This window comes from Musca autumnalis, unplaced genomic scaffold (assembly GCF_047663935.1).
Source record: "Musca autumnalis isolate F117 unplaced genomic scaffold, ASM4766393v1 scaffold_1, whole genome shotgun sequence".
Taxonomy (NCBI): domain Eukaryota; kingdom Metazoa; phylum Arthropoda; class Insecta; order Diptera; family Muscidae; genus Musca; species Musca autumnalis.
The window spans coordinates 161,369,165-161,441,253 of record NW_027411644.1 but is presented as its reverse complement, the minus strand read 5'-3'; the positions used below and the strand labels follow the sequence as shown (position 1 = coordinate 161,441,253).

Genomic DNA, 72,089 nt, shown 5'->3' with positions numbered 1-72,089 from the left:
CTTATAATACCCTCCCCACATGGTAGGACTTAATCGAAGCAACACTTGTTGTTGAAAGATACTTCATAAGTCGAAGGTCACACTAGAGTGGTTTCATTGAAACTTTTAGAGATTCTTAAATCGAGTTCCCCACTACAGCAACTTCATGATTTTACTCTAGTATGGACATCGACTTAGGAACTCTGGATTTCATGAAATTGTTTCAATGAAACCATCTAGTGTGACCAAGGACTAAGTGTACAAAACAAGATATCCAAACATATCCCACGATATTCGACTAATGTCAACTAAAATGAAGTAACAAATAAAAATTTTAAATGTGTTATTGAAACGAAACGGTGTGTACTCGTATAAATAAAGTGGTAAATCCAGCGCCATGAAATTTGTTATGAGAGTCACTGTTGGGATTAGATCACAATGGTTATGAAAATTCGTACTTTCATGTTTCTACATGTAATGCCATAGACATTGGACGAACAATTAGGGATAAAGCCGTTAAAATTTAGATAAGGTCTTGGGTTTGGAAAATTGAATTGATTATTGTATCATTTGTTTTATGTGAACGCGAAGGCGATTTTTATTTTTTTATTTTTTATTCTGAACGCATTAGAAAGTCTATTTGGAAACGTAGACCTATGCGACATTTTTTTCAGAAACGTATTCACACCATAATTTGAAATACCTCGCTGCTGATTTGTAGGGGTGATATACGTCCCATTTTAGGAATATTACAACAAAATTTTCAGTGTTAACCATTTCGGTATTAAATACGAGAATTGTTTGTCGTCAGTGTTTCTTGGAATTTTTAGGCCACTAACTCAGGAAGTATGGACTTGTCCCCGAAAAAATTGTAGGGGACCGCAAGGACAACGTGCTGAAAAAATTAAAAACTATCCGAGCTCTTAAACTTAATTTTTCCGAGTTTTGTGTGGTAGGTACCCGAAGGAGTGGACCGATATAGTCCATATTCGAACCCGTCGTATCAAAATATATATCTTCACCTGAAATGCCCAAAGACGTAACACTCAACGTAACCCTTTGAGGCTTACGCCTTTGGGCATTTCAGGTGACAATATACCCTCTAGCCTTTAGCCTAGGCTGAGGGTATAAAAAACGAACCCAGCAAAATTTAAAGGAAGGGGTTCCATGCGATGACGTGATTTCATGGCATCTTTCAAAAGAAGTCGTGAAAGATCCGATCTTTTCATTAGCATTTGAACCAATGCAAAGGAAGTCTTGAAAGATCCATTCTTTTCATCAGCATTTGAACCCATGGGAAGGAAGTCGTGAAAGATCCGATATTTTCATTAGCATTAAAACCCATTCCATTTTCTAAATATATAAGATTAATTATTTACAATAGGCTTGATGTTGTCGGAGACTCGAAATCACAAGCAACGTTGTTAGAACTCTCGCCGTAATGATAATCTCATTGCAAAGGGGTGGTGAAAATGACATGCCAAAGCATTGGTGGAAATTATATGCCAAAGCATTGGTGTAAATGACATGCTTTGGATCCAAAAATGAATAGAATGAATGAATCTTTAGTGGTCCACGCTCATATAAAATTCATCGATGAAGATGCTAAAAAGATGACATGCCAGATCACTTGCACCCATGATCGAATGGCATCGTTGGCATCGAACATTTTGCTGGGAAGTTCTCTTCCGCTTCCACTCGACCTGAAATGCCCAAAGAAGTAACACTCAACGTAACCCTTTGAGGCTTACGTCTTTGGGCATTTAAGGTGACAATATACCCTCTAGCCTTTGGCCTAGGCTGAGGGGTATGCAAAACGAAGGTCTCTTTCGCTTCCACTCGACGTTTGGTTGCTGCTGTTTTATCTTATTTTTGAAATGACGTATTTTCAGTAAGATCAAATAAGGATTTTTACATAGACTATTGAGTTTTTAATAGTCTACCTTCAATCTCTTTTTCGTTGTTTTCAAGAATTGCAGGAAAAGTACCAATAGATGGCATGTTTATACCCCGCCGCCATAGAATGGTATCTCCCCATTTCCAGTATCTTGAAGGCATTAGCCACATTTTCTCACTGAAATGGCTGAAATTTTTTCTTTGGAGCTACCAAACTTTCTATCAGAAATTTGACAGTGTAAGTCGACGTTTTGATATAGCCCCCATAGAACGATACCTCCCGTTACTCGGCATTTCGAAGGTTTTAACCACACTAGCTCACGAAATGTTTGAAATTTGGTATCTCCACGTATTCATATAGCCCCCATGGAACATTACCTCCCGATTTTAGGTATTTTAAAGGTTTTAGCCTCACTATCACACCAAAATGTCTGAAATTTGGTATGTAGTCTTCGTTGGGGATATAAAACTTTACACCTGAATTTTGTCGGTATTGGTCCACGTCTTCATATAGCTCCCATAGAACGGTACCTCCCGATTTTCATAACTTTGAAGGTTTTAGCCTCACTATCCCACCGAAATGACTGAAATTTAGTATTTAGTCTTCGTTCGGGGTATACAATTTTCCGTCTGAAATTTGTCGGTATTGGTCCACGTCTTCATATAGCCCTCATAGAACGGTACCTCCCGATTTTCGGTATTTTGAAGGTTGTAGCCTCATCATCACACCGAAATGACTGAAATTTGGTATTTAGTCTTCGTTGTGGATATAAAAGTTTCCACCTGAAATTTATCGGTATTGGTACTCGTCTTCTTATAGCCCCCATAGAACGGTACCTCCTGATTTTCGGTATTTTGAAAGTTGTAGCCTCAGTATCCAACCGAAATGACTGAAATTTGGTATTTAGTCTTTGTTGGGGGTATACACCTGAAATTTGTCCGTATTGGTCCACGTCTTCATATAGCCCTCATAGAACGGTACCTCCCGATTTTCGGTATTTTGAAGGTTTTAGCCTCACTATCACACCGAAATGGCTGAAATTTCATGTATATAGTCTTCGTTGAGGATATAAAACTTTCCAACTAAAATTCGTCGGTAATGGTCCACGTTTTCATACAGCCCAATATAACGGTACCTCCCGATTTTCGGCATTTTGAAGATTTTGGCTCCAATCTTCTTCTTCTTTATTTGCCTATTCGTCATACGAATTACACCTGAATTTTGTCGGTATTGGTCCACGTCTTCATATAGCTCCCATAGAACGGTACCTCCCGATTTTCATAACTTTGAAGGTTTTAGCCTCACTATCCCACCGAAATGACTGAAATTTAGTATTTAGTCTTCGTTCGGGGTATACAATTTTCCGTCTGAAATTTGTCGGTATTGGTCCACGTCTTCATATAGCCCTCATAGAACGGTACCTCCCGATTTTCGGTATTTTGAAGGTTGTAGCCTCATCATCACACCGAAATGACTGAAATTTGGTATTTAGTCTTCGTTGTGGATATAAAAGTTTCCACCTGAAATTTATCGGTATTGGTACTCGTCTTCTTATAGCCCCCATAGAACGGTACCTCCCGATTTTCGGTATTTTGAAAGTTGTAGCCTCAGTATCCAACCGAAATGACTGAAATTTGGTATTTAGTCTTTGTTGGGGGTATACACCTGAAATTTGTCCGTATTGGTCCACGTCTTCATATAGCCCTCATAGAACGGTACCTCCCGATTTTCGGTATTTTGAAGGTTTTAGCCTCACTATCACACCGAAATGGCTGAAATTTCATGTATATAGTCTTCGTTGAGGATATAAAACTTTCCAACTAAAATTCGTCGGTAATGGTCCACGTTTTCATACAGCCCAATATAACGGTACCTCCCGATTTTCGGCATTTTGAAGATTTTGGCTCCAATCTTCTTCTTCTTTATTTGCCTATTCGTCATACGAATTACACCTGAATTTTGTCGGTATTGGTCCACGTCTTCATATAGCTCCCATAGAACGGTACCTCCCGATTTTCATAACTTTGAAGGTTTTAGCCTCACTATCCCACCGAAATGACTGAAATTTAGTATTTAGTCTTCGTTCGGGGTATACAATTTTCCGTCTGAAATTTGTCGGTATTGGTCCACGTCTTCATATAGCCCTCATAGAACGGTACCTCCCGATTTTCGGTATTTTGAAGGTTGTAGCCTCATCATCACACCGAAATGACTGAAATTTGGTATTTAGTCTTCGTTGTGGATATAAAAGTTTCCACCTGAAATTTATCGGTATTGGTACTCGTCTTCTTATAGCCCCCATAGAACGGTACCTCCCGATTTTCGGTATTTTGAAAGTTGTAGCCTCAGTATCCAACCGAAATGACTGAAATTTGGTATTTAGTCTTTGTTGGGGGTATACACCTGAAATTTGTCCGTATTGGTCCACGTCTTCATATAGCCCTCATAGAACGGTACCTCCCGATTTTCGGTATTTTGAAGGTTTTAGCCTCACTATCACACCGAAATGGCTGAAATTTCATGTATATAGTCTTCGTTGAGGATATAAAACTTTCCAACTAAAAATCGTCAGTAATGGTCCACGTTTTCATACAGCCCAATATAACGGTACCTCCCGATTTTCGGCATTTTGAAGATTTTGGCTCCAATCTTCTTCTTCTTTATTTGCCTATTCGTCATACGAATTTTAGCGATCAATACAATTACAATAAAAATTCGGATCCAATATCGCACCGAAATAGTTAAAATTTGGTATTTATTCTTCGTTGTGGGTATAAAACTTTCCACTAGAAATTTGTCGGCATAGGCACACGTCTTCATATAGCCCCCATAGAACGGTACCCTCCGATGTTCGGTATTTAGAAATTTTTAACCACGTTATTCAATCCGAATAACTGAAATTTGGTATTCGGTCTTCTCTAAAGGTACCAAACATTTATACAGGTACAGAATATCCCTTGCATAAAAATCAGAGAGTATAGGTCCACGTTTTGTTATATCCCTCATATAAGCGTAGCCACCATTTAAGATTTTTTGATTTCTACCGAATTGGTTGTTGATTGGACTTTTCTGTTCACAGAAGATAGAAGACTTGATCGTAAACAATCTATCCATATGCTCAGGTTTAAGTCTAGCAGTTACTGTCTAATTTTAGGTATTTCGAGGTTTTTTTTTTGACGAATTTTCGAACCGAGATTGCTGTTATTTAATCTTGTGTGTTGCTATAGGATACAAGAGCTCAATTCGGAAAATTGCAAATATTGGTCCATGTTCAACGATCAGTTAAGGTATTCTATTCACAAACGAAAGGAAACTATTTACTTGAATACACTTTGTGGTGGAGGTATAAAAAGTTCGACCCGGCCGAACTTTTCCCTGTTCTAACTTGTTTGTTACGGTGGGCCTTAACAAATTTTAAATGGAAAGTGCTTACACCTGTGAAGTTTTTGCGGATTCTAAAACTACAATGTTCATAGATGAGAAAAATGAAAAAAAAAACGAAAAAAATCGCCAGAGGGATTTTCAAATAAATCGCGGTAAAATTTCAAATTTTTAGGGCTTTATTATACTTTCACTATTTTGCTCGAAAACCGCAAGCCCAATCGAAATGGGATTAGAGAAAATCTTATAGCAGTGGAAATTCTCTACGAGATTGACCTTAACGTTATTTTCGTAGGTTTTACCATTTTTAGATATAGATGTTCAAATTGGGACAATGCACTGACTGTATCGTCTCCTTATAAAACAATGACATGAAGGGTGCACCTTAACTAACTTTAAATGAAAACCTCTTATACCTGGAAAGTTTTTGCGGATTCTGAGACAGGAATGTTCATAGATGAGAAAAATCCAGAAACAAGAAAAAATCGCTGGGGGATTTTGAAATAAATCGCGATCAAAATTCACATTTTTAGGTTTTCAGGATTTTCCTTGGAAACGGCAAGTCCTATCGAAATAGGACTAAAGAAAATGTTGTAGACGATTTTCACTGCTTCAACATTTCCTTTAGTCCCATTGGGAAATGACTTGCTGCTTTCAAGAAAATCCTGAAAACCTGAAATAAACCTAAAAATGTGAATTTTGACCGCGATTTATTTCATAATCCCTTTAGCAGCGACTTTTTCTTGTTTTTGGATTTTTCTCATCTATGAACATTACTGCCTCAGAATCCGCAAAAACTTTCCAGGTGTATGCGGGTTTCATTTAAAGTTAGTTAAGGTGCACCCTTCATGTCATTTTTGGATTTTTCTCATCTATGAACATTGCTGCCTCAGAATCCGCAAAAACTTTCCAGGTGTATGCGGGTTTCATTTAAAGTTAGTTAAGGTGCACTCTTCATATCATTATCTTATAAGGAGACGATACAGTCAGTGCATTGTCCCAATTTGAACATCTATATCTCTAAAATGGTAAAACTTACGAAAATAACAATAAGGCCAATCTTGTAGAGAATTTTCACTGCTATAAGATTTGCTCTAATCCCATTTCGATAGAGCTTGCAGTTTCTGAGCAAAATCCTGAAAACATAATAAAGCCCTAAAAATTTAAACTTTTACCGCGATTTATTTGAAAATACCTTTGGCGATTTTTTTTCGTTTTTTGATTTTTCTCATCTATGAACATTGTAGTTTCAGAATCCGCAAAAACTTCCCAGGTGTAAGCACCTTTCATTTAAAATTAGTTAAGGCGCACAGTGTTGTATTTCATGAGTTCTTTGTCACATTTTCGGACAGAAATGTGGATACAAAAGTTTTATTCGGAAAATTGTTAATATGGGTAAATGTTCTTGTAGGGATACCGTGGCGAAGGAGCTTAGTACTTTAGTAAACCAAAAGAAACTAGTAATTAGTAAAGAGTTTGGCTCGTCCGAACACAACGTTTTTTTTACTTGTTCAGTTTCGAAAAGTTTCACAAAAATTTAGGTAAGAAGTTTTCAAGTGCGGTTTCTAAAGGCATAAAATCGATATCATCTTGTTTTGGTGGTCCTTTCTCGTTTTTTCCGAAACATTCTGATATCTCATTCCTTCCTTATAGGTGTCAAACAAAAATATCATCACATCATAGATCGACTAACTGCAGATATGCCGTTCGGGGTTCATAACACCGTGCAACAACTTTCGGTCATGGTCGGGGGGATGGAAAATTCCAATTGGGGCCATAGTATTTGGTTGACAGGTGAAAACGTCAAAAGGGTTTTCAGGTTCTCAGGTCAACATTTTTTATTGCACCTTATATAAACTTAACCAAAGGCAATGGGTCTCCAATACTTTCGTTATACTTCGCAAGTTTCGCAAGCTTTGAAATTTAATAGAGATCTTTGAATTACATATAGAGTCATTGGTACAAAAAATGGGTCATGTTGGTCCACCTTTTGGTATAGCTCCCACAACAGGATATACCCCGATTTCGAATATTTGTTACGGTTTATCCATATTTTTTAATTAATTTCGCAAAATGTTGGTATTTTGAGTTCTTAGTAAATATAAACCCTCTACACCAAAAAAATCATCAATATAGGTCCACGTTTTGTATAGTTCTCATATATACATAGGTATCCCTGATTTAAGCTATATCCAGGGTCTTGGCTGAATTTTCCAATTGGCCAATCGCGGGAATTTTTCGGAATAGCGGCACATAAAGGTATATTCCTATTTCCCGTATAGCTGGCAAAAAATCGATGGCACTATCGACCTTATCGATTATTTTTTAAAAAATCAATATCGATAGATAGTTTTGTCTATCGATATTATCGGATTAAAAACCCCTAACCTGAAATCTATAGAAATGAATAGAAATTAGGCGGCTTTTCGGTTTTGTGGATGTGAGAAAGTAAGTCAGAAGTGCTTGTGCAAAATGTCAACAAAAGCATAGACATTTCCGCCATTTTTATTTCCAGATGAAATGAAATATCGAAAATATCTAATGTTGGGAATATCGATAGTTTGCCAGCTCTAATTTCCAGGGTTTTGGCCGCATTTTCCAATCCTGCATCGTCTGGGCCTTAACGTGACTGGGTTGGGGAAGCGTGTCCACTAAGTCATGGCAGGGATGCTCACTGCGATCCTGTTGTGCAGATGCATCTGTAAAACCTTCGTCCCCTCATCCTGTTGTAGTCCTCAGGGCGGCATTCTTCCACTGTGTAGCGTTAACATTTGCATATCACGTGGACATTTTAAAGTATACATTTTTTGTATATTTTACTCACGAAACATACAATTTTGTCCATTGTCCTCATACGTTACGTTACAGTTTCGGAGATATCAACTCGCCTTGGGGAATTCCCTGCATCACTCTACGGGTTTTGGACTTCTTGTTTCTGAATTTCACAAACGTCTGGCGTCCACACATATAGTTGATTTTCTAACGTTTCAAAGGCCTTCGATAGGTCAAGAGACACAATGACTGTTTGGTCACAAGGCTTGTTCTGGTTCAGTCAGTCTTCTACTGATATGTGTGGATATGACGTGTAATGCTGTTGTAGTACTATGCCTTTTCCGCAATCCATGTTGATGTTGGGCAACTTCAAAACAAATTCTTATCGTAGGCAGGAGTAGTACCTCCAGAATGACAATTCGTTTAACCGCAAAAAGCAATCAAAATTTAATTGAACATTTGAATTTGTTTATCTAATCATTATAATTTTTTTTTCTGTGTTTGGATGATTTTGCGTTTCGGATGACGTCTGCAACATCGCCCATCGTTAATTGTCGTGATAACTCCATTTTTGCCCTATCACGGTCGGGTTACTTTATAAACTGCCGGTGAAAATAAGATGCGCACCTCTTCCAGGCAGTTATTCTCACGCCTTTAAAAGTAACAGCCGTTCTATGATGTTTCTTTTCCGGTTTCAAGAGTGATTTAACCGTTGTTCCGGAAAGTTCTCTCAGCTACCCGAGGATCTGAGGAAATGGGCAGCTTTCTGAACCGGTGATTGGTAAATTCTCGGAATTTTTGCCAATCAGCATTCCCATGGTTTAGAAAATACGGCGTTTAGTCGGGTGGTCAGAGCTAAAGGAAATAACAGGTTCCCAGGATATGTCATTTTTCATACCAATTGACACAATGATGAAATCTGGCGAGCTGTGGCAATCTCCTCTTATCCTCGTGGGAGCGTCTTCATTTGCCGTGTAAAAGGGTGGAGCTATCAATTTGTTCGGCTAGCGCTGTACCCCTCTGGCCATTACTTAGGACAGAATGGTGGGCATTGAAGTCCCCTATAACATCGGGCATATAACGGTAGGCACAGCTATTCATCGGTGGTCTGTACACAATAAGAAACTCTACCTTGGCAGTACCACACTTTACTGCTACCCCCATACAACCCAAGGTCTTGTTCGACTATGGACTGTATCGGCCTACGTTTTGGTATAGCCCCCCATATAAAGGAACCTCACAATTTTTGGTATTTTGAGGATATTTGCTATTTTTTGTCCGAGCTACCCATTATTTGGCATTTGAGGTTTCCAGGGGTCACAAAACTTCTCCATTAAACGAAAGGAAGCTAATTATTCCATTTTACACTGAAAGAAAAATGTGTCATTGACTTTGAACCAATGTAGGGTTTCATTGAATAAATGAAGAAAAGTTTCATTAAATAACAATAATGAAGTTACAATTTTATTATTCATGTCAAACTGTCACATTAATACTATAAATCAGGATCATTACAATAATGAAAGTTATTTTATGAAACTCAATGAAACTTCTTTATTAATGCAATGAAATCTTTATTGAAATGAAAAATTGCTTTGATACAACGTATTTTTCTTTCAGTGTAGTTCAGATTAATTTATGGTGGATGATATATAAAGTTCGGCCCGGCCGAACTTAAGAAATTTTGACTTGTTTAATTATCGCCTTGTGCAACGTTTGGCTACTCCTTTCAAGAGTATCTTGAGCACCATTTTAGCAAATATTTTTTAACATTTATGGGCGAGGCACCCGAAGGAGTACATCGATATGGCCCATATTCGAACTTAAACTAAGTTTTGTGAAAATATTAGTACGATGTAAAATTGGAAAAAATTGGTTTTTCCGTTCGAGAGTTATCGTGATCTCTCTCTGACTCATATAATGTTTACATCATTGAATATTAGTCCACTGAATTAAATGGATCAAGAGGGTTAACCTGTGCCTTTCATATCTACCATTAAAAAGAATAATAATTATCATGATTGAAATTATTTCGGTTTAAAGAATTTGCTGTCAAATAATACATTTACACTTACGAAATTCACTGATTTTCAAATGTCAATTTCATTGAGTATGTATATGTTGTTAAACAAATCATCATCACAAATCCACTTGAATTTATTGACGTATCGTCGGTGTCATGCTTAAGTGTTCCGTACGCCATTTTCCCGTTTTGAGATAATCGCATTTAAATGTTTGCGTCACAACAGTTTGGATCTGACTAAAGAAAATATTTATATTTTTGACTACATTTATTAGTAGTAGTATATAGAACATATTTGTCAAAAGTTAGAGGAATACCTGTTGGAATATAAAAGTTAAGGAGAATTTTTTAAAAATAGAATTTTTGTCGAATTGTTCCATATGCACACTTATGACACAAATGCAAAATTTTGTAAACCACGTGGAACAAAGTGACAAAAAATTTTCCCATCTTTGCCTCAATAAATTCAAACCTTCTAAACCAAAAATTAAAGTTCTGATTTTTGGAGTGTGTTTTTAAATTTGTAAGTTATTATAATATTAATTTCGTACCTGAAAAGTACATAAGATTTCGGGCCGAGCATGGTTATCTCAAAAACTAGAGCAGAGCATACGCGAAAACCCTAATAATCACCTATATCTCAAAAAGTCAAAAATGGCGTATGGAAACCTAAGCATGACAACGACGGTATGTATACGCATTTAGAATAGACATTTAAAATCCGGTATATCTCGTAAATCTAAACGTTCTATTATGCCATTTTTCATATTTCTGTTAATCTGGTAACTTGGTAGGTAACTCATAAACTTTTTCTCAAATATTAATAATAATACCAAATAATGGAATCAAAACAAAACAAGCAAATATTCACTCCATGAAAAAGCTCTTCTCCTCCATGGCGTGAGAATACGCCATATGTACGCTTTTTCCATGTCATCCCCCCATTGACCATTTACTCGTTGTGTATAAATTTCTCACTCTCCATTTAAAACAGCCCCCTCCTCGTCAATTTTGACCCCTATTCCAAGAGATCATTCCTAAAAGCTCAATGAGAACAAGGTTTGTTTTAAAAAAAATAAGTAGTGTCGTAGGTATGTTTAATTAATGGGGCTTGTCACAAGGGGGGCTTGTATATGGTCATTTACACATACTACAACTATTGCTCACTTGTATGGTAGCATTTAATTGTTGTTGTGTTAGCGGTAATAGTCGTAGTTTATAATAACTTGTTAGCGACAAACGCCGAGTATAGTATATTCTTGTAAAGATTCGTATGGTGGTGGACGCAAGTCGAAGTACTATATTTTTACAAACATAAGTAAAATTGTGTATGTTTGTTTAGTGCATGAACACACGCACTTATGTATATTGCTGCGAGTATTATGTAGTTAAGGTCACTCACCATATGCTAAAATGTAGCTTTTGTTTCACTTCTAAATCTGGAATGGGCATATTGGTGTTGTTGATCGGTTTGTTACTTTGAATCAATGTAGGCGTTTTGTATCCACAATAATAAAACAGCATGGGATGACAAACACAACACTGTGGAAGCACTATGTCAATATATTGTCAACAATTGATGCTTTTACCTTAATAAAAAGAAGCAGTAGTAAATCTACTATTGACATTTCCTACGGGGAAAATCAAAAACAGTGAAATGAAAATTGATCGTTCAAATTGATGCAAATTTATGACTCAATCAATGAGGAAGAATTTTTAATAGATGTGAAGAAATTATACAATTATTGCTGAAAATGCGAAGAGGTGAATCGTTCAATTAGTGAAAAACTTAAAAGTGTTTTTTTCTTATTTGGTGACGATATAGATTTTCCCGAGAAAACACTCGTAGCAACCATTAAAGGAAGGGATAAAACTTGGGTTGAGACTTGGAATAGTTACAAAATCAAATCAATCAAAATAGCAATCGCTTTACTTCGATATGAAAATTTTATATGCTATGCTCGTCATGTCATCGCCAATAATTATTTTTATTGCTTCCATTTTTCAGGTAAACGTTCAATTCTAAATTAATGTGACGATGTAATTTCAAAGTATACTGATGGGGATTTTACAATGCATTTTAGAATTCATCGAACTTTATTTTAAAGAATTTGCAACATGTTCGAGGATATTCCATTGAATTCAATTTGACGATTTTTTTTGTGCACACGAAGCCTTCCGTTTTCGAGATTTATCGGACATGTTGCACTTAACCATTTTGAATATTAGTGGATATTAAATGACCTACTTCTTCAGCAATCTAAGCTCTCAAGTGATAACGTGACCATTAGCCATTAGCATCTTCTTAAAACTGAAATATGGCTTTTCCGGAGGATTAGGCTTTTTTTCCTACATTCCACAGTGGATCCACCCATCGGCCAAAAATAAAAAAATGAATGTCAAAATTTTGGTATAACATCTGGCAAATCTGACAGCTATGACATAGGCCTTTTTAAAAATATAGTAATTTTTGTTTCATTCGAACGCGATCTTCTTAAGAATAGCTTCAAAAGTCGGAACATTTGACTTATATTTTTTGTTGTGAGTACAACCTATATTTTAAGTGCAAGTAAATATATTCAAAATATCGCGAAACTAATACGTAGAGCAAAATATTATAGTGGATTTTGAAGAAGGAGGTAATAGCTTAATTTTCATTAAAAAATAGTGTTTTAGCGTGTTGTGCAATTCTATTTAGCTGCATATTTTCTTAGTGTATTTTGTAATGCTAATTCGATCATATACTTAAATTTGACCTAAGGTTTTAGTCATGATGCCCACCAGTGCCCACTATGGGAATAATTTTCCAAAGTAGGTCATGGCTTTAAGATTATTCAGTATTAAAATCAGCTGCCATCTGGTGCCAGACTATAAATGCTGAGTCGCTGACTAAAGCTGCCCTAGAATAAGGTTTCTATGGATATATTAGCGTATAACTCTGTTATCTGACCACGTACAGTAACATAATTGGTATCAGTGACAAGATGAAGAAATTTTCTTCCAAATTAGTCTTACGTTGGCGGTATGTGCCTTCCAGGAAAAACACTATAAGATCTATATTTAAAATTTCACCAATTTTCAGACAAAAATATTGATTTTTTAATCCGCTAAATTGGTTGGATTTTTTGTTGTTTTGGAGATTTTTTGTTTCTCCAACCCTATTTTTGCATCATAAGATAGTCGGGACCTTTGTTCATGTCATTTTGTATTAACAGCATGAAACAATTCTTACCGTATACCCCCTCCAGAGGGGAAAGGATGAGAATGTCACGCTAGTGGTTCGTTAAAACACTCTTCGCAGCAGCACAAAGCTGTAATCGGCGCATTGGCTTGATTTTTACACTCTAAATATTTTTGGCGACTTTCTCCATACAAGTGGATCCACTGTGCATTCCTACATTTTCCCTACATTCCTACATTTTTCCTACATTAAAAAACAAAAAACATTTTCTAAAGTGTATAGATTATTGGCCAAGTAAGAAGTAAGCTGTATTGAAGTAAATATGAACAATTAGTTTCCTTTCGTTTATGAGCGTTTGTGAACTAAGCTCTTCTCCACGTTAGGGTTTAATCCTCGGAGGAGTAGAATGTCTAAACTGATGAAAATCACTTAATATTAATAACTAGTCGACCCCGTCCGCGTTGCTGGCCCTTGAAACATTTTTATGTTACCTTTTCTTAAGTCAATTATATTATTCTTGCATCGCTAATTAGTGGGGATCTGCAAGTGTCTATAAATAAAAAATCTTCAGAAAAGTTTGGGGTCGATATGCAATTTTAACATACCCCCAAGGAACTGATGACTTGAGGTATGCATTTATTTCATCTGCTGGAATAGTATAACTGGAAGTTTTTGTCTGAAATCTAAACGTGAAGTGCTTCTTAAATCCTTCAAAAATCGATCTAAAGCTTCTTGGGAATTTTTATGTGCCATCGTACATTCGTTCCAAATGATAATTTCTAATTAATATTGCATATGTGCCCTTCCTTCACATGAATGTCCAGTGGTAACTTAAGGGCCAACTGTGTCGTCCTTCCACCTTCTTATAATGTATCTTATATACCTGATGAAGCTATAGCTATCGATATGTTGCATTATAATCTAAACACTTGCTTTCCAACAAGACCAAAGCTTCGTTATGCATAACATCTGGTATTTCCATTGATTTGTAACATATTTAAGAAAGTGGGAGTGGTAGGGTCTTATGGCTTAAATACCCAAGGTCGGGGAAACGGACACGTTCTTAAGTTTTACATACATAGCGCATTTTAAAGATAGGTCACAGGGGATAACCTGCTCCTCCGAAATTCAACAAAATATGTAGCCTAGTTCCACCAAGGACCATCCCTGTACATCATCTGAAAATGACGTGGAAATCGGTTCAGTAGTTTTGGAGACCCTGCAAAATAAATTGGAAGTAGTGCAATGTGGACTAGTTCTTTCACGGCATGTTCTGATGCAGTTAAAACGGAGCCGTGAAAAAGTTACTCCACTCCTCACATTTTAACCGCATTTGGATGCAACCCAAAGAATCACATCCTATTCTTAAAATCCAGTGCAAAAGGGTCAGTTAAAATTAAGTGCCCAAGTAAAATGGAATAATTAGTATCCTTCCGAGTATGAAGAAGACTTAATACTAAATTTCAGCAATTTCGGTGAAACAATGTACCGTTCTATGGGGGCTATTTCAAAACATCTATCTATATCGACAAATTTCTGGCGGAAAGGTTTTAGACTCAAAGAAGACTAAATACCAAAATTCCTATATTTCGGTAAGAGAAGTACGCTTCTATGGGGATATAGGAAGACGTGGATATAACCCCTTGGAAGACTAAATAACGAATTTCAGTCATTTCGGTGGGATATTGACGTCACAATCTTCAGTATTACGAAAATCGGGAGGTACCGTTCTAAGGGGGCTATAACGAAACGTCGGATTTTAGTCGGAAATGGGGGCAATATGAAGGCGTGGACCTGTACAGACAAATTTAGAGGGGGAAGTTTTATACCTCCAACAAAGGTTATTTACCACATTTCAGTAATTTCGGTGGAATATTGAGGCCACAACGTTCAAAATACCGAAAATCGGGAGGTACCGTTCTATGGAGGCTATACGAAGGCGTGGACCGATATCGACAAAATTCTGGGGGAATTTGCCCCCAACGAAGACTAAGTACCAAATTTCAGCCATTTCGGTGTGATAATGAAGCTAACACCTTCAAAATACTGCAAATCGGATGGTACCGTTCAATGGGGGCTATATCAAAACGTGGACTGATATAGCCCATTTGCAATACCAAACATCCTAGAAGTAATAGAAGCTTCTATACCAAATTACAAAGCTCTATCTTAGAAATTGTTAGCTGTATCTTGATTTCAACAGACGGTTTACAAAAATAGCGTGTTTGAAGAATTGAGCCTAGTGGAAGTAACCCGCCCCTCCGAAATTCAACAAAATATATTACCTATTTTTCACAGGGGTCATCCCTGTACATTCTCCGAAATTTTGAGGAAAATCGATTCAGAAGTTTCACATATGTAACATATTTAAAGAAGTGGGCGTGGTCGGGTCTTTAGGCCCTAAATAAGTACCTAGACATTTGATTTTTATTTAGAAAGATTTTCTGCGCAGTGTAATTCTACCCATTGAGATTCTAAACTACTAAGTAACATCCACTTTGGAAGGAAAATGTAGCAACCCCTTTAAAAGAGCTTACATAGGGCGTCATCATTGTTCTTGCTAAAACATAAACCAATATCAGACATTTTCCGAATTAAGCTTTTGTATCCTCTGACAAGACACTATACCAAATTACAGCAATTACGGTTCGAAAATTTGACTCTCAAACCCTCAATATACATAAAATTGGGCAACACCGTCCATTGGGGCTAGACTAAAATATGGATATGTAATATTTTTTATGGGGGCTATACCAAAACGTGGACCTTCACTGTCTGATTTGTTTTTGCAAGGCATGTTTTGTAGTGCTAGCGAAACTAAATGTCTGTCTCTTTGGTGGGATATTGATGCGACTACATACAAAATACCGAAATTTGGAGGTGTGTTCTGTGGGGTATATATGAAGACGTGGGCCTTTAGTGACAAATTTCTGGTGGAACATTTTATATTCTCAAGGAAGACAAAATGCCAGATTTCAGCCATTTCGGTATGATATTGAGGTCACAACCTTCATGGGGGTTCTATGGGGGCTATATAAAGAGGTAGACCTATACCGACAAATTTCAGGTGGAATGTTTTATAACCTCAAAGAAGACCAAATACCAAATTTCAGACATTTCGGTGTGATAATGTGTCTAAAGCCTTCAAAATACCCAAAATCGGGGGCCACAGTTCTATGGGGACTATATCAAAACGTGGACCTTTACTGGTATATTTCTGGGGGAAACTTTAGTAGCCTCCAAGAATACTAAATGCCAAATTTCAACCATTTTGGTTGGATATTGAAGCCACGACCTACAAAATACCGAAAATTGGGAGGTACCGTTCTATGGCGGCTATATGAAGGCGTGTGCACATACCAACAAATTTCAGGTGGAAAGTTTTATAGCCTCAAAGAATACCAAATTTAAAATATCAACCATTTCGGTGAGAAAATGTGACTTAAACCTTCAAAATACCGAAAATCGGAAAGTGCCGTTCTATGGGGGCTATATGAAGCCGTGGACCTATACCGAAAAATTTTTGGTTGAAGACAAAAACAAATACTAAATACTGAATTTTAGCCATTTCGGCGTCACAACCATTAAAATACAGAAAATCGGGAGGTACCGTTCTTGGGGGCTATATGAAGGCGTGGACCTATTCCAACAAATTTCAGGTGGAAAGTTTTGTTCCCCCAACGAAAACTAAATGCCAAATTTCAGCCATTTCGGTGGAATAATGTGGCCACAACCTTCAAAATATCGAAAATCGGGAGGTACTGTTCTATGGGGGCTATATGAAAGAAGATTAAATGTCTCATTTCAGACATTTCGGAGAGATTATGTGGTTAGGACCTTCAAAATACCGAAAAATCGGAAGATACCAATACTGTGAGTAAATGTGACTTAAACCTTCGAAATACCAAAAATCGGGAGGTACAGTTCTTTGGAGGCTATATGAAAACGTGGACATACCCTAACAAATTTCTGGGGCTAAGTTTTGTAGCTCCAAAGAAGACTAAATGAGAAATTTCAGCCATTTCGGTGAGAAATACCGAAATTCGGTAGGTACCGTTCTATATATATCGTCACCTGAAACGCCCAAAGACGTAACCCTCTTTGGGCATTTCATGTGACGATATACTTTATAGGCTCTCCGGATATAAAAATACATGTCTTTGTAATCGCTGAAGCGCTCCAACAATTCGACCAAACTTGAATAAAGCTTTTTGCACTTTGTTTTGTTTATAATTGATGTTTTGTTATTGTTCGGACAGAACATTGCGGTCGGCGTTCGGTGCTAGTGAGCGAGTAAGTGAGCGACAAGCTAGCAAGCAGCAGTTGCTTTTGCTTTCAGCTAGACAAGACGATGGATGATTGCCGACGCCTGCCTGCCTGATTGTTTGACTCTTTGCCTCCACAATGTGGGGTCTCCGGCATGTTAACCACAGCGAAACAACAATCATAATAACAACAATTCGTCGTCTCGTTGGCACTCGAATAAAGCAGTAAGTAGTATGTAGTAGTAGGTCGTTTGTTATGGTGTTTTACTGAAAAGAGGCGGCTCAGCTAGATTTTTGCAACTGACAGCTTAGTGTGCTTTTATACCTAGACTACGATAGTTCGTTCATTGATTTATTCGTTCGTTCTCAGTGAACATTAAGCGTTTGTTATTTAATTACGATTCGAATGGGTTTTGTTAAACAAATCTTATGCAAATAAACAAAATTGACATATTTTGTGTGTGTGTGCGTGTATTCGTGGTTATTAAAATATTCCGCATAAATGAAAAATAAATGGAATTCATTCATTAAAAAATTAAATAATATAGCATTTTAACATTTAGTAGTTAAATGAACAATTCTAATAAAAAATAAACCTCGGGTTAGTGATAAAACAAGTCGAGCTTTGCAAAAACCCCAACAACAAAAACAGTGCTATTTCATAACACAACATATTTTAAGACCGTCTTACCGACCTCCTACCCAACTTCTCTAAACTTATAGTCAACAGTTGTTTAAGAACATAAAAAAGTTTCAAAGCGATAAATACATAGTAACAACAAAAACAACATCACAACGATAAAAATATCATCACCATTAGATCCACACCATAAACTCACATCGCAGCAGTGTACTCTGGTACTGGTCAAGTCTAGTTGTAGCTTGCTGGAAATTGAGTTTTTAGTGCAAAAAAAAAATTGAAAACTAAAACTTTGGATATACACAAAACCACTAACACCAGCTTAGAAAGATATCAGCATTTTTGTTTGGATACGAGCTCCCCATTTGGATTTAAACCGAATAGGTAGGTAAGCGCTAAATAACTCTAAAAATAGATATTGACACATTGTCGAACAATTTCAATTTTTACATACATAAATACATAAGAACGTTAATTATTATTAAAACATAAAAATTCTCAAATTTTGGAGCGTTGTGAAATAATTTTAGATAATGGAGGAATTCAGTTTTATTTTCTCAATTAAATTTATATTTCAAAAAATCATTAATCATTGATTTAACTTCGTAACCATACTAATATTCCTGTACGCAACACGAGCTTCATATAACTCCAAAGGTGAGCCTGTGGTAAGCTATGAGGCGCCAGTGTGCTTCGTGAATATATGTCAAACACTATCTGTGTTCCTTTACTTACCTGAGGTTAACCCCAAAAAGTGATAAAACTGGCAGAATTTTTTAAGAGAGTGAGAGAGAAGAGAGAGCACATATGCCTTTCTCTTCTACCACAGGCTACCAGACAAATTTCTGCAGGTAAAAAATGGTAGAACTGAGTTTCGACTTTTGTTTGACGATTATTTCACAATGAAGAAATGGAAAAAAATGGACGAAAAACAGAAGAAAAAGTCGAACGCTGACAAAACTAAATTAAAAAATGTTCATGAGAGAGCAATTTTGACACTTTTCTCTTTTACCACTTTTACCATTAAAAAGGTAAAGGAACAAAGCTACTATAGAGTAACAATCAAACCTGTCAGAACGCTGCCCTCAGAACTGTAACAGGGTGCCTGCTCATATCATGAGTGGACCATCTACATGAGGCTTGGGACAAAATGGCATTCTCTCCTTGCAGTACTTGGTCGGATTTACAGTCAGAGTAATCTTAATCAATATATGTTGGATAGGACCCTCCACCCAAGCGTTTCAGGAGGATCATAATCTAGAATATTTACAAGCTACGATTATGGTGAATTTTATCATAGTTTTATGTTGCAATTTAAGAAAATTGCGGAATATTGGAAATTTATATAAATAAAAATTAAATGTCGTTCATTGGTTCAGTTGAGAACGGCTGGACCGATTTGGATAATTCTTTTTTGATATGTTTGTCAACGTTTTATGCAAAGAAAATTTGACCAAGCCCACTTTTACACGCACTTTTTTCAATTTTCAATTTTAATCTTTTCTGCAAAAAATACTGAACTGATTTTCCGGAAATTTTCAGGGAATGTACAGCGATGGCCTCCGGTGAAAATAGGCTACATATTTTGTTGAATTTCGAAAGAGGCGATGTACTTCCCCTATACCAAATTTCGTTAAAAATGCGATATTTACAACAATTACGAATGTATCGGTTTGGAAATTATTTTACTAGACAATTGTGGTTGTGTCTTTGACCTTACCCAAAGACTTGAAAACGCGCACATTTTAAAATATGTTACATCTACAAAACTACTAAACCGATTTTACTGAAATTTTCAGGGAATGTACAGGTATGGTCCCCGGTGAAAATAGACTGCATATTTTGTTTGATATTTAAAAAAAACGCTACATTTGCAATAATAACGAATGCTCCACCATAATATGGAGGGTATAATTAGTACAGAAATGTCTATTACTCCACGTTTTGATATAGCCCCCATAGAACGGTACCACCCGATTTTCGGTATTTTTAAGGTTTTAGCCTCATTATTACACTGAAATGGCTGAAATTTGGTACTTAGTCGTCGTTGGGCTTATAAAACTTTCCCAAGAAATTTGTCGGTATATGTCCACGCCTTCATATAGCCCCCGATTTTCGGTATTTTGAAGATCGTGGCCACAATAATCCACCGAAATGGCTCAAATTTTGGTATTTGATCTTCATTTGGGGTATTAAATGTTCCACGTGAAATTTGTCGGTATAGGTCCACGCCTTCATACAGGTGTTTTGAAGGTTGTGGCCTCAATATTCCCCAGAAAAATTTAGTATTTAGTATTCGTTGGTAGAGGTCCACGCTTTAGTATAGCCCCCATATAACTGTACCTCCCTATTTCAGGAATTTTCAAGGTTTTAGCCTCATTATTACGCTGAAATGGCTTAAATTTGGTACTTAGTCGTCGATGGGCTTATAAAACTTTCCCCAAAAATGTGTCGGTATATGTCCACGCCTTCATATAGCCCCCATAGAACGGTACCTCCCGATTTCGGTATTTTGAAGATCGTGGCCACAATAATCCACCGAAATGGCTCAAATTTGGTGTTTGGTCTTCATTTGGAGTATTAAATTTTCCACATGAAATTTGTCGGTATAGGTCCACGCCTTCATACATGTGTTTTGAAGGTTGTGGCCTCAATATTCCTCAGAAAAGGCCGAAATGTGGTTTTTAGTCGTCTTTGGGAGTATAAATCTTTCCCGCCTATTTCCGGAATTTTGATGGTTGTAGCCTCAATATTCTACCAAAATGCCTGAAATTTGGTACTTTGCCTTAATTTGGGGTATTAAAAGTTCCATATGAAATTTGCCGGTATAGGTCCACGTCTCATATAGCCCCCATAGAACGGTAACACCAAAATTTTCGGGATTTTGAAGGCTTTAGCCTCATTATCACACCGAAATAGCAGAAATTCGTTGAGGGTATAAAACTTTCTACCAGAAAAATTTCGGTATAGGTCCACGCCTTCATATAGCCCCCATAGAACGGTACCTCCCTATTTTCGGTATTTTGAAGGTTTTAGCCTCATTATCACACTGAAATGGCTGAAATTTGGTTCTTAGTCTTCGTTGGGGGTATACAACTTTCTCCCAGAAAATTTTCGGAATAGGTCCACGCCTTCATATAGCCCCCATAGAACGATACCTCCTGATTTTCGGTATTTTGAAAGTTGTGACCACAGCAACCCACCGAAATGACTGAAATTTGGTATTTAGATCGTGTTGTAGGTAAAAGCCTTTCTGACTAAAATTCTGACTGGTCCACGTTTTGATATAGCCCCCATAGAACGGTACCTGTCGATTTTCGTAGTTCTGTAGGTTGTGACGTCAATATTCAACTGAAAGACTTAAATTGGTTATTTAGTCTTGCATGGGGTTATAAAATATTCCAGAAGAGAATTATCAGTATTGGTTCGTGGGTTCCAATATCCGTACCTCTTGATTTTCGGTATTTTCAGGGTTTTACCGAAATATCGGAAATTTGGTGTTTAGTCTTCTTTGAGTATAAAGACTTCCCGCCAGAAATTTGTAGGTTTTGATCGACGTTTTTATACAGCCCCCATGGAACAGCACCTCCGGAGTTTCGGTATTTTGAAGGTTAGCCACATTGTTCTACCGAACTTGCTGAAATTTGGTATTTAGTCTTCTTCGCAAACGAAAGGAAACTAATTGTTCCATTTTACTTCAATAAAACTCATGGTGGAGGTTTTAACAAGTTCGGCCTGGCCAAACTTAAGGCCAGAACAGAATCAATCGTCACTTGCTTTGCTTGCTTCCCAAATGTCAAATTATAAAGGAATGCCAGAGCCTCCTAAAGGAGAACGCAGGCGGTATTCCTTTATAATTTGACATTTGGAGAAGCAACAAAGCAAGCGATTGATTCTGTACTGCCCTTTAACGCCGTTCTTACTTGTTTTTAAATATGTTATATATCCATGACTACTGAACCGATTTCCATGATATATGCAACAAATGCTGAAGGTTTGCCGTGGCAATGTATACTCTACGAATTTCAGAGGAGGTGGGGTACCTTCCCACGCCTTTCTTTTAGACCTTATATGTATATACCAAACTTATGATTCAGCATTAATTTTGGGAGACAATGACCTTAGGTAAATATTTGGAGCCAAAATAGCGGACCACGCCACTGATGATCACGACCACTCTTATCAATACGTAATTTTTCCAAAATGTGTTATATCTTGAAAACTGATGACCACGACCACTCTTATCAATACGTTATTTTTCCAAAACTACTGAATCTAATTTCATGAAATTCTCAGAAATGTTCAGGAATGTCCCGTAGTCCAAAATGCTATATATTTGTTTATGAATTTCGGGGGCCTATTGTTTTATAATCGCTATATTTGCTAAACTTATGAATGCATCGACTTGCAAATTAATTTTCGAGACAACGGTGGCTGCGCCCCGATCAAATGTTCCCTCTTGGTGCCCTAAGCCCGACCACGGACAGTTTTTAAGTATCTCGAAAACTAACGAACCCATTTTTATGAAATTTTATGGAATGTGCCGTGGTACATGTAGGCATGAATTTCGAAGGTGGCACGGTATCTTCCCTATTAAGAAAAACTATATATTTGCAAATGTCCTTAGATAGTGAAGTTCAACGGTCCATCAGCCATGAAAAACTAAAAACATAAGTCTCAATAAGTGGGAGAATACGAGTTTACAATTTTTTTAACTTTAATAATTAGATCGCTTTAGGATAAAGATAGGGGACAGGGACGATAATTAATCCTAAACAGCAGCAATGGGCGAAAAAAATACGACAAAGTCCGTAAGAGAAAAGAAAGGTTACAGCAAAATCCGTTGATAAATTTAAAATCCTCAATGAATAACTTGGTGTGACAATGGACCCAAAGAAATGAGGTAGAAAAAGCCATTTTTGAATTGTAAAGTCCATAAAATTTTGTCATTAAAACTCTATACGACGGGCCAGCAAAGCGGACCCGGGTCTGCTAGTTAAAAAAAATAAACGACGACATTAAGACCCCCATACACATCCCCGAAGGGATGCGAGAGACTTCTCTCATATCAAAGAGTGCACGCCGGTTCATATTAGCTCAATGAAATGAGACCAAATTTTTATCGACGAGTCCGAAGTTTTCAATCATTTCCATAAATTTTCCTCTAGAATTAAACAAACCCATCAATTTATGTTTTTGCACATCATGAAGAATAAAAAATATAACGATAATACAAAGACTTAAGAAACAATCTTTGTTAACCACAATGGCCCAATGTTGCCCACAGGCAACATTTGGTAAGTCCCTAACCACGAGGTATTTATAAGAATTTTTTTTCGCAGAGGACTTTTTTTGCGACTACTAATTGTAATAAACATCCCAAATCTTTTTATCTCTACGGGAAAAAATTCGGGATTAAAAAACAATTCCTCTAATTAATATCTTGAGACCGGTAATTGTTATTAAAATCGAAGTTTTTATATGTTTTTACTTGAAAAAGATTTGAAGACAAACAAGTTCAAATCACCTACAATTATCGGCCCATATCTATAACCTTTATTTCATGACAGCATGAAATCTCTTTAATTATGTTTGCTTCTTCGGCTACAAACCTTGACCGTCAAAAACGTTTTAAATTAACTTTTATATTGCGCAGCTTCAAGAAAATTATCAAAGTTTAAATATGTTAAAATACAAACTAATTTTAGGTATGCAATATGATAAAAAATGATTCACTAATTGCTATTTCATTCGGAACAGTGTCAAAGTGAAAATGATTGAATTATGTGAGAATTTTCGACTGACAGTTGCATAAAAATCTATATGATTTTAAGAGCTTTAACAATTAAGGACTTTACTCTACGTAAATATATATCTTTAAGGATTGTTGATGTTTATGTTAGCGCTTGGGCCATGACATTTTACTTATTTTTAATTAATTGTACCGCCAAAACAAATTGCATTGTTTTATCAATTAATATTTTCTTAATATTAATTTAATTAATATAAGCAATTGCTTATATTTTATAGTGATTTACGTAAATAGAATTAATGTAAGATATAATTAATAAGCTAATGCTAATGTATTTGTATAATATTCTTTTTCAAATCAAACAATGACTTGTGAGTAAAAAGAACCAAATCAAGTTACTGATCGATCAACATGTTGGCCTTCCCTACCCTGTTTAAGCAAAATATAAATATACATTAAACAAAGACAACGGGTCGTTATGTCATTTGAATATTTTATCATATGATATTATAATGAATAAACAAAGAATATCAAATTATAAACTGAATTTGCAAAACAACTTCCCTTTTAAATATTTGCAAAATTCTTGTTGTACTTTGCTACAAAAAAAATTTACGATATTGATTGGAAATGCCTGAAAAGAGGGCCACTTTCGGTCGTTATCTTATCTAAAGAGGCAATTTCAATATGAATTACTGTTGATACTTTAAATTGCACAAAAACCCCATTCACTCAAACCATACACGTTATTCCACTCTATAAATAAAAGTTAATTGTTATTATTGATAAAATATCTTCCAGTTCTGTTTGTCAAAACGAGGTGTTTGTTATTTTTATGCGGCTTTCGTTTGATAAGATATTAGATTTTTTTTTGCAAAGTTTGCTAATTAGAGAGGGAAATTTTCTTTATTTATTTATTTCAAGTGAATCATCAATTCTCCTCCTCATATTGCAGTTACAAAATTTTCCATTGTTCGTGTTATGTGAATAACCTAAACTTTATTGTTAACTATTTTGAATAATCAATTATGGGGTAATAATCAAATGTCAACAAAACAGCAACAGGTATTGTTTTTGTTATTGTTCTTTGAACAGATGATAGATAAGAAAGCGATTTCCTCTTCCTGGTTTGGCTTACTTACAAATAGCAACAGTTAAAGTTGAAAATGGTAAATGCATCTGAGCTTTATTTCGATCTTATCAAGAAGCAAAGCAAAGTGTGCAAAGTGTTTTGCTTTAATTAAGTTGGATTGAATTCACACAAACTTACTACTGAAATACAAAACCATCAGTTCATTAATGAGGCCGCAAGTGTTGAATGTTTTGCGAAATTTTCGATTAAATTGTTTAATACAAAATATAATACATATGTATATTCTTTAAGCTATTGGTGAAGTCAGTTGGATCGACTATAATGTGATGAATGATGAAAAATATGAAATACTTCAATACTGCGAGTGGGTTTGGTGAATTTTTCTCTAGAAAAGTTCCTCTATAAAAGTTCATCTATAGCAAAGTTCATCAGTGATGATTTTTCTTATAGAAAAGTTCATCAGTGGTGACTTTTCCTATAGGAAAGATCACCAGTGCCGACTTTTTCTATAAAAAAGTTCATCAGTGGTGAATTTGTTTATAGAAAAGTTCATCAGTAGTGACTTTTTCTATTGAACAGTTCCTTTATAAAAGATAATCTATAGGAATGTGATGACTTTTCCTTCAAAGGAGTTCATCAGTCATGACTTTTTCTATAGTAAATTTTATTGGTGGTGACGTTTCTTATACAAAAGTACAACAGTGGTGGCATTTTCTATAGAAAAGTTGTTCAATGATAAATTTTCGATTGAAAAGTTCATCAGTGATGACGTTTCCTATTGAAAAGTTCATCAGTGATGACTTTTCCTATCAAAAAGTTGATCAGTGATGACTTTTCGTATAGAACAGTTCACCAGTGATGACTTTTCTTATAGATAAGTTCATCACTGATGACTTTTCTTATAGATAAGTTCATCACTGATGACTTTTCTTATAGATAAGTTCATCAGTGATGACTTTTCTTATAGAAAAGTTCATCAGTGATGACATTTCGTATAGAAAAGTTCATCAGTGGTGACTTTTCGTATAGAAAAGTTCATCAGTGGTGACTTTTCGTATAGAAAAGTTCATCAGTGGTGACTTTTCCTATAGAAAAGATCACCAGTGGCGACTTTTTCTATAAAAAATGCATCAGTGGTGAATTTGTTTATAGAAAAGTTCATCAGTAGTGACTTTTTCTGTTGAACAGTTCCTTTATTAAAGATAATCTATAGGAATGTGATGACTTTTCCTTCGAAGGAGTTCATCAGTCATGACTTTTTCTATAGTATATTTTATTGGTGGTGACGTTTCTTATACAAAAGTACAACAGTGGTGGCATTTTCTATAGAAAAGTTGTTCAATGATGAATTTTCTATAGAAAAGTTCACCAGTGATGACTTTTCCTATCAAAAAGTTCATCAGTGATGACTTTTCGTATAGAAAAGTTCATCAGTGGTGATTTTTCGTATAGAAAAGTTCATCAGTGATGACTTTTCGTATAGAAAAGTTCATCAGTGATGACTTTTCGTATAGAAAAGTTCATCAGTGATGACTTTTCGTATAGAAAAGTTCATCAGTGATGACTTTTCGTATAGAAAAGTTCATCAGTGATGACTTTTCGTATAGAAAAGTTCATCAGTGATGACTTTTCGTATAGAAAAGTTCATCAGTGATGACTTTTCGTATAGAAAAGTTCATCAGTGATGACTTTTCGTATAGAAAAGTTCATCAGTGATGACTTTTCGTATAGAAAAGTTCATCAGTGATGACTTTTCGTATAGAAAAGTTCATCAGTGATGACTTTTCGTATAGAAAAGTTCATCAGTGATGACTTTTCGTATAGAAAAGTTCATCAGTGATGACTTTTCGTATAGAAAAGTTCATCAGTGATGACTTTTCGTATAGAAAAGTTCATCAGTGATGACTTTTCGTATAGAAAAGTTCATTATTGATGACTTTTCGTATAGAAAAGTTCATTATTGATGACTTTTCGTATAGAAAAGTTCATTAGTGATGACATTTCGTATAGAAAAGTTCATCAGTGGTGACTTTTCGTATAGAAAAGTTCATCAGTGGTGACTTTTCGTATAGAAAAGTTCATCAGTGGTGACTTTTCGTATAGAAAAGTTCATCAGTGGTGACTTTTCGTATAGAAAAGATCATCAGTGGTGACTTTTCGTATAGAAAAGATCATCAGTGATGACTTTTCGTATAGAAAAGTTCATCAGTGATGACTTTTCGTATAGAAAAGTTCATCAGTGATGACTTTTCGTATAGAAAAGTTCATTAGTGATGACATTTCGTATAGAAAAGTTCATCAGTGGTGACTTTTCGTATAGAAAAGATCATCAGTGATGACTTTTCGTATAGAAAAGTTCTTCAGTGATGACTTTTCGTTCAGAAAAGTTCAGTTTTCGTATAGAAAAGTTCATCAGTGATGACTTTTCGTATAGAAAAGTTCATCAGTGGTGACTTTTCGTATAGAAAAGATCATCAGTGATGACTTTTCGTATAGAAAAGTTCTTCAGTGATGACTTTTCGTTCAGAAAAGTTCAGTTTTCGTATAGAAAAGTTCATCAGTGATGACTTTTCGTATAGAAAAGTTCATCAGTGGTGACTTTTCGTATAGAAAAGTTCATCAGTGGTGACTTTTCGTATAGAAAAGATCATCAGTGATGACTTTTCGTATAGAAAAGTTCTTCAGTGATGACTTTTCGTTCAGAAAAGTTCAGTTTTCGTATAGAAAAGTTCATCAGTGGTGACTTTTCGTATAGAAAAGATCATCAGTGATGACTTTTCGTATAGAAAAGTTCATCAGTGATGACTTTTCGTATAGAAAAGTTCATCAGTGATGACTTTTCGTATAGAAAAGTTCATCAGTGATGACTTTTCGTATAGAAAAGTTCATTAGTGATGACTTTTCGTATAGAAAAGTTCATTAGTGATGACATTTCGTATAGAAAAGTTCATCAGTGGTGACTTTTCGTATAGAAAAGATCATCAGTGATGACTTTTCGTATAGAAAAGTTCTTCAGTGATGACTTTTCGTATAGAAAAGTTCTTCAGTGATGACTTTTTGTATAGAAAAGATCATCAGTGATGACTTTTCGTATAGAAAAGTTCATTAGTGATGACATTTCGTATAGAAAAGTTCATCAGTGGTGACTTTTCGTATAGAAAAGTTCATCAGTGGTGACTTTTCGTATAGAAAAGATCATCAGTGATGACTTTTCGTATAGAAAAGTTCTTCAGTGATGACTTTTCGTTCAGAAAAGTTCAGTTTTCGTATAGAAAAGTTCATCAGTGATGACTTTTCGTATAGAAAGGTTCATCAGTGGTGACTTTTCTTATAAAAAGATCATAAGTGGTGTCTTCTCCTATAAGAAGTTCATTAGTGGCGAAGTTTCTCTAAAAAGTTCCTCTATAAAAGTTTATCAGTGATGACTTCGCTTACAGAAAAGTTCATCAATGATGATTTTTTGTAAAGGAAAGTTCATCAATGAATAGTAATGTTTACAAGTTTTGACTTTTCGTATAGAAATGTTCATCAGTGATGACTTTTCGTATAGAAAAGTTCATCAGTGATGACTTTTCGTATAGAAAAGTTCATCAGTGATGACTTTTCGTATTGAAAAGTTCATCAGTGATGACTTTTCGTATAGAAAAGTTAATCAGTGATGACTTTTCGTATAGAAAAATTCATCAGTGATGACTTTTCGTATAGAAAAGTTCATCAGTGATGACTTTTCGTATAGAAAAGTTCATCAGTGATGACTTTTCGTATAGAAAAGTTCATCAGTGATGACTTTTCGTATAGAAAAGTTCATCAGTGATGACTTTTCGTATAGAAAAGTTCATCAGTGATGACTTTTCGTATAGAAAAGTTCATCAGTGATGACTTTTCGTATAGAAAAGTTCATCAGTGATGACTTTTCGTATAGAAAAGTTCATCAGTGATGACTTTTCGTATAGAAAAGTTCATCAGTGATAATATTTTATATTGAAAAGTGATGACTTTTCTTATGGAAAAGTTCATCAGTGATGACTTTTCTTATAGAAAAGTTCATCAGTGATGACTTTTCTTATAGAAAAGTTCATCAGTGATGACTTTTCTTATAGAAAAGTTCATCAGTGATGACTTTTCTTATAGAAAAGTTCATCAGTGATGACTTTTCCTATAGAAAAGTTCATCTGTGATGACTTTTCCTATAGAAAAGTTCATCACTGATGACTTTTCGTATAGAAAAGTTCATCACTGATGACTTTTCGTATAGAAAAGTTCATCACTGATGACTTTTCGTATAGAAAAGTTCATCACTGATGACTTTTCGTATAGAAAAGTTCATTAGTGATGACATTTCGTATAGAAAAGTTCATCAGTGGTGACTTTTCGTATAGAAAAGTTCATCAGTGGTGACTTTTCGTATAGAAAAGTTCATCAGTGGTGACTTTTCGTATAGAAAAGTTCATCAGTGGTGACTTTTCGTATAGAAAAGATCATCAGTGGTGACTTTTCGTATAGAAAAGATCATCAGTGATGACTTTTCGTATAGAAAAGTTCATCACTGATGACTTTTCGTATAGAAAAGTTCATCACTGATGACTTTTCGTATAGAAAAGTTCATCACTGATGACTTTTCGTATAGAAAAGTTCATCACTGATGACTTTTCGTATAGAAAAGTTCATCACTGATGACTTTTCGTATAGAAAAGTTCATCACTGATGACTTTTCGTATAGAAAAGTTCATCACTGATGACTTTTCGTATAGAAAAATTCATCAGTGATGACTTTTCGTTTAGAAAAATTCATCAGTGATGACTTTTCGTATAGAAAAGTTCATCAGTGATGATTTTTCGTATAGAAAAGTTCATCAGTGATGACTTTTCGTATAGAAAAGTTCATCAGTGATGACTTTTCGTATAGAAAAGTTCATCAGTGATGACTTTTCGTATAGAAAAGTTCATCAGTGATGACTTTTCGTATAGAAAAGTTCATCAGTGATGAATTTTCGTATAGAAAAGTTCATCAGTGATGAATTTTCGTATAGAAAAGTTCATCAGTGATGAATTTTCGTATAGAAAAGATCACCAGTGGCGACTTTTTCTATAAAAAATTCATCAGTGGTGAATTTGTTTATAGAAAAGTTCATCAGTAGTGACTTTTTCTGTTGAACAGTTCCTTTATTAAAGATAATCTATAGGAATGTGATGACTTTTCCTTCGAAGGAGTTCATCAGTCATGACTTTTTCTATAGTATATTTTATTGGTGGTGACGTTTCTTATACAAAAGTACAACAGTGGTGGCATTTTCTATAGAAAAGTTGTTCAATGATGAATTTTCTATAGAAAAGTTCATCAGTGATGACGTTTCCTATTGAAAAGTTCACCAGTGATGACTTTTCCTATCAAAAAGTTCATCAGTGATGACTTTTCGTATAGAAAAGTTCATCAGTGGTGATTTTTCGTATAGAAAAGTTCATCAGTGATGACTTTTCGTATAGAAAAGTTCATCAGTGATGACTTTTCGTATAGAAAAGTTCATCAGTGATGACTTTTCGTATAGAAAAGTTCATCAGTGATGACTTTTCGTATAGAAAAGTTCATCAGTGATGACTTTTCGTATAGAAAATTTCATCAGTGATGACTTTTCGTATAGAAAAGTTCATCAGTGATGACTTTTCGTATAGAAAAGTTCATTAGTGATGACATTTCGTATAGAAAAGTTCATCAGTGGTGACTTTTCGTATAGAAAAGATCATCAGTGATGACTTTTCGTATAGAAAAGTTCATCAGTGATGACTTTTCGTATAGAAAAGTTCATTAGTGATGACATTTCGTATAGAAAAGTTCATCAGTGGTGACTTTTCGTATAGAAAAGTTCATCAGTGATGACTTTTCGTATAGAAAAGTTCTTCAGTGATGAGTTTTCGTATAGAACATTTCATCAGTGATGACTTTTCGTATAGAAAAGTTCATCAGTGATGACTTTTCGTATAGAAAAGTTTATCAGTGATGACTTTTCTTTCCGTCAGTGATGACTTTTCTTATAGAAAAGTTCATCAATGATTACATGTCCTGTAGCAGAGTTCATCAATGGTTACCTTTTCTATAGAAAATTCGTTAATGCGAGTTCATCAATGATCGCCTTTCCTATAGAAAAGTTCTTTAGTTATGACTTTTCTTAGGAAAAGTTTATCAGCAATGACTTTTCTTATAAAAATTTTGAAGTATGAATTTTCGTATCATATGTACTTTAATTTTTTAAATTTTCTGCAGTCTAGTGTGGTTCATATTTACGCCATAATATTTTGTTGCTATTGTGTTCTTGCCAAATAATTGTTTAAACATTTATGGAAAACAAATCATTTCAAAATGCAACAAATAATTACCGTTGTTGTTGTTTTGGAAATTAATAAATGAATAGAGCGTGGGGGTAAAACTGATTTAGACAAGATATTGTTTTGCAAAAATGTGTGCAATATTAATTAATTTATTATAGTATTTAAAAGTTATAAACAATTTTAGCAGCATGCATTTGTTGCTAATTGAATGAATGATTTGAGATATTTCGAAAATTCACACTTTATGACTTTCCAAATTTAGTGTGTGGAATAGGTTGCAATCTCAAATAAATAAACCGGAAAACCGGACACTACCTGCACGCAATGTCCCGCCAAACAGTTTATTGAACTGTAAATTGATGACAAGTTAAGATAAAGGAAATGCCTACCGACGACAATGACATGTGGAAATGAACCGCCGTGACTAAATTGAGATGTTATTTTTAGAATGCATCTTGTGCGCGTTTGAATTCAAGAACACATTCAAACACACACACAAACACATTCACATAATTTTCTTAATTTATAAATATTCGTTCGTTCATGAATTTTGAATTTTGTTTTCCTCTGAGAAGAGACAACAATGGCAAATTTTAAGATGATTGTCATAAGCTTTGTGGAGAACAATAAATTCCGTACACATGTTTAATGTCCATGGGTGTGTCTGTGTGTTTATGTTTAATTGATGTTGCCAATATTATTTGCATTCGCAATTCCATAATTGTCTTTGGGTGTGGAAAATGTGATTTTCATCATATTCAAGGTAATTTATTTTTTCCCATTGAAGATTTTTCTTTATTCGCCGTATCATTGAAATCGCGCTACAGGGTGTCCAAGAAAATAAATTGATGCAAACAAAAATGCATGTGCGAGAAAATACTATATTTTTGTGGAAGAATATGTATGGGGTAATAATAAATATTTATATTTTTTATTTACTTATGTATAACAAATTTCCAAACGTATCGGTTTCCCCAATTTCGAACGTCAAGTTTTTCAAAAAGTAGGTGAGATTTTTAATAATCATTCGATTCGACTTTAGATTTGGCACCTGTTTACATACATAAACATAAAATTTATAAATAATCCGATTTCATTCGAGTTTGAGTTGGCAGGAAAAATCGGGTTTTAACCGTTTTGGTACAATCTATAGACAGAATTGTTTTTGTGGTAGCAATGCAAAAATGCTCGCTAGTATATTTTATTCTGGTTTCGGTTCCTTTGGTCCAGACTCAAAAATTCTGCAACATGGAGTGGTTGCGTCCATAAAGAATCAGAAAACAGGCGAGTAGGGTTAGCTGGGCAATCCCAATTCATATGCAGGGCGGGCGTTGGGCATCATGTCTTCAATTCAGGTCCAATATATATAGAGACGCCTGCATCGTCAGGTTCATAGCTGGACTAAAACCACTCGTGCTTGCCTTGGCAGCTGGAGTTCTTTTGCTGCGATGGATGGACTAGATCGTGACAGGGATGCTCATAGCGGTAACACCCAAGCAGATACTGCATCGACATCTTGTTGTGTTGATGTACCGGTAAAAATCCTCGTCTCCTTATGATGATGGCCCAATGCTGTCATGAAAATGAACCCTGTTGTAGTCCTCAGGGTGGCTTCCTGGTAGGTTTGAATATTTTTCTACTGCGTAGGGCTAACATATGCATACCACGCTGGCGCCGCATATGTACCTTACCACTTTATATGAGGACCACCGTAATTTTTTAGAAATTTGTTGCATATTGCAGAAGTTAAACTTTTGTCCGTTGGGCTTCTTCCGAAATGGTGTCGAAATCCATTTCTGGCTACGCCTTGATGAGATCAATAAGGTTTCTTTGTCAGCACCCCATGTACTGACGGCCAGCGACTTGAGGACCTTGTACCCACTTCTGATCTTGTCACAAATAGCCGTGGCAAGCGCGGACGTTACACCCAATATCTTGGGACTTTTAGTTTTTTATTTCTGAATTTTACAAACGACTGGCGTTCTCCACATATTTGTAGTTGATTATCCATCGATCCAAACACGGCTGGAGGGAAGTCTTTTCTACATATATCTTAGAAGGCCTTCGATAGGTCAAGGTTGTGGCCTCTATATCCAACCAAAATGGTTAAAATTTCGCATTTAGCCTTCGTTTGGAATTTTCCACTGAAATTTCTCGGCATATATCCAAGTTTGGTATTTTGAAGGTTTTAGCCTCAATATACCACCGAAAGGGCTGAAATTGGGGATTTCTTCTTAGTTGGGGATACAAAACTTTCCACCTGAAATTTGTCAGTGTAGTTCCACGTCTTTATATAGCCCTTATAGAAAGTTATCTCAAGATTTTCGGTATTTTGAAGGTTGTGGCTTCAATATTCAACCAAAATTACTGGAATTTGGTATTTAGTCTTCGTTGGGGGTATACGCCGGAAACTCTTCGGTATAGGTCCACGTTTTCATATAGCCCCCATAGAAGGGTATCTCCCGATAATCGGCATTTTGAAGGTTGTGGCCTCAATATCTCGTTCTCCACATATTTGTAGTTGATTATCCATCGTTCCAAACACGGCTGGAGGGAAGTCTTTTCTACATATATCTTAGAAGGCCTTCGATAGGTCAAGGTTGTGGCCTCTATATCCAACCGAAATGGTTAAAATTTCGCATTTAATCTTCGTTTGGGATTTTCCACCTGAAATTTCTCGGTATAGATCCAAGATTTTGGTATTTTGAAGGTTTTAACCTCAATATACCACCGAAATGGCTGAAATTGGGGATTTCGTCTTAGTTGGGGATACAAAACTTTCCACCTGAAATTTGTTAGTGTAGTTCCACGTCTTTATATAGCCCTTATAGAAAGTTATCTCAAGATTTTCGGTATTTTGAAGGTTGTGGCTTCAATATTCAACCAAAATGACTGGAATTTGGTATTTAGTCTTCGTTGGGGGTATACACCGAAAACTCTTCGGTATAGGTCCACGTTTTCATATAGCCCCCATAGAAGGGTATCTCCCGATAATCAGCATTTTGAAGGTTGTGGCCTCAATATCTCACCACAATGGCTGAAATTTGGCTTTTAGTCTTCGTTGGGGAATACAACTTTCCATCTGAAATTTGTCGGTAGAGGTCTAAGTCTTCATATAGCCCCCATAGAACGGTCCCTCCGGATTTTCGGCATTTTAAAACTTTTAGCGTCATTATCAAACCGAAATGGATGAAATTCGATGGGGGTATTAAATATTACTAAGGGAATTATTGCTATATGCCCATGTTTACATATACATAGCTCCATGGAAGGGTACCTCCCACTTTTTGGTATTTTGAAGGTTATGGCCTCAATATCCAACCGAACTGGTTGAAATTTAGTCTTCGTTGGGGATATAAAACTTTCCACTTGAAATTTGCCATTATAGGTCCACAACTTCATATAGCCCCTATAGAAGGGTACCTCCTGATTTTCGGTATTTTGATGGTTGTGACCCCAATATCTCACCGAAATGGCTGAAATTTGGCATTTAGCCTTCTTTGGGGGTATAAAACTTTCCACCAGAAATTCGTGGCCATATGTCCACGTTTTCATATAGCCCCCATAGAAGGGTACCTCCCACTTTTTGGTATTTTGAAGGTTATGGCCTCAATATCGAACCGAACTGGCTGAAATTTGGCATTTAATATTCGTTGGGGTTATACAACTTTCCACCTGAAATTTGTCGGTAAAGGTTCACGGCCCCGATTTTCGGTATTTTGAAGATTGTAGCCTCAATATCCCACCGAAATGACTAAAATTGGCCTTAAGTCTTTGTGGGGAGCATACAACTTCCGTCCACAAATGTGTCAGAATAAGTCCACGTTTTGATATAGCCCCCAAAGAACTGTACCTCCCGATTTTCGGCAATGTGAAGGTTGTGTGTCTTCTTTAAGACTGCGAAACTTCTCCCAGAAATTTGTCAGTATAGGTCCTCGTGTTGATATCCCCCCGTAGGACGGTACCTTCCGATATTCGGTATTTTGAAGGTTGCGGACTCAATATCCCATCGAAATGGCTGAAAATTGGTATTTAGTCATCTTTGTATCCATGAAACTCTTCACCATTATTTTGTTTTGCGGTATAGGTTCACGTCATCATATAGCCTTCATAGAACGAGACCTTCCAATTTTCGATATTTTTCTGGTTTCAGTGTCATTATCAATCCAAATTGCACGAAATTTGCTATTGAGGCTGCGATGAGGTATTAAACTTTCCACCTGAAATTTGTCGTTATAGGTCGACGTTTTCATTATGCCTCCATAGAACGGTACCGCCGATTTTCGGTACTTTGAAGGTTTTAGCGTCTTTATCACACGTGGGGGCTACGTACACGCTGAGAATGGTCGGGACAGATTCAATTATAACTATTGCTGCATATTTTTTAGTTTTTTGGTTTATTTATTGGGTTTTGCCTTTTTAATAAAAACAAGAAAGCCAAGGCTATAGTCGGACGGGGCCGACCATGTGATACCCTACACCACAACCTGTAGGTATTAGCTATGTGCAACCGCCTTGCACGCTGAATGTCCGGCTTCGATTCCCATCAAATTGTCTACGGTGGCAAAATGCCTCTTAGTAACGTTTGCGATATTTCCTGAGTATTTCAGCCATGAAAAACGTCTCTACAAGTGACAACAAAACATCTCTACAAGTGACAACTATGTCACATATAATAACATAATATGAATCCATTGATATAGGAGAAGCCTCCCTTGTCTTTACTGGAATGTTTGTGAAAAATTATATAAATTATTCATTTCTAAATAATATTCGAAAATTGGAAAATTCACATTGATTAGCCCCTCCTGCTATATCTTCAAATTGTCTTTGAATATCAGGTTCCTTTTTGGAATACACCTAAAAGAAATAAATATATATACCACGCAATTTGGTAAATTTGATAATTGGAAAAATTGCGAGTTTATTGAAGATCTTTCGTCCAAAAATTGTGCACTTGTACCTCACATATAATTCGAAAATAGTTCATTGTAGTTCATATTGTGATATCAAAAATATATTTTATACCGGTAGAAATAACTAACAATGAATAGAAATTCAAAAATTTTGCATGCAAACAAATTTGTACCAATTTACATTAGGCGAGTTTACTTGCGGCAATTGTCAGTTTGATGGAGAGAGAGGTGAGGCATATGGTAACCCTTTGCCTCTCAACCCACTCTCTCACCTACAAACTGACAATTGCCGCAAGTAAACTCGCCTAATGTTAATTGGGACTTTATAAATCAAAATTATTCATATTCAATTAAACAGCAAAGAAGATAGTATAAGTCAGATGCGCTAACGGTGATATACCTTCAGCCTCTAAAAATATATTTATTTTTTAACACGAGTTTGCTTCAAAATGCGTGGAATCTGTAGTAATCGTAATATGTGTCTATACCAAATCAATTTTAGTAAGCTAAAATCTGAATTTTGGAAATATTTGAGAATTATTTTTTCAGATTTGTAATTTTAGTTGGAGCCGGGGCATGGGTTTTAGGAACTTCTGGACTATTATCTCAGGAAGTATGACTTACCCCGGGAAAGGGACCAGAATAGGGACCGTAAAAAAAAAACTTCTACAAAAAAAGAAAATAATCAAATAGATCCGATACGGGTTTTCAAACTGCACTTTTCCCAAATGTTGTGTGGGAGGTACTCGAAGGACGGACCGATATAGTCCATATTCAGATCTGACACATGACTGGATGAAATAATACGATGTGTAAAGTTTGGACCAATCAGAAAATCCCCTTGAGAGTTAACTTACGGATTGACGGCGAAAGTACAATCTGCTGAAAAAAATTCAAAACGATTCGAGAGGACTCTTAAATTTCCCTTTTCCGAAATTTGTGTGGGAGGTACTCTAAGGACCGATGTAGTCTTATCCGATCTATATCTGGAAGGAATAATAATATATGGAAAGTTTGGAGCAAATCGATTGCTCACTTCGCCAGTTTTCGTTCACACAATTTTTCGAAAACAATTTTGAACTTTTTTGGGGGAGGTGTGGACCGTTCTAATCGGTAGATCCGTTCGAGAGGGACAGATGAACGGACAGCGCTGAAAAGACTCCAAATTTTCTGAAACGAATTTCGTCCATATATACTTGGGGTCTAAAAACAATATTTCGATGAGACACATCTTTGGTCGTATTTTGTTTGTATCCCCTTTACCCTAAATCCTGAGGTATAAAATAGGTGGCGAGGCGACCTGATGTTGCAATATTTGTATAAAAATCCAATTTGACAACTGAACTGAAAATGTTTGTCATGATAGAGACAATTTGTAGCATGGGAGGAAATTGTGGTTCTCTACACAAAACACATTATATATCAGGCAGTAGGTGCGTTTTCTAGCAGGCACATTATTCCATTTTACATCAGGGGAAAGATCAGTAGTTATTTTTCCATATGTAGGTTACTTTGGCGGTATATGCCCTCCAGGAATGAAAATATGGACCAAAAATAAAATTTGTATGTTTTTTATACAAAAGTAATGATCTACGTCAACCGCTAAATAATATCAGATCATCATGCTAAATTATAGGCATTTTCGTCAACCTAAACTCTTACCTCGTGCAAAATTTCGTGACTATTGAGCAATAATTGCGACCTCTAGCGGTTTTATGATTACACTACAAACAAAAAACTGGATATATTAGGCTGTAACTCTGTTACCTGATCATGTACATCAACATAATTGACATCAATTAAAAGGTCAAGAGATCGCCTTCTAAATATAACTCACGAGTGGGGAATGTGTCTTTCAGGAACAAAGATATAAGCTGTTTATTAAAAATTTTCACAATTTCCACACAAATGTTGTGGTCAATTTAACCCTCTAAATATTATATGATCGCCATCTCAAATTGCAAGCTTCAAATTTGTCATATACTCGTGCTTTATTTAAAATTTCGAGGCGATCGGACTATTATTGCGACCAACAGAGCAGCTACAAAATTTGAGAAAAAATATGTTTGTGGTCCATTTCACCCGCTAAATATTTCGCGATCATCACCAATTAAAATAGCGATCTATTCTGATGTGAAACCGACCTACATACCAAATTTCGTGACGATCGGTCCATAATTGCGGCCTGGAGTTTGATTACAATTTATAATGGACAGACGGACACACGGACGGACGGACGGACACACATCTCAAAATCGCTTTATCTCGCCGAGATATGAAGATTGGTATACCACATTGGGGGTCTCCGACGAATATTTCGCGGTGTTACATGAATTTTTCCCAAAACAAACTTATAATACCCTTTCCACATAGTGGTGTAGGGTATAAAAACTCATATTTTGATGCAAAATATTAAACAAAATTTAAATGTTTTACTTTGACCTTGAATTCCTCCGCTACTACTAGAACGAAGTTGATCGTTTTTCATTGACCAGAAAGCTGATTGTGTAATCAGTCGAACACAATTATGAAAATATCTTCATGTGTTCAAAAGTTACAAAATGTTGACTAGGAAAAATAAACTATTCTGAACCACTGTGCGCTGTTCGTTTTTGCCAATATACCCCATTTTTTTATATTCATAAAAACCTACCACCTTGCTCTTTGGAGTGATGTCACAATGTCTATCCATTATAAATGTAAAAGCTAATTTTTGTATTCATGTCAGACGCCTTAATGTCTGAAGTTCATTGATTCAATAATAATTTGCATAAAAAGGGGCAATAATTGAAACGAAAAGAAAAAACTTCAAAATTTATTCATTTATTCATTTAACACAAATTAGCATGGAGTTAATTCCAGTATTAAAAATTGCAACTAAATAAATTCTTCTTTGAACCCATTAATTGGGGTCTTAGAAATGCAATTGCAAAATCAATTTTTACAGAATGGAATTGAGAGGTGGCCATAGCGTTTAATATATTCAGATTGTCTGGCATGCAATTTAGAATAGGTTGTGTTACTCATCTTTGTAATATTACACAATATCTATATATCTATTCTATAACAAATTCCAATATTTTAAACATTCTCACTTTATCAAATAATCATATAATTATGTAAATGTGTTTTAATTAAAAAATAATAACATGACGGTTAATAGGCGGATCTAGGTTTGTCCAACTACTAATATGACAATTATGTATGTCTCATCATGGCATATGACTCACTATAGGTGCTAACTGGGTTATCGCCCTTTCCTAGTATTTACAAATTCGTATGTAAGAAAGTATAATTAAAACCATATTGACTAACTTTGAGTACATTGTGTCCTCCACTAATCTTTCTATCGAAGGTAATGGGAAAGAACCACTACAGTTGTCAGCTGACACATCAAAAATCAATAAATTAATTATTGTCTTTTCTTTTTGTTGTTGTGACTTTTTTTTTGTTTAACAAGTGTTGTTTTTCTGCACGGCAACGTAAATGCCCGGGTACATTATCAAATATTGAAGTCCAAAGTAAAAATCAATTTAATTAAAGTTAATCGAATCGAATGAAATACAAATGCAACGATAGGGACAAGAACAAAGAACATATTTATTTTGTGTGTGTATTTTTTACGTATGAAGAAGAACATAGTATTGTAATCAATTAAAGTTGTATGGTATATATAATTTGTTATTATATGTATGGACATAAAGAAATACATGTATGTACACACATATAATGACGGTAATTTCATAGAGTGTGAAAATGTATATAGCGACAGCTTTAAAGTGTTATTAGCATACTTAGCACTAAGTCTCATTGGTGTTAAGTATGCAATTATCTCGTTATGGAAAGAAATTATGCAATTCTAATAAAAATACGAATCTTAAGGCAAAATATGAAAAATTCAAATTATTGGCTTAGTCCATTTAAGCCATTTTAAGCCGTTGAATAGTATTATAAACACGACACCAAACAAGTTAAAGGATCGTTTACAAAATGCCAAAAAATTGGGCATAAAAATTATGTAAACAAAAAAAAAAAAAAAAAACAAATACAAAACAAGTAAGAATGGCGTTAAGTTAGGTCGGTCCGAACTTTGTTATAACCCCCTACCACGAGTTGCATTGATGTAAAATGGAACAATTAGTTTCCTCTCTTCCGTCACATCAAAGCTTATTCCTGAAGAATATCAGTTTCTTTTAAACAAGCTTTAATTTCAGTGAGATCCAAAATAACAAATTATTTCACAACGCGCGGTATCGTTTAGCTTTCAATCTGAGAACCCGCTATCAAAAATTAAACAAAAAACAAATTTGTAGTCATTTAGAATGAATAATGTGTTGCTAAAACCTTTAAAATACCGAAATCGGGAGACAGGTTATATAGAATCTTTATAAAAACGTGGACCTATACCGACAGTTTTCTGCAGGATTGTTTTAGGCTTAAATATCGTTTAGGGGCAACTCTCGGATGGGCTGAAATTTTAATAGTAGATAGCCCTTGGCACCCTGAATACAACGATATATATTTTTTCCGGGGGAAGTCCATACTTCCCGAGATATGGGTCTTGAAAATTCCGAAATTTCCTACTTTAACACCATTAGGTTGTTTATGGGCACCTCTCGGGCCGGTCTGAAATTTTTGCCATAGGTAGCCCTTGGGACCCTGAACACAGTTTTCGGGGGGAAGTCAATTCTTTCCGAGATATGGGTCTTGACATTTCCAAAATTTCGTACTTTAACACCATAATGTTGTTTATGGGCACCTCTTGGATCGGGCTGAAATTTTCAGAGTAGATAACCCGGAATGCAACGATATATAGTTTTCATCGGCCAAAGGCCGGCTACTTAAGAACACTTTTTTATTATGTTGACGTATAAATTATAACAAAATTTTTATTAGAAAATCTAATTACCATTATTAATTATTGCCGGCATTGGGAAGTACTCCTCGTGAGCTTTAAAAGGAATCCCATTTTGCATAGGTTTTAGAAATAATGTTGATAAAAGTAAAAAAGTCATGACCCATATCTCGGGAAGTATGGACTTCGTTGGGATCAGGGTCCCAAGGGCTACCTATGGTAACAATTTCAGACCAATCCGAGAGGTACCCCTAAATTCCAAAATATCGAAAATAGGGAAGTACCGACCTATGGGGGCTTTATCAAAACGTGGACCTATACCGACTAAATATTGCGAGCTGTATCTTGGTTTCAACAGACGGACTGACGAACATACGGGCATAGAATTTTATGCTGATATTTCGATGTGTGCAACGGTTTCTTTTTTGCTTGTGGGCAGATTTTTTCGTACTTCATTGTGACTCCTGTCCTTCTCGATTTTTCACCCTCCCACTATTGAATTCTTCCCTTTCCTGCGGAAAAGTTTTTTGTCCCCCTACTTTTCTTCTTATACCTTTCTCTTGAGCCATGTGTAGCGGCATGTTTCTGTTCGGCAAAATTCACGTTTTGATTTTTAAGCTTTAAAGAAGTAAATCACTTCCAAACATTCCAAATGTTCCGAAACTTCACATGTTTTCGTCAATTATTTAACAAGAAAGTATCGGTCAGCTATGCCGATAGAGATATACCCTCAGCCTCGGACCAAAAAAAAGAAACAAACACAATACTGCTGACGTCTATAGATTTTTTTTTGTGTTTTTGATCCAATTTCTCAGGAAGTATAGATTTGCCACGAAAACAATTGCACCGTCTTAAGTAGGGCCGCATACACAACATGTTGCCAAAAAGTTAAAAACTATTCCAGACGAGTCCTTAACCTGCACTCTTTCCAAACTTTGTGTGGGAGGTACCCGAATTGTGGTCCGATGTACACAATATTCGGACATAATTCGAGGCTGTAACGAAATACGATGTACAACGTTTGGACCAAATCGGTTTCTCCCTTCGAGGGTTATCTTACGTACTACCCACTTTAGTTGGTGCCTGCAGGCTTTTTGGAGATTTTGGGCCATTATCTCAGGAAGTATAGACTTGCCCTCGAAAAAAATTTCCTAGTCGTAACAGGGCCCGCAAGAATAACTTTTTGAAAAACGATTCGAGACGCGCTGTTAAACTGTCCTTTTCCCAAATTTTTTGTGAGACGTACCCGAAGAACGGGACCCATATACTCCATATTCCAACCAGATCATGTAATACGATGAAATAATACGATGCGCAAAGTTTTGACCAATTACAAACTTCCTGCGAGAGTTATCTTGCGGATTTGCCATTTTAGTTGGTGCCATCAGGGGTTCTCGGACCTATTAGACCTTTATCTCAGGAAGTATGGACTTGCCCCTGAAAAAACTTTTACCGTAGTAGCAAATACAGCAAAACAATGAAATCGATTCGTGAGAAGTTCTTAAACTGCACTTTTCAGAAATTTTTGTGAAGAAGTGGACCGATATAGTTCATATTCGAACCCGATCTCTATCTGGAAGGAACAATACGATGTGAAAAGCTGGGACCAAATAAATTGCTCCCTTCTAGAGTTATCGTTTACGCCTTTTGACAGAAAAATTCTGAACCTTTGTGAGGGAGGTACCATTTTAGTATGTGCCGTCAGGGTTTCGATTTCATGGAGCTTTAGGTTCATTATCTCAGGAAGTACAGACTTGCCCCACAAAAAAATAGTACCGTAGTAAGAGGAGCCGCAAGGACAACCTGCAGAAAAAAATCAAAACAATCGAGAGGAGCTCTTAAACTTAACTTTTTTTTCGAATTTTGTGTGGGAGGTGCCCAAAGGAGTGGACCGATAGGACCATCTTCGAACTTAGACAATGTTGGGACCAAATATTAGTTCAGTTCAAGTTCAAAATTTGTTTCGAATCGGTTGATACGTTCGAGAGTTATCGTGCAGACAGACGGACCGACAATACTAAATCGATTCCAAATTGTCTAAAACGAATTTTGTTCAAACATACTTTGAATCTAAAATCATTATTTTGATTAGCCTAAAGGTTAAGGGTATAAAAATTATATATAACAAGTAAAAAAGCATTAAGTTCGGCCGGGCCGAACTTTTCATACCCTCCACCATAAAATATTCATTCCTGTCCCCAACTTTAAGTGAGTACGTTAAAATGTCAGATAATGTACATAAAATGCTTCATTCGGGAGGCCCTTTTTTATGGTGCCTATATCTAACTGTTGACAATTTTTGGTGGGCTAGAAATTGGGAGGTACTGTTATATAGGGGTTATAATAAAACATGGGCCTATGTTGACAGTTTTTGATGGGAGCCTTTAATGTCAAATAACTCCTAATTCGGTTAAAAAATTTAGCTAGAATCCTCAAAATATCGAAAATCGGTACATAACGTGTGAACTTCAAATGTCATTAACAGCTAGTTCGGAGGTATCTGGGCTATACGAAAATATGAACTTAAATGAACAATTTTTGTTGCAGAATTTTTGTTGACTTTTAAATTCCAAATTACAGAAAGTTCATCCAAAAAATAAAGCTAAGGTACGGAAAATCGGGAGGTTGGGGCTATACAAAAACATGGACCTACGTTCGGTTAAATATTTTAAGTAAAATCCTCAAAGTGCCGAAAATCGGGAAGTATCGTTATATTGGGGCTATGTTGAAAATTGTTGATGCAGATGTGTGGTGACCACTACAACCTTCAAATGTCAAATTACAGTTAGTTCTGTTAAAAATTGTAGCTAAAATTGCCAAATTACTGAAAATTGGGAGGTACCGTCACATGGGAGCTATATCCGAACATGGACCTATGTTGAAAATTTTTGATGGAGAGGTGTTGTGACCACTAAGAACTTCAAATGTCAAATTACTGCTAGTTCGGTTTAATATTGTAGCTAAAATCATCAAATTACTGAAAATCGGGAGGTACCGTTATATAGAGGTGTGGTGACAAATGTCAAATGTTCAAATTACAGATAATTCGGTTGAAACTTGTTGGTAAAATTCTCAAAATACCTGAAATCGGGCGGTAACGTTATATGGGGGCTATTCCAAAACATGGACCATGTCCACTAGTTATATAAGTTTATTGACATTTAAGAACCCTAAATGTCAATTGATAGCTAAATCGGTCTGAAAATGTAGCTAAAAACGTAAAAATACTGTAAATCGGGGGTACCGTTATATGGGGGCTATACTAAAACGTGGACCTATGTCCACAAGTTTTGTCACATAAGTTCAATGACATTTAAGAACTTCAAATGTCAAATTATAGCTTCATCGGTCTGAAAATGTAGCTAAAAACGTCAAAATACCGTAAATCGGGGGTACCATTATATGCGGGCTTTACTAAAACGTGGACCAATGTCCACAACTTTTGTTATATAAGTTTATTGATACTTAAGAACCCTAAATGTCAAATCATAGCTAAATCGGTCTGAAAATGTAGCTAAAACCGTCAAAATACCGTAAATGGGGGGGGGGGGGGGTACCGTTATATGGGGGCTATACCAAAACGTGGACCTATGTCCACAACTTTCGTTATATAAGTTTATTGATACTTAAGAACCCTAAATGTCAAATTATAGCTACATCGGTCTGAAAATGTAGCTAAAAACGTCAAAATACCTTATATCGGGGGTACCGTTATATGGGGGCTATACCAAAACGTGGACCTATGTCCACAAGTTTTGTTATATATATTTATTGACACTTAAGAACCCAAAATGTCAAATTATAGCCAAATCGGTCTGAAAATGTAGCTAAAAACGTCAAAATACCGTAAATCGGGGGTACCGTTATATGGGGGCTATACCAAAACGTGGACCGATATAGCCCATCATCGAACTTGACCTGCCTGCAAACAAAAGACGCATTTTCCCAAAATTTCAGCGTCCTATCTCCATTTTTGTGGATGCTAGAGTGATTACCACAGACGGACGGACGGACGGACGTGCTCAGATCGACTTAGAATTTTACCCTGATCAAGAATATATATATTTTATAGGGTCGCAAATGAGTATTTCAATGCGTTACAAACGGAAAAACAAACTTAATATACCCTCCATACTATGGTGGAGGGTATAAAATGTTGGACAATAACCCGGTTTCATTTCAGCGCGCTATCGGACTAATATTCAAGACCCTAAATTCTCGATAAAAGCTAATTCATTTTAAAATTAATATCGGGTTAATATTTTATCGTTTACATATACCATTTAGAGGATTAACACATACACTATATACTCCGGTTACACTTAACCGGATTAACCTAGTAGGTTTGGGTTTCAAAAGTCAATTCCATAGCGCAAACGTCAAATAAATCCTATAGCACTCCTATAACGGTACCGCTAGATTTCAGGTAATATGATGTTTTTTTCTACATTTCTAAACCAAACGGACTATAAAGATCTAACCGGAACTTTTTGAAATAAATACTAAAAAACGCAATATTGCATGATTTTAAAAGGTAGTATAACCTAGTGTTATACAATGCAATATGGAGTTTTTAGTATTTATTTTAAAAGGTTTCGGTTCGATTTTTATCGCCATTTCGATTTTTTTGGGCATGTGGGTTAGGCCGTTTTGGCGCTGACCGCATCAATTTGTCTTTTTGGGTTCCTGGTGGTCATAAAATTTATCTACCAAAAATTTTCATTTTAGGTATTTTCAAGTTTTTAGATGACCGAATCAGTTAAAATTAGGCGTTTGGGGTTTCCAGTGGGCATGGACATTATGAGCATTAGTACTTTCGTATCATAATGAAAACTAATGATAGCATATAAGTTCAGAATATTTCATGGTGGAGGATATAAAAAGTTCGGCCCGGCCGAACTCAACGCCTTTTTACTTGTTATATTTTTCATAGAAGAATGCTCAATTCATATTGGCTCATAGTCTTTATCAGGTTTAAAGGCATTTTCTTGGGGAGGTCTGTGCAATACTGCACGATTAAATCGTAAAAAGAGTTATTAAATGTCGAAAATTGTATAGCCAGATTTAATATACATACATATATATCTAATGATGTTAACCTAATCAGTTAACGAAACGAGCATAGCATAGAGGTTGATTGTTGGTTGACTTTGCTAGATATCATATTTCAATAAAAACTATTTATGTCATGTGGCTTAATTAATTAAATATAAATCTCACAAATAATGATATTCGCCCTAATAAGGCAAACATTAAAAGAAAAATATTTGAATTCATTAATTCAAAAATTAATTTTTTATTTTCTTTAATTTAGAAACATTTCAACTATAATTTGTACAAAGTTAAACGACCCATTTTTATATACATAATTCGCAATCGTATGATTTATAAGGTGGTTTTTGTGTATAAAAATTGCGTGGTTTTTTATCAGGAAATATTAAAATAACAACATTGATTATAAATTTAGCAAAGGTGGAGTAAACATTTGGTTGTTTTCAGTACATACGTACATATGTACATTAGGGTTATAAAAAATAGGTCGATTGGATAAAAAAGTTCCTGTACCGAAAGCGATGCCTTTTGATCGTAATGAAAAAATAATAAAAATATGTACAATGAAAAACTTTAATGCAATCGGTGCGGGAACTTTTTAGCAGTATGGGAAAAGTGGCAATAAATTTCTGAATGTTTTTCCATCCTCTACACGACTATGTGGGGGTATTTTTGATATTTAAAAAAATTGAAGTTATAACCCTAATGTACATATGTATGTACGTGCTTACCTCTGTTTAAATGTGTGTGAAACTCTCAACATCGAATAATAAATAAAAGAAAAACAAAAATAAAACATTTGATTTGTGACTCGTAGTGTTATACCCCCATGGAGGTTTTAGTTGTTTTTTTATTTCAAGTGCGTTATGCGGTCTAATCGCAAAAATTTTACGCGTGCCCCCAACTTTTAGAATGCAGTTATATTAGTTTTTATTTCAGTTCAGTTCATTCAGATAGACCGACAATTCTATCTGAAACTGATAAGAGATGGCATGATAGTCTTTCAAAGAAACAACAATCAATAAATGTTATTACCTCGCGCCAGTTTTTTGTTTTGTTTTTGTACAAAAATACACATGTCAATGAAACCCCACTCTGACGTGATACACAATTTGTAAATAGCGTCATGAACTGATTGTTTTCTTTTTATTAAAATTGATAAGAGCTGCAAACGAACTCGGATTTATAAGGAAACCCCGATTTCAGTAGAAATCGAATAGAAAAATTGTCCATTAATTTCAGTAAATATTATGATATTGGAAGTGCTGAAGTATAAAAAGTTCCATAAGGTCCATGTTCTTATATAACCAGCATACAATGCTAACGTACATTTAAGGAAATTTTCAGCAAGTTTTGTTGTTATTAGACATTTTGGTTAATCCGCAATAATGAGTGTAAATATTCGGCAAGACAGTCACTTTTTAACATCTTCCTCTTTAATGCTGGCTTACTTTTAATACTGACAGAACATTTGTGACATTTCTTGTACTTAAAACAAATGCTCTATTTTTTGCTGGTGTCATATTTTTAATTTATAATCTATCATGCCAAACTTTATCACATTTCCGGTGTATGTATATTTGAAAACAAACATTGAGTTTAGAAGACTCTTTCAACTTATTATGTGAATTGAAAAGAAAATGTTATCAATTGATTGAATTATTGGCATGACGTCAATCAAATGACACACTAAAAATTGGCTCGATATGGAATCCCGCATTCAATAATTGCCAAAACTTTAAATCTTTTAAAGACGGGAGATTTAACAATCAAACGGTTACAGTAGCATTACATTTAACACATGTTTGTATGTGTAATAGGGTTATGACTTTTTTACAGCCTCGTATCCCTGTATGATATTTTGATGAGTTTTTACAGACAGACACTATAAAGTATTTATTCTTGATCAGCATAAAATTCTAAGTCGATATAACCACGTCTATTGAAATCGAAATACATCTAGCAATATTTAAGATAGAACTTTATAACTTGATATAGAAGTTTATATTACTCCTAGACTTACATAGCCCCATAGAACGGCTCCTCCCGATTTTCGGTATTTTGAATTTGTGGCCTAAAAATCCCATCGAAATGGCTGAAATCTGGTACTATGTCTTCGTTCGGGGTATACAACTTTCCAGCAGAAATTTGTCTGTATTGGTCCACGTCTTCACTTGAAATTTGTCGGTATAGGTCCCCGTCTTTATATAGAACGGTACCTCCCGATTTTCTGTATTTTGAAGGTTGTGAACTCAATGTCGAACGGTTTTTGAAGTTTGTGGCATTAATGTTATATCGAAATAGCTGAAATTTTTTACTTAGTCTTCGTTGGGGGTATTAAACATTCAACCTGAAATTTGTCGGTATAGGTTCACGTCTTTATATAGCCCCCAATTTTCGGTATTTTGAAAGCTGTGGCCTCAGTATGCAACCGAAATGGCTGTTATTTGGCATTTAGTCTTCGTAGGGGATGTTAAACTTTCCACCTGGAATTTTTCGGTACAGGCTCCATAGAAGGTACCTGCCGATTTTCGGTATTTTGAAGGTTTTAGTCACATCATCTCACCGAAATGGTTGAAATTTTTTCAGTTGGTCTTCCGTGGAGCTACAGAACTGTATGTCCTCGATTGTGATGTAGCCCCCATAGGACGGTACCTCTCGATTTTCGGAATATTTTTTATTAGTTTTATTTATTATTTATTTGGTTGAGATCTCAATATCCCTGCGAAATGGCTGAAATTTGGCAGGATATACAATGCATTTTTTCGGAATAGGTCCACGTTTTCAAATAGCCCGCGTCTTTTCATATAATATTGTTTACCTATGATCAGTATCTTCTTCTATTCGTTTAAATTGAGATAATAAATAAAAAAATATAAAAATTTCGACTATCTTCGATAGTCATCATCAAGGAAATGTTATCTTTAAAAACACATAATTAGTTTTATAAAAATATAAAACAATTATTAAAAATATAAAACAATTTATAAAAATATAAAACAATTATTTTTTTCTAGCCACATTAGATAAATTATTCAGCGGAAATGAAATTTGGCATTTAGTCTTCGCTAGGGGTACAAAACATCCCTAGCAAAAAATCAGACCCGTTTTGGTACAGGTCCCATATAAGGGCACCTACCGATTTTCGGAAGATTTTATTCACATGTTTTTAGCGAATTGGTTGTTTATTAGAATTTTGTTTTCCCAGAAGTTAGATGACTTACTGCCAAAAGATTAAACATGTATATCCAGGGTTTAGTCCAGCCCCCCTGAACCGGTTTTGGACAGTTGTAGGTATTTCGAGTCTTTTATGTAAAATTTTCGAACCGAGTTTGTTGTAATCTGGTATTGTGTGTTGTCAGAGAATACCAAAGCTCAATTCGGAAAATTGAAAATCTTGGCCCATGTTTTGGAAAGAACAACTGCATTTCCTTCTGAAGTGGATGTAACTTGGTTTTTTTTTTTTTAATCTCAAAGGGTAGAAAACCTCAACACAGAAATTTATCAATATTAATTGATTATCAACAGTTAAGAAAACTAAAGTAAGGAAACTAAAAGTCCTTATTTATTAGTGATAAGAAATGCTGCTATTATAACGATTTAGTTGATGGAATCCAAAGAGTACTTGCTTATACAATGGGGTTGCCAAAATGGAAGGTGTGCACTTGGCATAGAATGCGTCATACGGTGATATAGATGACATAGGCATATGTGATGTCAACAATTTTCAGGAGACAAATTAACGACTACCATGTGGCTACTTAAAAAAATCTCCATGTAATTAACACCATTAGTTAAAAACAAAATCCATTATGGCATTCCTATGGGAATTCCCGTATTTTACATATCTCGTTACTAAATCTCTTTCCCCACTTGTACTCGTACACTCATATGCATTTACATACATCTATATGTATGTATGTACATATGTAAATACATGTTTTATTTAACCGCAGAACTTTCAAAAACTTTTATTTACATACAACTATTCTTATGATATTTACTTTACAATATACACTTTTTGGCCTTTTAGTTCAGCGAGTGATTGCCTGCAAATAAGTGTCTTTGTGTTTTTGTTTCGTGTAAAATTTTGTAAACATGCCAAAACCTTGGGGTCAACTCATGCACATATTGTTGTAGTGTGTTTGCCCACCAACAAGGTCATCTGTTGAACTTTACCAGAGTGTCAGTCATGTTATACTCATGTAAATAGGAAGTTATTGGTGGGTATTAGCTTACAATGACCGCAAAAGTGCTAGTTTTTGTTTAAAGGGCTAGAATGTAAATAAGAAGTGAATAAATACTTAATAATATAAGGTTAAACGATTCCATGAAAGTTGGTTATATTATAGTACAACATCAATATCTAAACCAAACTTTTAGACAGAATTTAGACAGTAATAACAGGTGACTATGGCAGTTAATTTGTGCCAATGAACAGTAACAAAATCCTCCAATTATTCTTTCTTACTTTTTTGGTGCTTTCAAAGGACCTTGAGACCATTGCGTGCTAAGGGTTTGCCGTGAATTCTATTAATTATTAAATATATACAACAAATGTTGACATGAACAAAAACAAGAAAGCAAAGGTTATTGTCGGAACAGGGCCGAATATGTGATACCCTATATCACTAACCATGCCATGGTACATGGTTAGTGATATAGGGTCTAAAACTTAAAACTCAATTTTCGGTTAATCGATTACTACATCGCCACAAGAAAACGACTAAAGCGGGTCGATTTTTCGGAAATACCGATAACTGTCAAACTGTCCAGCAACATCAAAATATTTTGTGGTTGTCTGATGACTAAACAGCCATACTGGCAAGCAACCGATTATTTGAGCAAAAGTGACAGACAAAACTGATCGTGTGTACCCCGCATAATAAAAGACTCCATCTTTCGAAAGCCGATTATGAATAATCGATTATCCGGTTCTCGCACAGTCAATAGTCGACTGCGGTTTTTACACATATTACTACTAATAATCGATTAAGCGAAATCGTATTAACTTATCGCATGTTTATATTCCCAGCAAAAAGTTTGCCTCCAAAGAGGCAATTAAATGATATGTACAAGTGATCTGGAAGTGCTTCAAATTATGCATTTTCACTCATGATTTTTACAAGAGAGTGACTACTGAAAGAGGCACTCCATTGCACTGCATTTTAACTGACCCTTTGGCACTGCATTCTAACTGACCCTCTGGCACTGCATTTTAACTGACCATTTGGCACTGCATTTTAACTGACCCTTTGGCATTGCATTTTAACTAACCCTTTGGGGTAGAATAGGAGGCAGTCCAAACCACGTGTTTTATATGCCAGAACAAATAAAATGCATTTATTATTTGTGTAAAACAAAAATATTAAGAACTTTATTACATTAACACAAATTATGAAAATTCTCCATTGAATTCAATCTAAAACATGCGTGTTTCCTCCGCTCTCCATTTGTTCCAAGCTGAACTGTTTTTACGTCATTTGCTAAATGGGTTGTCTTCCCATCACCAGTTAAGATTTCGACATGAACTCCAACAGCACTCCACTCGGAAATTTTCTTCTCGTGAGTTACCGGAAAAATGTTCACAAATTAAATATTATTTAGTTTGTATTAACAAATGTTTGGAAATGTTAACACGCTTATCTCTTTTTGGAAAATTTATGCCGCTGCCTGTAGAGATGTACAAACTGATTTATGTACATGTAGGGATCTTTAACAACTGCTAATAAAATGTAGCGAACGGAGTGCCTTTTTCACGACTCCGTTTGGACTGCATCCGGATGCTGTTAAATTGTGAGGAATTGGAGTGCCTTTTACACGACTCCTCTGAACTGCATCCGGATGTTGTTAAAATGTGACAAGTGGATGTGATTCTTTGGATTGCATCCAAATGTGGTTAAAATGTGAGGACTGGAGTGCCTTTTTCACGACTCCGGTTGAACTGCATCAAAACATGCCGTGACAGAACTAGTCCACATTGCACTACTTCCAATTTATTTTGCTGGGTTATAGATTTTTGGCGGGTTAACCTACTTTATGACGATTTATTCGACGTACACGCAATGGAAATGACATTTAAAACCCAGTGGGTTTATTAAATCCGGTTATATGTAAACGTACTATAAGTCACGGTCCATACTAGAGTGATAAAAAACCTAAAATTATGCGTCACTAGATCGAATTAAATAGTAAGGTAATTGTATGAAATTGTTGTACTGGGGATCTCGATCTAAGAATGCCTAATTTCATGAAATTTTTCCAATGAAATCACTGTAATAGTACGGTTACATTAGAGTTTTTGCCAGGTTAACCCACTTCATGAGGATTTATTTGACGTTTGCGCTATGGAATTGCCATTTGAGACCCAAACCCACTGGGTTAATCCGGTTAAGTGTAACCGGGGTATTATCCCTATTCTGGCGGTCCTATAGAGTTGTGTAATCTAGTTCCCGGAGCGGATCTATCTTTCGACTTCCTTTTCCCACAACGAACTAGTTTCTTAATATAATTCCATAGTTCCGAAACCGATATAGCTCAATGAATCTTTCTCTCCGTAATAATTGTTTGGAACTAGTTCATTCCGGAACTACACAACTCTACGGTCCTATTAATACTTTACACATAGTGACTCAGTATTTCGTAGATGGACCTAGTTGTTTGTACGAGATCGTACCAGTAATTATAGTAATAATAACAAGCCATTTGTCTCGATCCCGATCATTATTGGCCGGGGTTTCGAGCTCCATCATTGATTTAACTTCAAAAGGGGAGGGAATTAGTGGAGACTATGGACGCGACTGTACTAACTATAGCCGACAGGAAAACCACGTCAAAAATTTATTCGCACATTTAACTTCTTTGAAAATATTTCTTCTAAGATTCCGCAAATCCTTGTATTGTAGGTAAATAATGTTTTCTTGTTGTAGCAACACAAATATGTTGATTTGTGTATCATTTTAGTGGTGCAATGGTATGCACACCCGCCTTGTACGCAGAAGGTCATTGGGTCGATTCCCCGGCTCGGCAACATCAAATTTTTAAGAACATTTCTTGAGTATTTCAGCCATGTAAAACTTCTCTACAAGTGGTGTCGTATGACACCCCGTTCGGAGTCGGCGATAAACTGTAGGTCCCATATCATTCAGCTAATATGAATCGGGGTTGCACTCATTGATATGAGAGAAGTCTCCCTTGTCCCGTATGGGATGCTGTGGAACAATGTTTGTTTGTTGTGTATCATTTTCAGTTACTTGCTTCTGGTTCTTCTGTGTCCAGATTTAAAAAAAAATTGCAACCTGGACTGGCTGGGTTCATAAAGAATCGACCGACAGAGAGGAGAGTGGGTTAACTGGGCAGTCAAACAGACGCAGTATATCGTGCGGTCAAATCCATATGCAGTGCATGTGTTGGGTATCGTGTTGCAATTCGGACCCAATACGAATTGAGGCGGCAGCATCTTAATTGAGCTTAAAGCACTCGTGTACTGCCTGCGTAACTGGATTAGCAAAAAGCAATTGTTCCCAGAAAAGTGTGCGGGTGCGAGTGAGTGCTTGTATCGGAATCCAATTTTGCAGTAATCGATGATCCTGTTAATGCGGCACAGCTCGGATTGTGCAAGTAGATAACCTAAAAAAAATTTCTCTTAGAATACAGACACATCTGCTCGAAATTTGTTGACAAGTTCCAACATCTCCGTGTGACTAATTCCATAGCAGTTGAATGAAGTGTCCATCGTTTTTTCCACAGATAAATAAATATCCTTCATATTTATATACTGCTTTATATTATTTCCCGCTATTTGTAATGGTTTCTTCTTTGTTCTAAAATTAGGTAATAATCCATACATCTCAAATATAATACGACATCTTAATTAATATCAATTGAATCTAATATACCTAATGTACCCAAATCAGACAACCTTTGACGTTGAAATGCTAATACGTGATTCGATTTGACACATCTTCACTTACATATAAAGACTTTAATTTTTGTTTGTTTGCTTTCAATAATAATTGCCAAAAACAAAACAAAAATCGCACCACAAATGCACCACTTGAATTTATAAACATTTTCGAAAATGAAGGCAACAGCCTTTGCGGTTATTCTGGTTTGATTTTTGAATAACACAATACGCCAACATTTTGCCAATATTCAAGTTCATGCCAATTCAAGTGGTGGTTTGCTGTTGGTTGGTGTCATTACCAAATTGTTTAACCGGCTTAAAATTATTTGTTATTTTCTTTATGGTAGGTAGGGTAGGCTTTCGTCATCGACATAAAAAATACGTTTAGAGTAATAGAACCGTGTCAAGTGTGTGTATCGGCGTGCAGTGCAGTGTATAATACTGAACTCGTAATAGTGTATAATATTGAAATTTTAAAGGTTTCATTGTTGGTTCTTACGAATTTCTTCTTTATTCTTTTTTATTTTACAATATTTTTTATACCATAATACGTGAGCAGTTGTAAGAGGAAATTAAGCACAACCTGCACAATATTCATGTCACGTCATTTTTGTTTTGGTTAAAAAAATATCAGAAATAAAACGTGGCTAATTTTAATAATTGCCAATGCAAATTGATTTAAGTGACATAGAATGTAATAACTCTTAAGTATCGTAATAAGCATTACGTTGTTTATATCCGCATGATGTATGTAATTGTCTTTTGTCAATTGATTAGTGATTGAAAATGTTTGAACTAAGATAACAATAATGTATTACAAATCCACAGCAATAAGAATAATAAAAAATCTTACAGCACAAAATTCAAACAACAACAATGGGATTACAACAAACAAAAACGAAGATAAACTCAAAAACTAAAACTCATCAAAATAAGCTGTTCCCCACACTCTAAAATATTTGTTGAAAATTGGAATGAAAATCACTATGATTTTTTGTTAATTTTTAGGAGGTGCGTAATAATTAACAAATTATAATGCAATTTATGGAAATACGTAATTTCAAACACATTTTTTTTGCAAAAAAGAGTGCACTCTAAATTATTTCTTGAAAATTGCAATGAAAATCACTGTGATTTTTTGTTGATTTTTTAGGAGGTGCGTAATAATCACAAATCTTTGCAAAAAAGTAGTATAAACAGAATATGCTTGAAATTGAACACAAACTGCTTAATTTCAAGCATAAAGTGTTGCAAAAACTCAAATTACAACAGAAAGTGCTTAAAATTAAACACAAACAGTAGCAAATTCATTTTCGAACAACAAAAAGCAGAAGAACAACAAAACTCAAAAAACACGCGTTAGTTGCTCGCGGTTCTTTGTTCGAAGCGGACGAAAGATTGTGAAGATATTGTATTTTAATAAATCACAATTAAAATAAGAAGTAAACAAAAAAAGGCAATAACAAATTTTAACCAAGTACATTTAAGCCGAAAAGTTGTGCATTAAAATGTAAAATATTTTTTAGTGCCATAAATATATTATTTATATATATATTTATATTAATGAAATAACTTATGTTTTTATATAAATAAAATAATTTTTTCTCCGTATTTAAAATGTAGTTTTATTAAACACATTATGAAATTATTTGGGTACTTTTGCAGACATTTACATAAAAAAAGCGTAAAATAACAATAAATTGTGTCTAAAATCGCAACTCAAAATGTGCAAATTTTAAACAAATTTTGCGTAAAATCTTACAAAAACAAATCTATTGAAAATAACGCATTTTTGTGTCGCATCTCTTTGCTTATCATTATCATTGTGAATTTCAAAAGAAAAGGTTTAGAGTGTAATTGCAACAGAATATGCTTGAAATTAAAATGTGCACAAAATTAAACACAAACAGTAGCAAATTCATTTTCGCACAAAAAATAGGTATTTTCGATAACCTCGCAAGTAAGAAGTACTTGTAAGTTCTTGCAACTACTTCTCGTTTCTCTTTTACTGAACAAGACTGTTATCGAAGAGCATTTTGTAAAAGTTTGTACAAATTTGTACAAAATTTTGTGTTATCGAACATACCTAATTGTATTATTCAAGTAGAAGAACAACAAAACAGAAAAACGCGTGTTAGCTGCTCGAGGTTCTTTCTTCGAAGTGGGCGAAAGATTGTGAAGATATTGTTTTTTTTTTAATAAATCACAATAAAAAAAAGTAAATAAAAAGTCAATAAAAATATGCTAAAAAGTATTTAATAGTTGTGCATTAAAGTGTAAAATAATGTTTAGTGTCATTAATAATTTTAATAATGATACACGTTTAGAATATATTTAAATTTACTTTTATTAATAATTTTAATAACAAATGAAACAAGTTGTGTTTTTATATAAATAACAAAATTTTGTTTCCGTATTTTATTTAACACATTCAGAAATTTTGTATACATTCGGGTACCTTTGTATACATTGACATACATATGTACGTACACAAGTGCGTAGAATAACAATAAATTGTGTCCAAAATCGCAACTCAAAATGTGTAAAGTTTTAAACAAATTTTGCGTAAAATCTTACAACAACAAAGCTGTTGAAAATTACGAATTTTCGTGCGGCATCTTTTTGCTCATCATTATCATTGTGAAATTCAACAGAAAATGTTTAGAAAGCATGATATCGAAGAAAGATGTTGTCGATGTTATTATATTTATTCCTGAATGTATCCAAAACTGTATACTGAAGAAGTGATCATACATATTTATAACTATACAACAGCATTCAACTATACCTTTGAACTGCCTGTTCGTCTAACTGCAGTAGTGTGAATGCTATTTAAGTGTGCCTGATAGGCATATTGATCTAGAGGTTTCAATTTATACAATTAGATCATGAAGATCTATCCGAAGCAACAGCACAATCTTCGCTTCCCCATAAAGAGTAGAGTTGTGTAGTTCCGGAACGATCTAGTTCCAAGGAACTATTCCGGACAATGAACTATTGGAACTATATCCAGCTTTTGCGTTTATATAGTTCCTCTAGTTCATATAGTTCCTTTCGTTCTTTTCGTTCGTTTAAATTAATTTCGGTCTCGGAACTATTTAGAACGAAGGAACAAAAAGAACGACGAAAGAGGAAGGTTCGTTGAATTATTTAGGTCTCGGAACTATTTGAAACGAAAAGAACGATTAAAGAAAAAGATTCGTTGAACAATATCTGCCTCGGAACCATTTAGAACTATGGAACTAGATTAAGGAACTAGTTCCTTTTGGGGAAAGGAAATAGAAAGATCGATCCCCTCCGGGAAGTAGATTGTCCAACTCTAATACAGAGGCTTCACTGGCGCAACACTGTTGCATTCTGGCACGGTTGAATTTTCTTCCACAGCCTGGCGTTAACATTTGCGCACGCATAGCTTACCATAGACTGCTTGAGGACCTTGTGCCTACTTCTGATCTTATCGCAAATAGCAGTGGCCTCCGTGAATGACTTAAAACTGATATCAAACGTTACATCCAATATCTTGAAGCAGTTAGTGGTCGGAATTAACACACCATCAACAAATATGTAGGGAAGAGCCTCGTTTCAGCTGTCGAACATGTATTTATCGTATTTTTTGCGAAATTTTTTGTACCGATTGACACGGAATCGAACGAGAACAAACTTTTTTACGAACAGTTGTTCATGCAATATCGAATGTATTCCCCTGTCACATGAAGATCTTGTATTATTAGTTTATGCTAAAACAAATCAAGCTTTCCAATGGAAATGTCAGGTGGCGCCAGTCAACACCTAGTGTTTCCTAGGGCAGAAATTTATGCAGCAACCTTTTTATACTATGATCTCTATGCCGTCTGGAAGGTGTAGAATTTCAGAAAGATAGAGATTAAAGTTTTCGAGATAAGACTCCGCCTTGGAAACTCCCTGCCTTACTCACTATACGTCCACACATGTAGTTGATTTGCAAACACTGTTGGAGAGAAGTCAACTCTATGCCCTTGAATAGATTAGCATGGTTCCCGGTATCGAAGACCTTCGATAGGTCAAGATCCACCATAATTGTTCGGACTCACGGCCTGTTCTGCTTCAGTCCTCGACTGATATGTGTGTTTATGACGTGTAATGCTGCTGTGGAACTATGCATTTTCCAAAATCCATGCTGATGTTGACCAACTGGGCAATTGCTGCAAATGATCGGGAGGAGTATTGCCTATCTATGCTATGCTACTGGCGGCAAGAGGAAAATCGGCCTGTACGATTCGCCTTTGCTGGCGTTCTTGCCTGGCTTCAGTAGTGGGACCACTGTGCCAACTTCCGTGTGTGTTCAACGCTTCGAGTTTCGAATGACGTATGCAACATCATTCATCGTAAGTTGTGGTGGTACCTTCTGGGCTGAGAGTGCTCTTATATGACGTTACACATTTCTCTTCACCCCATCACTCTCGAAGTGCTCTATAATGTGTCGGTTAAAATATCACGCACAACTCTTCAGATCCGTCACGCCATTGAAAGTATCATCCGTTCTATCAACATTATTTCCCGGATTCGAGAGTGATTTCACCTTTGCCCTCAATTTACATATTCTAGTAGTAGTTCATTTCTTCAGGTGGTCTAGCCAATTTTTCCGCTTATGTTCGCCTACTAGCCTGTTTACTCCATGAGCAAGTTCCCTATCTTTTCTTGGGTCTTCAGGGTTCATACGACGAAGCTTTTAGCGCTCATTTACAAGTCCTGGTTTCTCTGCTGGGAAATTTTGTCTCATTTCGGGTATTCGACCAGCAGATGTGTAGTGAGCGGCTTCAGCTGTGTTGATATCCCGGAAAATGCTCTAAGCTTAGCTTATTGAAGCGGTGATTGGTGAATTCTTTGAACCCTTGCCAGTCAGCTTTTCCATGTTTCAGAAAAGTGGTCTGTTAACGGAGACGATGATCGGAATATAGCCTGAACCAAGTGAAATAACGGCTTGCCAGGGCACGTCATTTATCAGACCGTGTGCCACAATGGTGATGTGTGGCGAGCTGCGACAATCTCCTCTTATCATTGCTTAGCACGGAATTCCAAAGTTCATGATGACCATTAAAGTCCCCTAAAACCAGACGTTTATTGCCCTCCAAAAGCGAACTAATGTCGTGCATGTAACGCAGGACATAACTATTCATTGGCGGTATTTACACATTAAGCAACTCTACTACTCTCACTGCTACCCTATACATTCCATGTGTGGGTCACTAAAGTCATGTTCAAGCCAGATTGGGTTGTATTAGACATACTGGTGTGTAAGGAAGACAAGTCCTCCTCCTTCACTTCTTGTACGATCCTTTCGCAAAACGTTGTAACCGCTGCAACATTGTAAGCTACAGGTGACGGTGAGCTTTTTTGCTGGACAATGATGATCCTACGACTTATACGGTCTACGATTTCGCTGACTATATTGCGGAGATCACTGCAATGCATTTTCGGGCGATGAACAAGAAAATGTGTTGTTAGATGCTATGGGTGTTGTTGTTGTGGAAACAGGCGTGTCTGCTATTTCGACGACATGATGTTACCATGTGTTTAATTTGGGTAGTCATTCCTTTCGATAGTTATCGTCCCAACCAGGAATTTTATTTGACCTTAAGTTTTGACAAAATATTACGATGTGCAAAGTTTCGACCAAATCGGTTGATTCTTTCGAGAGTTATCGTACGTACCGGCCAGTTGGACAGACAGAAGGACGAACAGATGAAATAAGTGTGTCCGTCCATCTGCCTGTTAAAATTAAGATACAGCTCGCAATATTTAAGACAGAGCTTTATAATTTGGTACAGAAGTTTCTATTACTCTTAGGATGTTTGGTATTGAAAATGAACTATATTGGTCCACGTTTTGATATAGACCCCAAGAGCAGCACCTCTCGATTTTCGTTATTTGAAGGTTTTCACTTCTTTATCATGCCGAAATGGTTGATATTTGGTATTTAATCTTCCTTGGGGCTACAAAATTTTCTCCAAGAAATTTATTAGTACAGGTCCACGCTTTGATATAGGCCCCATAGAACCGAACCCCTTGATGTTCGGTAATTTAAAGTTTTTGGCCTCATTATCGCCCCGAATTGGTTGAAATTTTTTACTTAGTCTTCTTTGGGGCTACAAAACTTTCTCCCAGAAATTTATTGGCACAGGTCCATGTTTTGATATATCTCCCATAGAAGCGTACCTCCCGATGTTTGGTATTTTAAAGGTTTTGGTCTCATTATCACACCGAAATTTCTGAAATTAGGTATTTAGTTTTCCTTGAGGCTACAAAACTTTCCTACAGAAATTTGTTAGTACAGGTCCACGTTTTAATATAGCGCCCACAGAACGGTACCGTCCGATTTTCAGTATTTTTAAGGGTTTAGGCTCATCATCGCACCGAATTGGCTGAAATTTAGTCTTCCTTGGGGATAAAAAACTTCCCGCAGAAACTTGTTAGTACATGCCCATTTTTGATATATCCCACATAGAACGGCATCTCCTGATTTTCGGTATTCTTATGGTTTTGGCCTCATTATTTTAGTCCAACTTGACAAGTACAAACTTTTCGGTGAAGTAAAATGAGTTTCTGGGTGCTCTTTCCTCCACGCTTTTTCCCAAAAACACAATTTACTTTACCGAAAAATTAGTACGTGTGAATTCGGACTTACCGAAATGGCTCAAACTTAGTATATAGTCTTCGCTAGGGGAATAAAACATTCCTACAGACTATTGTCGGTATCGAACCACGATTAATTATAGCTCCCATGTATCGTTTAGTGGGTTTTTTGTCGCATTTATTCCGAAAATTTTTTTGAAAAATACCGGGCAATGTTTTGATGGGGACCTCGTGGGTGCGGAGAATTATACTTTAATAAGCTAAAGAAAATTAATTATTCCATTTTGCGTTAATACAACACATGTATAAAATATTAGGTCCGGCCGAAGTTAGCGCTTTTTTACTTGTTTATTATTACAGTATTCCCTACAAGTTATTGTCATTTTAAAAGTTTAAACGGTATGATACTATCGTACAAAACAGGATCTGCAGGAGATCGTTAATTACATATGTATGTATTTATTTTGTTACATGTATATTTTATTTTCTGACAATTTATCATGCCAAGTTCTGTGGCTTTTGTTACATAACAAATTTCTGTTGACGAAGCCATTTAAACTTGAAGTCCTTACTTTTTTATGATCCGTTTCTACAAATTATAAATTATACATTATCTGTCACATTCACAGTTTTAGTTCTGTGTTTATTATATATGTATGGATTTAGGTATTTATTAGTTTTAATAATTACGGTTGAATTGCACCGCAATGCAGCAGCCAAGAAATTTTTATTTTTAGCTTTCATGTAAATATTAGCCAAAGCTTGTTTTGTAATTGGACTTTGCACTTTTATTTTTCTTTTCAGATTCATTTTGTTCTCTGCTTGCTGTTACTGCACTCCATTCTCTCCTTCGTTAACAATCATGGACATGGCTGGTGGTATACACGATCCCAAATGGAGCTTAGAACGCCGCGAATCATCTGGTCACTTAGTATGGCGTAAAGAATCACCCAGTGCTCGTATACGTTTTCGTTTCGATGTTGAAGTTTTGGAATTCGAAAAACATCCACACGAAGATATGGATCATAATGAAGGGGGCATATCTTTTAGCAATATCTCATCGACAGTTGTTATGTGCGCTACATGTGTAGCGGCAGTGGCCGTCAGCGTATTCTTACCTTGGTATTTAATGGAAAAGGCTGGAAACTTTTAAAACAAATCTGATTCTTATGTTACTTATAATTTTTTTATAAGAATTAGGCTCAAAACTAAAGAGAATGAGTGTGTAAATATAATATTAACATGCATATGTATGAATGGATGTATGAGTATGTGTAAAATATTTGTAATTTGTATTTGGTATAACAAAAATAATTAATTGTTTTTAGTTGTCTTAGAAAAGAAACTTAAATTGTAGCAACAACAAACAACAACACTTTGTTGCAATTAAAACTAGTTTCTTTGTATCTTTATCTGTATAATTCAGATATATGTATCTGTGATGGAAGTAACCTAGTTATGTAAATATGTATATGATGACTGTATGTATTTTAATGTAAAAATTTAATTTTTTTTAAAAAAATGTTTTTTAACTATTTTTTTATTGTTTTAAGAAAAAAGTGGGTAAGCTAGACGTCTGTCTGCTGTATTATTAATATTGGCCTATTTTCGTATAAAGAGTAATAAGTGGTTCTGGAATCATATAACGTTGATTTATAAAGCGTAGTAAGAACAAAAATCAGTTTCATACGCTAACAGACCTATTTGTATCTTATACACCTGGAGCGAGGAGAGGTTGTAATGATTTGTAATTGTCGTCTGTATTTTGTCCAATAGTCAAGAAATGTTATTTTCAATATGACTCTTAAATAATATTTGGCTTTCAAAATCAGCTAAAAAAGTAGTAAAAAATGGGAACATATTTACTCTTTGTGGAATATCTTACCTTATATATGTATGTATGTACATAGCATTTGGATAATATCTGATCAATTACAAGCAAGTTAATGCTTTTTTTAACCGCTATGGTTTTAAATTTAACTGACTTAAAATAAGATGAAAGTGGTTTCATGTTTATGATTTCGAAGTATCGGTATTCTACTGCATTGCCAATTATTGTATTACAATCTAACATCCTGGTTCATCTTAATAAAATTATGTCCTACTATACACTTTATTTTATAACTTTTTTTGTTTTGTTTTATATACTTAAAGTACATGCCTTGTTATATCATATTTTCTATTAGTTAAAATGTAATCAAACTTAACAAATAATTAATTAGTTCAGCTTAATTTTTTATTGTATAATTGAGTTTGATCATTTTTTTATTTAATTGTATGTTTGTCGTATATTATATGTAGGATTAATTGGATTATGTAAGTTCGAACTGCCCAGAATTGTAAAATATGAAAAGGTTCACAATGAAGTGTATCATTTATATGTTTATTAAATAAAAATTATAATTTAAAAAATCCATGTGTTTTATTTTATTGAAGGCCGCCACAGCGTTGCAGAGGTATGCACATCCGCCGCTCCAGATAACACTTTCATCAAAAATCAAAAAGGACCAAGTTTGGTCTTTTCATATTTTGTATCAAAATATGAGTGTTTTGGGGTTACTCAAATGATCCAATCTATTAATAAAAGTCAAACAACAATAAAAAATCATAAAAATAAAAAAAAACTTTTTTTTCAAAAAAAAACTTTTTTTTTTTCAAAAAAAAAAAAAAAAATTAACTTTGTTGATAAATTAAAAAATACTCCTTGGGTTTTCAAAAAACTCATACCCCCATTATTATAAGTCTTCTTTTGTTATAGTTTGGAATTTACGAACAGATTTATAGCCATCTGGTTAACTTAAAGTTAAAAGTTATCATTAAATTTCAAGGAGGACATTTACTTTTAATGTGAAAATTATAGTTGTAATGCCCTCAAATTGGTTTATGTTACGTTTTCAAAACCATCCAATAGTAAAAGACGGCATGTAATAATGGCCCATATAAAAACTTATAAATTAAAACAAAAAATCTATTTGTGTAAAAACACTTTAATTCATAGTGCTTCGCTTTCTGGAATACCGCGCCTTGTCATATTTTCATCCACTTGTTTGCGCCATTTATTCTCTGGCCAGCCAATTCTGCGTGTGGCCCGAATTTATACGCCTTTTTAGCGGGTTCGTCATCGCTCATTCTTATTATATGGCCTAGCCAACGCAATCGCTGCATCTCGATACGTTTAACTATATTGATGTCGTTGTATAGCAGATACAGCTCGTGGTTCATACGACGTCGATATTCACCGTCAACGCAGATTGGCCCATAGATGACGAGTTGTGGCTTTGTTTTTGAAGTGCTTACTTAAGCCAAAGTAGCATCTGTTGGCCAATACAATTCTTCTTTTTATTTCACAACTGATGTCGTTTGTAGTGTTTACGGCGGTGCCGAGGTATACTACCTCAAAATTATAGGAACCAACTTCAACAGTTGGTCCGATCTCAATGGACGCATTGCTCGTCAACACCATGAACTTGGTCTTCTGGCCGTTTACCGCAGATTCTCCTTCGACCTTTATAAAGGTATCGGTTACTTCCTTTACTGATCGTCCCATGATGTCCATATCATCAGCATAAGCAAGTAACATGTGGCTATTGGTGTAGATTGTGCCACTTCTTTTGACGTTTGGCTCTCGTATAACCTTTTCTAGCAGGATGTTGAAAAGATCACACGAAAGGCTGTCTCCCTGCCTGAAACCTATTTTAGTACAAAACTCTTCGGAGAGGTTCTTTTCTATTTTAACTGAAGATCTTGTGTGAGTTAGAGTCATTTTACAAAGCCGAATGAGCTTTGCGGGGATACCAAATTCAGACATGGCTTGGAATGCCTTTGAACGTAGTGGGCTGGTAATGACTGCTTTATAATCGACAAAAAGGTTGTAGGTGTCGATCTGCATCTCTTGGGTCTCTTCCAGGATTTGCCACAGGGTAAATATCTGGTAGATGGTGGACTTGCCAGGTCTAAAGCCGCATTGGTAAGGTCCAATTATTTCGTTGACCATGGACTTTAGTCGTTCGCACAATATCCCTGACGCTCGAATTTATACGCCTTTTTAGCGGGTTCATCATCGCTCATTCTTATAATATGGCCTATCCAACGTATAGCTGATACACCTCGTTGTTCATGCGACGTCGATATTCACCGTTAACGCAGATTGGTCCGTAGATCTTTCAAAGAATTTTTCTCTCAAACACGCCAAGCTCTGCCTTATCTGCTTGCGAAGAACCATACATCAGCACGGGTAGTATCAGTGTTTTGTAAAGCGTTATTTGTTTGACGAGTTGTGGCTTTGTTTTTAAAGTGCTTACTTATGCCAAAGTAGCATCCCTCTCTTTTTATTTCACAACTGATATCGTTTGTTGTGTTTACGGTGGTGCCGTGGTATACGAAGCCTTTTACTACCTCAAAATTGTAGGAACCAACAGTTGGTTCAACAGTTGGTCCTAGCTCAATGGACGCATTGCGCGTCGACATCATCAACTTGGTCTTCTCGTTTACCTTCCCGTTTACCGCCAGACCCATTTTAGAAAATTCTCTTTCGACCTTCAAAAAGGTATCGTTACTTCTTTTATTGGTCGTCCCATGATACAGATACAGATATTGTGCTCAGGATATTGAATGACCATAGTTTCCAAACTGTTGGCATCCAATAATAGCGAATACGACGAAGATACCACATATAAGCCGATGGCTTACCAACCGATCTGTTCAAGACCGGAGGCGACACGCTGATAAGGTGTTTTCATCAGCTAGTTAGCACTATCTGGCAAGAAGAACGCTTACGAGATCCCTGAGAACCTGATCATCCTGTGTAGAAAGGATATAAGACTGTATGCTCTAACTACAGAAACGCAGAAAAATATATGTTAGAAATATGTTTGGATCCAAACAAATATATGTTTGCAACATTTTGTAACATATCTCAATTTTATTTGTTTGGGTACCAACACATCACACAACAGGGTCCCCTCCGGGACCCAAAATTTGGTGACGATCCGATTAAATTTGTGACCTGTTCCGTGAATAAAAGGTTTAGATCAACAATACAAAATCCAAAGAAATGTGTAGAGACAAGACTAATGCAACGATTTTTGGTGCTTTATAGGGAAACTAAAATCATTTTGGTGTTAATTTGTAACTGTAAGTAATGACAAAATTGTCTTTTATGTTGTTCCATATTCCAGTCCCGCGAGTCGAAATTATATCTTTCAGTCAGTTGAAACAATTTTTTAAGTAAAAGTTTTACGAGGAACAAATACAAAATTTTTGTCGGCACAAACCCTATAAATACTGAATATCGGGCAATGTCATTTTATTTATCGAAACGTGGAGCTTTGCCGAACAATTCATGAAAGAAAGGTCTGTACCTCCAGAAAAGGCCAAATAGCACCAAGGCACAGTGGTCCCACTTGTATGGAAAGGAGTGCCAAAAATAGTTCTAATCGAGTTAACGCCTCGAAATTTTAAACATAGTTTTATAACGAGCCCAAAAGGGAGAAAAACAATTTTAATGAATGTAGGTCCACATTTGGGTGTAGCCCCCATATAAAGGTACCCCCCAATTTTTTATATTTTGACGATTTTAGCCAGATTTTTTAACCGAGTTGGCTGTAATTCTGCATTTTAAGTTCTGAGGGAACACCATACCTCCTTGCGAAAAATGTTCAATATAGGTCCACGTTTCGGTATAGCTCCCATATAAACGTACCTCCCGATTTTCGGACTTTTGGTGAGTTTAGAGGCGTAGTATAAGGGGAATAACTTACAGTGTGGCAGATGGTGGCAGCTGGATTTCTTTTTATCGTAAACTAGAGACTTTCCCCTGTATTTAAAAAAAATATGGATTTGCCCTTACGGGAACCACATTAGTAAAACTCAACATAAAGTTATAGCAATGATATTAAAAATAGCACATTTACCTCTTAATTATACCCTCAGCATTTATGCTAACGAGGCTATATACATTTTCATACGGGCAAAATGTGCCTCATCGAAATAATGGTTTTTGACCCCAAGTATGTTTGGACGAAATGTGTTTCAGACAATTTGGAGTCGATTGAGCAATGTCCGTCCGTCTGTCTGTCTATCTGGCTGGAGCGCACTATAACTGTCAAATGGATCAACCGATTCGGTCCAAAATTTGGCTTTCATAATATTTTGTCCAAACTTAGTTTATGTTCGAAGATGGGTTATATCGGTCCACTCCTTCCGGTACCTTCCCCACAAAAGTTCAGAAATGTTCGCAAAATTTTTACGTACGATAACTCTTGAAGGGAGTAACCGATTTGGTCCATACTTTGTAAGTCGTTAAAATGTCTACCAGACTTAGATGAGGTTCCAATATGGACTCAATCGGTCCACTCCTTCGGGAACCTCCCCCACAAGATTTGGGATAAGTTTAGTTTAGGATCTGCTCTCGAATCGCTTTGATTTTTGTTTTAGCAACTTGTATTCTCTGCCCCCATACGACGGTACAAGTTTCATCGGGGGCAAGTCCACACTTGCTGAGTTAATAGCCTGAAAGTTGCAAAAAAACCCCATGACACCGTGTCAGGTTGTCCAAAATTTGTCCTTAGTAATATTTTGTCCAAACATAGTTTAAGTTTGAAGATAAGCCATATCGGTCCACTCCTTCAGGTACCTCCCCCACAAAAGTTCAAAAATGTTCGAAAATTTTGTTCATACGGTAACTCTTGAAGGGAGTGGCCGAATTGGTCCATACTTTACACATCCTAATATATCTAATAGGTATAGATCAGGTTCGAATATGGACTATATTTGTCCACTCCATCCGGTAACTCCCACAAAAAAATGTCGGATAAGTTCACTTTAAGACCTGATATCGATTCACTTTGATTTTTATTGAAGCAACTTGCATTCGCTGCCTCAATTACGATGATAAAAGTTTTTTAGGGGCAAGTCCATACTTCTTGAGCAAACAGCCCGAAGAGTGTAAAAACCCGCTATGGCACCATATGTTGTGGCTGGAGATCCACTTCCATAACGGTCAATGTCGATCCATTCCTTTTAGTATCTCCTCCGCAAAACTTTTGATCTTTAATCCTAATCAACATTTTTGTCGTTTCAAAGTCCATATTTACATTAGGCAATTTTACTTGCGGCAATTGTCAGTTTGATGGAGAGAGAGGTGAGACATATGGTAACCCTTTGCCTCTCAACACCCTCTCTCACCTACAAACTGACAATTGCCGCAAGGAAAATTGCCTAATGTAAATATGGACAAACGCCCAAAATTTTTAAACGTATTTTGGGAAAATGTTTTTCAATAAACACAGGCTGAGGGTATATCTCTGTCGGCAAAGCCGACTGATACTTTCTTACTTGTTTTTTTCTAATTAAACTCAAATATTTAATCAGACGAAAATATCATAAGACTTTTAGAAATTGTTTTCGGTGAGGCAACATTTTATTATTAGGACAGTACACCGCACATAGTAGTGATGTGTTGGTTTTTTAGAACTAATTTGTACTGTACATGGTCCCCACAATTATTTCGATGACAAACTTAATATAATAACTGTTTTCGGAGGGTATAGAAATCGTAAATCATATCAACCATCTCAACTATCGAGTATTGTTTTATTATAATTGAAATATTGTCCACATCCTTCTGTCCAAATTGGGCAAACAGATGTAGTCTGAATCAATTTCGGTACATTGACGTTCGTTGGTGAAGCAAATAACCACTGGGAAGAACAAGGTTCACGTCATTCCCAAACCAGAACTCTGATATATGCGCATATTTACAGTAATTAATTCATGAACATTGGTTACGTTTTTTTCAAGCGATGCCTATAAAATATTTACATATATAATAGTTTTCTAACTGCTGCATTGCTTTCTCATTCACACAGCCCCGATACAGGATTAGATTCGTGAACGCGTAAGAAATCACCTTAGACGATTGATTTCAAAACAAATGCCCATAACTTTTTCCTAATATTTTTTTTTGGGAAAATATGACGAAGAATTATGGATTCAATGCAATTATTTTTCTAATTTTTCTATTTTATGCTAGATTCTAAATTCCGCATCGAATTTCTAAAGTCACCATTTCCACGGCTCTGGGAACACAATCCACGTAACATTCGTATAAGATCAAGAATCATGTTCTGAAATAGCGACCGAATTTCTTAAATATTGCCGAATCATTCGATATTAAAATTTAAATATTCGGCATTGAATAAAACATCTTCTTTCGACACAAAAAATGTATAAATTTTGTTCCCGAAAACTTTTCATAATCTCAACGTAGTTCTGAGCATAACAGATACTTATAATAGCTTCGATTACTTGAGTAAAATATGACGATTCTTAAATATATAAGGACAAGACAATATTACATTGAATTCATAATCCACAACATTCTACGTCGTCCTGATACATCAGATCAAAGAATTAACTGCAATGTGAGATTGCTATTAGAATGAATATTTGAAAACACAAATAATCAATTGTAATACACGTACGCGAGACGAAGTTCGCCGGGTCCACTATATGGACTTTAAACGTTGCTTCTGTTTACCAATTGTAATAAATTTGCGAAAATAAAGTCGATTAATGGTCTTATTATTTAAAATATGGGTTGTTCTTTATATTTCTTCCTATTTTCTGTGTGGTTTTTGTTTACTTTTAAGATTTATGGGAAAAGCGACTGATTTAAATGCTGGATTAATAAGGTGACTACGTCATACTCAAATACGTCTTATGTCTTATCATATACACATATACATATGTATATATAAATATATATGAATATATATATACATTCTGCCATTATTTGTCATATTTTATTGCGATCTTTGAATTGCACATTAATAAGGCTTTTGAGATTATTTAATAATTTGTCTGGATGTGAGATAATAAAAAAATAAGTGATCTTATCAAATCATTGAGAATTTTAGACTATTGTCAAATATTTATGTAATAAAATAAAATTAAAAAATAAATGTTATCGATATTACATAATTTTAAATGCAATTGTTCTTTAAACAACATCGTAAATCAGATACGAAAGGCTTAAATAAAATAAACTTCCCAACAAGAAGGGAACAACAGTTAAAATGCTATCCCAATTAAGTTCCAATACTTATTTAATTTACTGACGTATTAATTTAAAATCAAAATTTACTTTAAAAATTTTCCTTCCTTAAGGGTGAAATAATATCCTCCCTACCGTTTTAATGAGATGTGTACATCGCCATCGTCTCTTCTGTGACGTCAACCAGATGTAGCAGCATCCCTACATGCAATATGGCATGGATGACACTCATGCTCATTAATGGCATTTTATATCTGCTGAAACAACATGGCAATTATAAAATAAGGGTGATTGAAAACTTTAAATTGATTTTAGACGCCATTAGAAAAATTAACAACCCCATAAACGCGTTCTAATAGAAAACAATTAATGGCATTTTTTGCTATAGCAGAAAACTGAAATGAATAATAGAAACAACAACAAAAGAGTGTTATTTTAAAATTTAATTAAAATCACACCTGAGGATACAAAAAAAAAAAACAACTATGAACGGTGTTAAGTTCGGTCGGGCCGAAATTTTATACCCTCCACCACCACTGTATTGAAGTAAATATAAACAATTAGTAACTACTAATATAAGCTCTTTCTCTACGTTAAGTATAATTGCATGGAGGAGAATAGTATCTTAACTGGTGATAATCACTTTATACAGATAATTTTCTGTGTGGCGGTTTTTTACCCATTTAGATCCCAAAATACCATGTTGCATCCACTTCAGAAGGAAAATGTAGCAACACTCATTAAAAGAGCTCATCGTTGTTTTTCTATCTTCTAACTAAACATAATACCAAATTACTGCAATCTATGTTCGAAATTAACAACAAATTCGATGGGAAAATCTTCAAAAAATCTTAAATTGGGTGGTACTCTTACAAGGGGCATTTAAACGTATTCTGTCTGATTTTTTGCAAGGAATGTTTTCAAATGTTTTAAAACTTTCAAAATGTAGAAGTTACGTTCTAGGGGACTATATGAAGACCTATGCCGACAAATTTATGGTGGAAAGTTTTATACTCCAATTCCAGTGGTATTTTGAGGCCACAATTCAAAATACGGAAAATCGGGAGGGGACCGTCCTATGGGGGATATGTGAAGACGTTGACCTATATCAACAAATTTCAGATGAAAGTTTTATACCCCTAACGAAGACTAAACTCAAAATTTCGGCCATTTTTGTGGGATATTGAGACCAAATCCTTCAAAATACTGAAAATCGGGATGTAGCGTTTTATAAGAGGAACATATATCAAAACTTTGACCGATACCAACAAATTTCTGAGGGGAAGGTTTGTAAATACCAAAGTTAAGCCACTTCGATGTGATAATGAGGTAAAACCTTCAAACGTGGACTGATACCGACAAATTTCTGGGAGAAAGTTTTGTTTGAGGCTAAAACCTTCAACATACCGGAAATCGGGAGATACCTTCCTATAGAGGCTATATGAAGAAGTGAACCTATACCGACAAAATTTAGGTGGAAAGTTTTATACCCAAGCCATTTTAGTGGTATACTGAGGCTAAAACCTTGAAAATATGCGGATGTAGCGTTCTGTGGGAGTTATATCAAAGTTTTGTATCCTGAAGGAGACTAAATACCAAGTGTGGTGCAGGTTAGAAAAATCGACATGAACGGAGCTGAGGTTCGAACTTAGGTTTTCGCCACCGAACAGAAAGTGTTGCCGACGTCCTCGTGTTCTGTCAATATTCCGAACTGAAAGACATAATACAATTAATAAAGTAATTGTATATGTGATATGGAACAAATAAAAAAAAAATATCAGCCAACTTTACCGACAGAGATATAGCCTGTGTGAATTGAGGCTTTCATTTATTCCGGTTAACACAACCAAAATATTTTTATTCAAATCTTATGTAGATAGGAGTTTTCGAAATTTCTTCGCCTTTTGGGGGCATTTAGTTTCACGACTGTGGACGTTCCGAATAAATACACAATGGTACAAACACAAAAGTTTTGATCTTTTGCGGAGGGGAAGGAAGGAATGGAGCCACATATTCCATTTTTGAAGTGGCTCCAATTTTGGAAGCCATTCCTTTCGATAGTTATCGTGCCAAGCAGCCATTTTAGTAGGTCACCGTCGGTTTCTATAGAGCTCTTGCAAACATGGACTTGTCCGCCGAAAAATCGATATAAACCATATAATTTAATCAGAATCAAAACGACTAACAGATATGAAATTTTCAAAATAATCCTCAAAAAGCCTTCAAATGGTACTTAAGGGGCTAACTCCAGTTGTAAAGCCCAATAAAAGCCATTTTCATTAATTTTTGTTTCAAGAAAACTACGAATCTTTTTGGTAGATTTTTTTTATGACGGAGGTACCCGACGTTGTTGTTCTATATAGTCTTTCTTGGAACTTAATATAGT

The 72,089-nt window shown here is 35.5% G+C and overlaps 1 protein-coding gene across 3 annotated transcripts; it reads left to right on the top strand.

Annotated features, from left to right (window-relative positions):
- The first annotated feature begins 17,490 nt into the window (after positions 1 to 17,490).
- Positions 17,491 to 63,060, top strand: LOC141388654 (uncharacterized). Of its 3 annotated transcripts, none has more exons than XM_073958751.1 (2): positions 17,491 to 17,723; positions 61,453 to 63,060. In XM_073958751.1, the coding sequence occupies exons 1-2, from the start codon at positions 17,638 to 17,640 to the stop codon at positions 61,799 to 61,801; spliced, it is 435 nt and encodes a 144-aa protein (XP_073814852.1). In that variant the 5' UTR covers positions 17,491 to 17,637; the 3' UTR covers positions 61,802 to 63,060. The 3 variants fall into 3 exon arrangements, with proteins under 3 accessions (XP_073814852.1, XP_073814853.1, XP_073814854.1); XM_073958752.1 differs by having other exon boundaries at positions 17,659 to 18,522; XM_073958753.1 differs by lacking the exon at positions 17,491 to 17,723 and adding an exon at positions 17,730 to 18,526.
- The last annotated feature ends 9,029 nt before the right edge of the window (positions 63,061 to 72,089 follow it).

Excerpts from the sequence above, each read along its gene's own strand:
- LOC141388654 (XM_073958751.1), top strand. The coding sequence starts at position 17,638 with ATGTGGGGTCTCCGGCATGTTAACCACAGCGAAACAACAATCATAATA. Across the intron at positions 17,724-61,452 it reads GTTGGCACTCGAATAAAGCA|ATTCATTTTGTTCTCTGCTT; the intron begins GTAAGTAGTATG and ends TTTTCTTTTCAG.